This window comes from Gigantopelta aegis, chromosome 3 (assembly GCF_016097555.1).
Source record: "Gigantopelta aegis isolate Gae_Host chromosome 3, Gae_host_genome, whole genome shotgun sequence".
NCBI lineage: Eukaryota > Metazoa > Mollusca > Gastropoda > Neomphalida > Peltospiridae > Gigantopelta > Gigantopelta aegis.
The window spans coordinates 42,904,685-42,976,773 of record NC_054701.1 but is presented as its reverse complement, the minus strand read 5'-3'; the positions used below and the strand labels follow the sequence as shown (position 1 = coordinate 42,976,773).

The window sequence follows — 72,089 nt, the reverse complement described above, 5'->3', positions numbered from 1 at the left end:
TAGTGATTGCAGGATAAAATGTCATATTTGTAAAAGTGTGTTTGTTTTGTTTAACGACACCACTGGAGCACATTGATTAATTAATCATCGGCTATTGGATGTCAAACATTTGGTCATTCTGACTCGTAGTCATCAGAGGAAACCCGCTACATTTTTCCTAATGCAGAAAGGGATCTTTTATATGCACTTTCCTACAGACAGGAAAGCACATACCACGGCCTTTGTCTAGTTGTCGTGCACTGGTTGGAACGAGAAAAAAACAATCAGCTGAATGGGTGCACCGAGGTCGTTCGATCCTGCGACGTAAGCACTTCAAGCGAGCACTCAACCGACTGAGCTTAATCCCGCCTCTCATATGTGTGTGACAAGGCCGTAGGAAGCAGCAAAGCTTTATTTCGGCTGGCCATTTCATATCAGGGTCTCGTTTATAATTAAAATAAAAATCAGACAAACAAACAGTATATTGCATGCAGTCGTTAATGCTTCTAGGATCGATCCCCGTCGGTGGAGCCCATTGGGCTATTTCTTGTTCCAGCCAGTGCACAACGACTGGTATATCAAAGGCCGTGGTTTGTGTTATCATGTCTGTGGGATGGTGCATATAAAAGATCCGTTGCTACTAATGGAAAAATGTAGTGAGTTTATTCAATGTGCTCTAGTGGTGTCGTTAAACAAACCAAAATTTCATTTATGCTACTCTAAATATAATATCGCCAGTGTTTTTGTAACTGTTTAATTTCTTCTTCAAAATGTACGACAGTGAAATAAACATCGTCTATTTTAAAAATGGCGGTGGGGTGGGGGGGGGGGGGGGGGGGGAGGGCATTACCTTATATCTTCTACTCAGTGGAGTCAAACTAGACCTTACCAATAATTCTGGGCTTCCTATGGGGCTTTGTGAATTCTAAGAGTTAACGGATCCAAGGAGATATATTAAGTCTTCAATCATTTACTTCCGGTTATTTATATATACATGTATGTGTGTGCCTTCTGTTTTCATCTGTCAATAAATACATTTACATCTATACCCGAGCATGTACATATATATAAATATATGTATGTGAAATTAATTTCAGTTATGTATGTTATTTTGTCATTTGGTTTTACAATATAAATACGTTTCTCACAATATGACATTAATTCATCCGATTTTTTGGGAGTAATTTCAGTTTTGAGTGTCGTGTCTAAAACTCGAAAACTTGAACTGTTCTCTGAAAGAGATAGTGAGCGAGGGACATTCATTTTATTCATTTTAACTTATTTTCGTGCTTATATTCAATTAAGGTTCAAGCACGCTGTCCTGGGCACACACACCTCAGCTATCTGGGCTGTCTGTCCAGGATAGTGGGTTAGTTGTTAGTTGGTTAGTAGTTAGTGAAAGAGAAGAGGGTGTAGTGGCCTTACACCAACCCATTGAGCCCTTAAGAACTCGCTCTGGGTTGGAGCTGGTACCGGGCTGCGTGACCTGTACCTACCAGCCTGTAGTCCGATGGCTTAACCACTGTGCCACTGAGGCCGGTATGATGGACATGTGCACAACACCACATCCACACTCCCATATACAAACATCACACACGCACACCACCTACCATCGCATACATAAGAACACTAATTCATTCACACAGCCATTCCTAATCGTTCATGGAAGACAAGATCAGCATAGCGAACATCGATTGTCAGTTCGGGTGGAAGCAATTGAAGGCTTCATCGACGTGCATATGAAAAAATATACATATATTAATCCTGTGAATACTTCACTATCTGCCTCAAGCAAGCTTTGACTTAATTGTCTGATCTTAAAAAAAAAACCAAGCAAAATAAATTATTATTGGAATCTCCAGGCTATACACCAAGAATTTTAAAAGCGTTCTATAACATAGATGGAATTCCATACAAAAACTACTGAGATGAAATACTATGCATCAGAATATAGCATTTCAGAAAAAAAGGGTGGGGGGATGCAAGCTCTTCTGAAACATTGTACAACAACAATTTGCCTGGAGCGAGAAAGAAAACCAGTCACTACTTCATCTAGGTTACTTTTAGCGATTAGCAGCAAGGGTCAACAAAATAAAGTTTTGTTGTTTTGTGTTTTATTTATTTTAAAGGTTGTTAAAACGCACAGTGTCCAGTTTAATCCACTGAATAGTTTACATAAATAGTCGGAGACTGTTGAAATTATTGGTGGGTACCATTGGAGGCATTCGCTATTGGTCCAAGATGTTTAAAGGCAAATTATAAGTTGGGCTAAGTTCAGTCAGCTCTTGCTAGACTGGTTTTTACGCTGCCCTATAAACCGAATGACAACTTCAAGAACCAGTCAAAATAGTTTGCAAACATTAAGCGAAAATCGTGGATTTAACACATGGACTAAAACAAACGATGTAAAGAAATAATTGTTTAACGACACCACTGGAGCACATTGGTTTAATCAATTATCTGCTATTGAATGTCAAACATTTGGCTAATTCTGACAATTCAAAAAACCAGCTACATTCTCCAATAGTAGCAAGGGACCTTTTGTATGCACATTCTTAATGACAGGATAGTACATACCACGGCCTTTGATATACCAGTCATGGGGCACTGGTTGGGACGGGAAAATCCAATCAGACAATGGGTCCACTCTGGGGGTTCGATCCTGCGACCAAAGCATCTTAGGCTAGCACTTTACCGACTGAGCTAAATCCCGCCTTTTCCACCATTTCAAAGACGTTTTCCCAATACCCTATTGGGCCATTTCTCGTTCTATTCAGTGCACCACGACTGGTATATCAACGGTCGTGGTATGTGCTATCCTGTGTGGGATGGCGCATATAAAAGACCCCTTGCTACTGATGGAAAAATGTAGCAGGTTTCCTCTCTATGACTATATGTCAAAATTACCAAATGTTTTACATCCAAATGCCGAAGATTAATAAATCAATGTGTTCTAGTGGTGTCGTTAAACAAAACAAACTTTTTTCTTTTCTTTTTCCCAATACAAAAAGCAAGCAATGCCTATATTAAGCAGCAAATTAAAATTTAAAAAAACACAAAAAACACACAAAACCCCCCAGAAAAAACCCCCAACAAGCTGAATGGCTCCTTGAAGGAAAATATCCATCCATCTAACTATCCATTTATAAGCCTTAGAAGAGGGATGGGGGGGGGGGGGGGGGGGGGGTTACTTATCTCCCCTACCCCATCCCACATTAAAATCAAATTACTATAACAGCTGACCTCCCACTCGCTATCATCCTTCAAAGTCTGTTTTGTGCGCATCACATACATAATATAAAGGTTCTTAAAGTTTGTTTTGTTTAACGACACCACTAGAGCACATTGATTTATAAATTATTGGCTATTGGATGTTAAACATTTGGTAATTTTAACATATAGTCTTAGAGAGGAAACCCGCTACATTTTTTTTACATCCCAAAGACAGAATAATACATACCACGGCCTTTTTATATACCAGTCTTGGTGCACTGGCTGGAACGAGAAATAGCCTCATGGGCCCACCAGCGGCGATCGATCCCAGACCGACTGCGCATCAAGTGAACGCTTTACCACTGGGCTACGTCCCGCCCACATAAAGGTTTTGATATTCAGGTTACTGGTATTTAGGAAGTTTAAATTATTTTCGGCTGTTACAGCTTTTTTTTAACCGTTAAATCACACATTACATACTACAGTAAAACTCCTCTAAACCGGACCAAGTAAAAAGTCCGGTTATGCGGGAATTCCGGTTTACAGAGGGTGCGGTTTTGAAAGGTTTCACTGTACTTTAAAACCGGTCTTAAAGTTGTTGTTTTTTAAATTATATTTCTTGTATTACAGGTTTGGTTGTTGTTGTTGTTGTTGTTGTTGTTATTGTTGTGGTGGGGTTGTTTAGTTTTTTTGTTGTTGTTTTTTTGGAGGGGGGGATTTTTTGTTATTTTGTTTGTTTGTTGGTTTAACCAATATTTATTGCCATTCAAAAAGAAAAAACAAACAAAATGTATTGCCGTTCAAAAAAAACAAAAACATTTTAAAGAAAGAAAGAAAGAAAGAAAGAAAGAAAGAAGAAGAGAAAGAAAAGATGGTCTGGGGATTAGTCAACAGACATTATTAGTTTATATTAAGGTTGCTTTTAGTAGAGCTCTGCAAAAACATTTTATGCGAAACACAGAACGTACTTAATTATCTCTGGAAAGGGTCATTGACGAGGAAAACTAATCAACTGCCAATAATCACCTCTAACAAGCGGAGAACTGTCGCGACAAGCCATTTTAATACTTCGTTAGATGGCTACTGCTGCGATTTTACGTATTTAAAGCCCGGACTTTTACGCGACAAAATACCACCTTGGAGAAGATAAGAAGTTTTATCCAAAATTAGATTCGGATTTTAAATTAAGAAGTTGAAAAATATTTATAGTATAATATAGAGTGGGTGGGCAAATCAGGATGGCAAATGAGTATACCGCATTTCCTCTAATAAGCGCCCGGAGGTTTATTGATTTCAAAACGGTCACAGACCCTTATTGGAGACCCGGATTTAATTTTTTCAATTTTTTTTTAGAAATTAAAGGCATATTATCACAGACCACTGACCTATTTAATGGTCTAACAAAGTATTACCTGAACAAAAATAATTTTATTTGTCCCTAAATGTACTTTATTCAACCATCTTCATAACCACCATACTCAATTTATTAACGAGATTTTGCAAAAATAATTGAATTATGGCAATGGTTCATAATTCAAAAACTAAAATTGCTGGGAGGGTTGACATGGATTTCACTCCATCATGGTTTAGTTAAGGTGGTGCAATAGCTAGATTTTGTTTCCAACAATTAATGTAATTTTTAGTTATTATCCATTTTTAGAGAAATAAGGTCCTTAAATCTGTGACAGTATGCCTTTAAAGGTAAAAACTATAAATTTACAATTTTATTTATTTTGAAACTTTAATTTCGAACTGCAACAAAACATTAAACTTTAACAAAACAATGAACACATTAATATTATTTGTCCACGTAAAGTGCCTAAATAATTATTATGCCTGGAAGTAATCAGTTTTTGGCTGTCTTGGAGGACCGGTACTTATTAGAGGACCGGCGCTTATTAGAGGCCTGGCGTTTATTTTGTTGCAAAGTGTTAGAGACCCAGCGCTTATTTGAGGCCGGTGATTATTAGAGGAAATACGGTATATCGGTCAATGACTATCTTAAAGACGCAGACTTTAGTTTCACCCTCTGGAAATGAACACTAATTTTTATTACTCTACAAACCTGTAACTCATCTGGATAACGTTATAACAGAGTGAAACTAACGTCTGTGGTGTTTAAAAATATACTACAAATTGGCTCGATAATTATAACTCGTCAAAGGTACATGCGTTTTTAGAAATTGAAAATTTTATTTTGTGGTATTACAAAAACGAGGATGACCAAAAACAAAAATGGATATTCTAAAAAATTAAAATTATAATTTAAATTATCCAAAACGACTATAATAGTGAAAAATACGCTTCAGTGTTTTAAAAACTAGGATCTGTCACTTTAATCAGGAGCAAAACATGTTTCAATATCACTGACGTTGAAAGATGCAGTACTTGGTGGGAATGGAGGGCATTTATTAATTCATCTTATTATAATTAAATGTTCTTACACACGTGTTGCTGAGAACATCATTCGTTATTTTCGATAATACATACTTGTTTACACATATACATATACGACTGGCTGCTCCTAGGTAATGACCAGGTCACCAATGCCATACATCCAATGGAAAAAACCCACAGCACAATCGAAATCGATTACACTATGACGTATAGTTAACCTGACAATCATTTGTCTGTGACGCGTAAGCGCAAGGGCTGTAAATAACTTTTATTAAAAAAAGATGTTAAAATTTGCTTAAAACCTGGTTTTTGAGGATATGTAAGAAATATACTGAACAGCATTGAAAAGGCACCACCAAGAAATGTTTGGATTACGAAAAGAATACCTGAGCAATAAATGTTTTTGTTGTGAACAGCAATAGATGGATGATTGATAATGACAACAAACAAAGAAGAGTGCACAAGCATTGATTAGTTTTAATGCATCTACGTATCAAAGACACATGGGGTCACAATGAAAAGTCAATAGCGCTTATGACCTCCATCTGCATCTTCTCATCGACCCGATAAGTATGCGAATAGTGTTCTGGGGGATAGCATTCCACTCCTGCGTTAGTGCGTTTTCCAGTTCTCTAAGGTTATTCATTTGTGGACGACGTGAGATGCGTTGACCAAGATAATCCCAAAGAAACTCTATTGGCGATAAATCAAGGGACAGTGCTGGCCATTCAAGCAAAGGGACATTATTGTTCGCTAGATACTGTGTTGTAACACGTGCTGTGTGCGCTCGGACGTTGTCTTGCTGAAATGTGTGTATATTCTGATGGTGATTAAAGAAGGGAATGGCATGATTTTGCAAGACGTTATTCCGGTAGTAAATGTCATTCATTCTGCCACGGCAAACATGGAGTGCTGTTCGGTGATGATAACTGATCCCGCCCCACACCATGACACTCCTTCCACCCCATCGATCCGTCTGGACAAGACTGTCATTGTGGTAGCGTTCACCACGCCTACGCCACACCCGCAACCGACCATCAGCATTCCTTAAATGGAAACGGGATTCGTCAGAGAATAGCACACCATGCCAACGTTGTAATCTCCAATGACGATACCTTCCTGCTAAACGTCGACGCTCATTTCGATGTCGATCAGTCAGGATAACATATGGTCGTTGAGCACGCAGCCCAGCAGAGCGAAGACGGCGACGCACAGTGTCTGCACTGATAACTCCTCGTCGACTTTGAACAGTTGATGCAGTCCTGGCAGCTGGCAGCGTTCGATCACGATTATGAAGGCGAACAATATGGCAATCTTGTCGTGGTGTCGCAACACGTCGTTGGCCTGGACGTGGACGGTCCCTGGTGGTTCCTGTCTGCTGGTATCTCATGAGGAGTCTAGTAATTGTTGAATGGTGGCATCCAAACCGCTGTGCGATGACTCTACTCGAAATGCCGACTTGAAGCATGCCTAAGGCACGTTCACGTTCCTCAGCTGTCAACCTTGCCATTACTTGTTTAACGTTCCCTCAAAGACTACTTCATAAATGAAAGTGGCTTTTCAGAGGCCATCTTTTATAGCCCCAATCAGCATGATTTGCACCTTCAATTTACGTTTTTCATGTTATGCATGCAATATGTTGTGTTTTGGTTTTGTGTTTCATGGAGTGTTCAGGCAATCGTTTTTGTAAGTTATTCGTCGTCATGCATGGTCTATAAGGTAGTACGGTACTTATTCATTGATATTTTTAATGCTGATATACGCCCCATTCACATTTGTTATCATCAGCTGATGGTGCGTTTTCAATGCTGTTCAGTATATAATAATACATTCGTGTCCGTTAGATACCATTTATCTTACCATTCGTTGTTTAAAAACGTATCAAACTCGCTTTCGCTTGTTAGATACATTTTCAAACAACTCTTAAGATAAATGGTATCTAACGGCTAAGCATGTATTATTCTCTATTACTTACTCACCCGATGGTGAGAACACCATGTGTTATTTATTAAAGAAAGAAAGAAATATTTTATTTAACGACGCACTCAACACGTTTTATCTACGGTTATATGGCGTCAGACATATGGTTAAGGGCCACACATATAATGAGAGAGGAAACCTACTGTCGCCACTTCATGGGCTACTCTTTTCGATTAGCAGCAAGGGATCTTTTATATGCACCATTCCCACAGACAGGGTAGTACATACCACGACCTTTGATATACCAGTCGTGGTGCACTGGCTGGAACGAAAAATAGCCCAATGGGCCCACCAACGGGGATCGATCCTACACCGACCGCGCATCGAGCGAGCGCTGTACTACTGGGCTACGTCCCGCCCATATTATTTATGATTACACATACTTGTTAACACATGTACGTGTGTTAACAATTTCGAGACATATGACTGGCTGCTCCTAGGTGATGACCAGGTCACCAATGCCATACGTCTAATAAAAAAAAAACAGCGCGATGGAAATCGATTAGACTGTGATGTATAGTTAACCTGACAACCATGTGTCTGTGACGCGTAAGTTAGCTACAAGTGTAACGGCTGTAAATAACTTTTAGTCGAAAAAGATTTTAAAATTTGCTTAAAACCTGGTTTTGAGGATATGTAAGAAATAGAATAATACATTCGTGTCCGTTAAATACCATTTATCTTACAACTCGTTGTTTAAAAACGTATCAAACTCGCTTTCGCTCGTTAGCTACATTTTAAAACAACTCGTAAGATAAATAGTATCTAACTGCTACTCATGTATTATTCTTTATATACATGTAGTCAATTCTGTTCCACAGAGGGCCTGTGAATATAGTTGGCCATGATTTACTGGACACAGAATTGTTCTGAGGTGATTTGTAGGCCCCACATATATCATCGGTTAACTGAACATTAATTTTAAAGAATGTCCTGGTGGTCTGGAAAATGCGGACGATTTGGTGCCTTAAGGTTCGAGTCTCAGCATGAGAGACAATTTGTGAGTTCAAAAAAGGATTTTTATCCCACGTGTCTGTGCGTTTAAATCTCTGTATGTATGTATACATGCATATTGACATACAATATATTGATATTTTTGCATCAATGGGAACCATTGTATATTGTATGTATATATACACATACATACAATATACAGATATTCATATACGTTGTATACATATTATATATACACGCATACATTTTGTGGTTTATATACTTTTGTATACATATGATATATGTATGTATGTATGTATGTATGTATATATATATATATATATATATATATATATATATATATATATATATATATATATATATATATATATATATATATACCTCTATATCATATGTATGCAAATGTATATAAACCACAATATATACACACACACACACACACACACACACACACACACACACACACACACACACACACACACAAAGGTGAGTTAGCTAAATATCAAATCTGTCTTGTAACGTGTCAATTTCTCCGACGTCCATGGATACATTGATTTTTCTTTCCATAATTACATTACCATGTTTACGTCGTTTGTCCTGAAGGTCGCAACGTAGCAGCCAACAAAGATTAAGAGCAGACTGAATTTAGGACAAGGTCATTGATATTGATAATCCATCATAACCACAAGGGCAGGGTGTTTGTCTTGTTTTGTTTAACGACACCACTAAAGCGCATTTATTTATTAACCATCGGCTATTGGATGTCAAACATATGATAATTTATGACTTATAGTCTTAAAGGTAACCTGCTACATTTTCCCATTAGCAGCTAGGAATATTTTATATGCACTTTCCCCACGTACATGACAGCACATACCACGGTTTTTGGTATACCAGTCTTGGAGCACTGGTTGGGACTGAGGGAAATCCCAATAACAAAATAGTCCATTTTTCCCATTAGCAGCTAGGAATATTTTATATGCACTTTCCCCACGTACGTCAAAGTTCTTGGTATACCTCATGGAGATTGACCCATCGGCCAATAACGACCCATGGCACTAACGACCGCCGGTAGTAGGGGTGCATAGTAGGTGGTTACAAATGCCTCTTAACAATGCCAGAAGTAACTACTGAACACTCCCCGCAGTGGTCAGACTAAGCCCACAGCTAAAAGCTGATGGGGAATGGCAGGTGTGTGGCACAGATAGCCACAAGAGACAAGCACCTGTCGCAGTTGGAGAGACAAGGACTGGGATGTGGAGGTGGACAGCGAAAGAAGTTGAAAGATAGGAGGAGTTGCCAGATCGGGAAGAAATGAGATGGAATTCAAGGGAGAGAAAGGAAAGGGGCAGTGGGATTAAAAAACAAGAAAAAAAAAACGTTATAATGGCTACAATTGCATATTTAATTCTTCATAAAATACGAATGGCTGCATATTAAATGTGTTTCTGACCGTATTAATGTTTGTACTAAGTCAAACTTATTGGGAGAACAGATCCAGTATGGGCTACTTACAAACAATAGGACGATTAGAAACACATTGAATATATAGAGGATTCGTCACTAGTGTTTTTTAATATGGAAAATATCAACTGAGTATATCACGAGTAGCGAAATAGATAATAATACATGAGTGGCCGTTAGATATTTATCATAAATTGAGTTGTTTTAAAATGTATCTAACGAGCGAAAGCGAGTTGGTTACGTTTTTAAGCAACGAGTTGTAAGATAAATGGTATCTAACAGACACAAATGTATTATTCTATTTCTTACATTTCCTCAATTTTAACATCTTTTTCGATTAAAAGTTATTTACAGTCCTTACGCGTCACAGACAAATGATTGTCAAGTTAACTATACGTCATAGTCGGTGGGCCCGTTGGGCTATTTCTCGTTCCAGCCAGTGCACCGCGACTTGTATATCAAAGGCCGTGGTATGTACTACCCTGTCTGTGGGATGGTGCATATAAAAGATCCCTTGCTGCTAATCGAAAAGAGTAGCCCATGAAGTGGCGACAGCGGGTTTCCTCTCTTATTATCTGTGTGGTCCTTAACCATATGTTTGACGCCATATAACCGTAAATAAAATGTGTTGAGTACGTCATTAAATAAACATTTCTTTCTTTCTTTCTATACGTCACAGTGTAATCGATTTCGACCGTGCTGTTTTGTCATTGGATGTATGGCATTGCTGATCTGGGCCCCGTTCCACGAAGCGATCTTAGCACTAAGCTGACCTTAGTGCATAAGGTAGCTATGCACTTAAGGTGATCTTAGGGCTAAGATCGCTTTGTGGAACGGGGCCCTGGTCATCATCTTGGAGCAGCCAGTCGTGTGTCTTGAAATTGTTAACAAAGTTACATGTGTTAACAAGTATGTTAACGAATGATGTTCTCACCAACGTGTGTGTAAGAATTCTATTTATCATATAACATACTAAAATAACATTTTAATTCGATATTTAGTAAATCAAAGTTCTGAAGTCACCTAACGCACTTTGACTAAGTCTCATTAAAACATTATGCTCAGATATACAAGTCTTGTTGGCTGTAGACAAATTACCCATTGACAGCAAAACAATATTAACCGAATTAATAATGGTAAATATCAAATGGGTTTAAGACAAGGATATTATGGGTAAGTTACAGGACACATATATATTCTACACAAGAAACTATATTTAGTACGTAATTTTAGTCGTTAAACTATTTTCTTACACACCCGTTGGTTAGAACACCATGTGTTATTTAAGATAACACATACTTGTTAACACATGTACGTGTGTTAATAATTTCAAGACATACGACTCGTTACTCCTTTAACCTGACATTCATGTGTCTGTGACGCGTAAGTCAGCTACAAGTGCAACGGCTGTGAATAACTTTTAGTTGAAAAAGATGTTAAAAGTTGCTTAAAACCTGGTTTTTGAGGATATGTAAGAAATAGAATAATACATTTGTGTCCGTTAGATACCATTTATCTCACAACTCGTTTAAAAACGTATCAAACTCGCTTTCGCTCGTTAGATACATTTTAAAACAACTCGTGCGATAAATGGTATGTATCTAACGGCCATTCGTGTATTATTTTCTATTAAATTTTATTAGTCGGAAACATCGTTCAATGGACACAGGGATGTCTCTTTTATGTAAAGTGGGTATGTGGCTGTAAGGATCAAGACTCCCACTCAAACCAAGCCCACGCCCACACTCCAAACATCACTAGCTGATTTTCAAAACAAACGTTTTGTCGTGTTATATTCGAAAAGAAGGTTGTTGCTGAAAACGGTTTTTAGGGGGGTTTTGGCGTTACTTTTTGTGTTGTGAAGAGTGATATTGACAGTCTATCAATTTAAGCTCCATAAATAGATCAAGGCCATAAAAATGAGACTACGTGGGAGATTGATCATTTACTCGGAAAACAGACGACATATTTGCATAATCCCGCGAAATAACGTCACACTATTGCATGCTAGCCGCGTTCTCTGCCAGTGTAGTACCACGATTACTAATCCGTCTCAGAGTGCGTCGTTTAAGCAACGGATTGACGTCTTTGGCGCCAAGATAGTAACAATGTCGTTATAGGAGCACTTAAAGGGACATACCGCTTTTGATAACTGAAATCATACTTTACTTAGATTTTATTGTTTAGATTATTCCTTTCCGTCCATTCGAAGTATTTTTGGTCATCCTGGTGTTTTTAATATCACAAAATGCATTTCTCATATTTTTAAAAAACGCACGTGTGTCTGAGAAGTAATGATTATTGAATCGCGTTTTAGTCTATTTTAAGGGTATTTCAACGTAACAGACTCTACTGTATACAAATTTGTTACAGATTTGTAAATTAACCAAACTTAGTGTCCATTTTTACGGGTTGAAACTAGGGTTTAGGTGAAAAATATGCCTCAGTGTTTAAAAACTAGGGTCTGTCCCTTTAAATCAGCTGTTCCTTCCCTGTATTCTGTGAGTTAATCAACACAGCATGGTTACACTGTTACACTATAACAGTCATGGAGTCGAGTTTTAGTCTATTTTTAGAGGATATTTCACCATTCCAAAGTCACAGATTCATGTTTCACTCAATTGTAACTTTATCCAAATGTGTGACAGGTTTTATGTGTTAACCATAGTTAGTGTGCATTTTCATGGGCTGAAACTAGGTTCTGTCCCTTTAAAAACAGTACTTAGTGGTTGGATGTAGCCCAGTGGTAAAGTCAGCGCTCGTCTGATGCGTGGTCGGGCAGTTTGACAAAATCACCAGTTAGCCCTCACAGTTCAGCTTTGGCTAGTGTCATATGTAGCCTACTATAGTAACACAGCTGATTATTTCCACTAGTCCAGACCAAAAATTCATTAGCCTGAACCGAGGGCTAGTAGCCTGGGCCCCGTTCCACGAAGCGATCTTAGACCTAAGATCACTGTAACTGCACAGCTAACATAACATGCACTTAAGTTGATCTTAGCGCTAAGATCGCTTTGTGGAACTGAGCCCAGTGCTACAGCGCTCGCCTGATGTGTGGTCGGTCTAGGATAGATCCGCGTCAGTGGGTCCATTGGGCTATTCTTTGTTCCAACTAGTACTCCACGGCTGGTGTAATAAAGGCTGTGGTATGTACAATCCTGTCTCTATGACCATGCATATAAAATATCCCTAGCTGCTAATCGAATAGAGTAGCCCATGGCTTTCCTCTCTAATTTCAGTGTTGACAAATGTTTGAGAAAATCACTGGCCCTCACAGAAGCTTTCGCTACTGCCCTATGTAACCTACTATACAGTAATACAGCTGATTATTTCCATTGGGCTATTCTTTGTTCCAGCCAGTACTCCACGACTGGTGTAATAAAGGTTGTGGTGTGTACAGTCATGTCTCTATGATCATGCATATAATAGATCCCTAGCTGCTAATCGAATAGAGTAGCCCATGGCTTTCCTCTCTAATTTCAGTGTTGACAAATGTTTGAGAAAATCACTGGCCCTCACAGAAGCTTTCGCTACTGCCCTATGTAACCTACTATACAGTAATACAGCTGATTATTTCCATTGGGCTATTCTTTGTTCCAGCCAGTACTCCACGACTGGTGTAATAAAGGTTGTGGTGTGTACAGTCATGTCTCTATGATCATGCATATAATAGATCCCTAGCTGCTAATCGAATAGAGTAGCCCATGGCTTTCCTCTCTAATTTCAGTGTTGACAAATGTTTGAGAAAATCACTGGCCCTCACAGAAGCTTTCGCTACTGCCCTATGTAACCTACTATACAGTAATACAGCTGATTATTTCCATTGGGCTATTCTTTGTTCCAGCCAGTACTCCACGACTGGTGTAATAAAGGCTGTGGTGTGTACAGTCATGTCTCTATGAACATGCATATAAAAGATCCCTTGCTGCTAATCGAATAGAGTAGCCCATGGATTGGCGGCAGCGGCTTTCCTCTCTAATTTCAGTGTTGACAAATGTTTGAGAAAATCACTGGCCCTCACAGAAGCTTTCGCTACTGCCCTATGTAACCTACTATACAGTAATACAGCTGATTATTTCCATTGGGCTATTCTTTGTTCCAGCCAGTACTCCACGGCTGGTGTAATAAAGGCTGTGGTGTGTACAGTCATGTCTCTATGAACATGCATATAAAAGATCCCTTGCTGCTAATCGAATAGAGTAGCCCATGGATTGGCGGCAGCGGCTTTCCTCTCTAATTTCAGTGTTGACAAATGTTTGAGAAAATCACTGGCCCTCACAGAAGCTTTGGCTACTGCCCTATGTAACCTACTGTCACGGGGATTCTATAATACCCGTAACTGAATAAAACACGATTGTCCAAATATCTCTCCTAACTGTATATCTATTAGATCTCTCTGTAACGGGCAGTTATATACCCGCGTTGGCTCGTCTAGGTATGATCAGAGATACGATCTTATATAAAGTATATATTATTATAGCACGTTTAGTTCACTAGAAAACACAACAAAAACACAATACACTTTGGACTCTGTATTAACCTACGCTGACAAATGTACAGCCGCAGTAGTTAATTAATAACAACAATAATAACAACCCAGAACTGATCACTTAATTAGTTAATCTCTAGGTGTCTAGTTTACACAATATGCTAATCACTTCACCGTGACACAACACCCGCACGTGTGATAAATTGAGAAACGCTTCTAGGGGAACTTAATTAATAAAGGAATTACAACACTATTCCTAACTGGTTAATTTTTAATTAACCCTCACTACTCATTCAGTAACCTTGTAACACAGAATTAATACTGGTACCTATCACAATAAAGACAATAACCTACAGTTTACCTAGGTCTTCTAGGATGACCGGCTAAGCTTTATATTACCAAATACTCGTATAATGTTAGAACAAAAAGTCTACGATTTACTTCGTCAGATGACCGAAGACACTGTCTAAAGAATATTGGTATAATACAGTATTAAAATATTTAAAAGTCACATCAATCACATCAAGGTTATACAACAGAGCAGAAATAAAATATTTACCAAAGTCCAACCGGACTAACGTTCCCCCGGGATACCTTCCTATCGTTCTGTCCTTTTTGCTTCTCTAAAACACTAGCTAACTATTATAAATCGAAATATCGCCTGGGGGTAAATCGCGGCACGGAATCTTATCATCTGATATTCCACCTCTCCCAGAGTCGGTATATTTCTCTCTGATCGTCAGTCTGGCTGTCGCCATTCCGCGAGCAATCCCCTGGCCATAAACAGCACTACCGGAGATATTACGTAACTACTAGCCACATGGCCTCCACACCTGCTCTGGGTGTGTATTAGGCGTACCGATCGAAGACCGTCGCGCAGAAGTATTACGTAACAACTTGCCCACCTGGATAAGTGCAATTTGGAACTGCACACGGCCTTCTAAAACAATTAATATCGCCACAGGCGAAAACAAAATTAAGAGCATGTACCGTCACACCTACTATACAGTAATACAGCTGATTATTTCCACTAGTCCAGACCAATAATTCACTGTGTAATTGGTGCCAGATGGTGACAATGTCGTTGTATGAGTTCGTAAAAACAGTAGGAGCTGGATGTAGCCCAGTGGTAAAGCGCTTGCTCGATGCGTGGTCGGTCTGGGATCGATTCCCGTCGGTGAGCCCATTGGGCTATTTCTCGTGCCAGCCAATGCACCACGACAGGTATATCAAAGGCCGTGGTATGTACTACCCTGTCTGTGGGATGGTGAATACAAAAGATGCTTAGATCCCTTGCTGCTAATCGAAAAGAGTAGCCCATGAAGTGGCGACAGTTTGTTTTCTCTCTCAATATCTACGTGGCCCCTAACCATATGTCTGACGCCACATAACCGTAAATAAAATGTGTTGAGTGCATCGTTAAATAAAACATTTCTTTCTTTATAGGAGCACTTAAAAACAGTAGAGGTTGGACGTAACCCAGTGGTAAAGCGCTCGTCTGGTGCGTGATCGGGCTAGAATCGATCCCCGTCAGTGGATCCATTGTACTATTTCTTGTTCCAACCAGTACGCTACAACAGGTGTAACAAAGGCTGTGGTATATACTATCCTGCATGTGAGATATGCATATAAAAGATCCCTTACTGCTAAAGCAACCTACTATCCCACGGAGAGGCGGCAGCGGGTTTCCACTCTAACTATATCTGTTATCCTTAATCATATTATATCCGACGCCATATATCCATAGTTAAAATGTGTTGAGTACGTTGTTAAATAAAACATTTCTTTACTTAAAAATAGTAAGCAAGTTTGTACAAGTTTCGATTCCACCTTCAATATATTTTGAAATTCTTACATGTTGACTTTTAATAAAAATTCTAATATAATATTATACTGATGGAAAGAAATAAGGGAACACATCAAATTGTAGACCAAATTTAATTCACTACTAGCGTAGTAATGTCTGTATTTCGTACCAAATTGTAATGTGGGAATGAACGTCTGTAGTGCTGAATGTGCTGGCTATATGTTCCCAGTCAACTTCTGACAATATGAATATATATTTTATGCAGTTATTGTTTGGTGTTGCTATCTGTGTGATCCTTTATTTCTTTTCATCAGTATACTTACGTATGATATTTATATACTCTAACTTTTAATATGTTTGTGATATTTATACTTTGCACAGCTCTTTACACAGTTTTATTTTATATTAATGTTGATCATCTATTCTACCACAACTTTGAAAAATACTCGATTCTGAGACTGATTGGTCAATTACTTTAAATTAGCTCTATTAAATCTTCGTTGACCTACCTCTAATTTGATTAGCCCCCTTTACTGGCATAGGAATATGAATCTGTGTTTGACATTGAAATTCTAATGGAAATTTTTGATTCAGAAATAGGAATTCACCCCGAATGGTTTGCGGACGATATGGGGGTAGATTGAAGAGGAAAAGAATGCCTACAGTATAACAGAAGAAAATAAAGAAAGTTAGAACACAAATTGTATTTTTTACAAGTTCAGTGTAAATTTAGTGTTCCTTGGTCTTTTCTCTGCATTGCAATGTTTAGTTTATTTATGTTGAAGTAATTAAATTTCGTAATTAAATTGTTCCATTCCCGTTCAATTGTAACTCGTGTGTCTTCAATCGTATATCAATCGGTTTCGCTTGTCATGTATCTGAGTAATTTCAGAGTGGTTCTTTTAAACTTGAAAGGAAAAGCCACGCGGTCTTGGTATAAGTTAAAACAAAGCAAACACATCAGTACAAACAATCAGCTTTGAGTTAAAATGTACCATGCAAAATCACTGAACCATTTCATTTCATTTCAATTTATTTCCGTGCTTATATCCAATTAAGGTTTATGCATGCTGTCCTGGGCACACACATCAGTTATCTGGGCTGTCTGTCCAGGACATTGGGTTAGTTGTTAGTGGTTCGTTGTTAGTTGGAAAGAAGGTGATATAGTGGTCTTACACCTACCCACTGAGTCGCTAAAACTCGCTTTGAGTGGGAGCCGGTACCGGGCTGCGAACCCTGTACCTAAAAGCCTTATGTCCGGTGAATGTATGTCAGAAATAGTAGCTAGGGATCTTTTATATGTACCACCCAACAGTCAGGATAGCATATACCATAGCCTTTGATACTCCAATCATGGTGCACTGGCTGGAATGAGAAATAGCCCAATGGGCCCAACGACGGGGAACGATTCCAGACCGACCGCACATCAGGCGCGCGCCTTACCCACTGGGCTACGTCCCGTAAGTCCAACGCTAAAGCTCATCACAAAGAAAACTTCCATAACTCTGCACTTAAATAATACAAAATAGCTCGTTTACTATCCTGTATGTAAATCTGAACGACAAAAACCGTTATTTACTATCGAGACCGTATCTCTGCACAATGTAGAGTCGAATGGATATTTGGCAAAATAGTGGTTGATTTCATGAATCTCTATCTAGTGCCTCGTCTATAGGAGGACAGACATTCTTGAACAGATCCTTTACTGGATAATACTTCCTTCTTCAACCGGCACACAGGTTACTAAATCAAAACTAGCATAGGACAGAGTTCATTGGAATAAATACAGCTGTGATGACGTGCACTCATGAATCACTGTCAAAACACCGGTGGCAACCTTCGTCAGTATTGCCAATACAGCTGTTAAGTCCGTCACTTCCTGATTATGAAAAAACAAACGTGCCAGAGTTTCACCAAAGCGAAGAAAACATATGCTCACGTTCAACATATGGAATAGCATCGGCCGCCATTTTGGTCAATGATGCATCATATTTAGTAGATATAGCCTCCAAATATCTACCATAAAACGTTTTGATTGCCCTCAGCATAAGCATACGGGCTCAATTGTTTTTATATAAAAAAAAAAAAATTAATATTCACAGAATCCCTGTTACAAAAGGACCTGTCCCCAACCAAGGTGAAATTAAAGGACAGGTGGACAACATGACCGTGACTGATTACAAATAACAGGTGTTCAATAAATGCTAAAGTGAGCACTTAAAACTAAAATAACTTGAGAAATAGCTCTTAGACTGTAATAAACAAAAAATCCAGATTATACAACGTTTGAAAACAACTTTTACTGTCATTACAAGATAATTTTGTTTGGATGCTGTTTTGTTTTGGTAACCCTGACATGACATGTAGCCTACTAAACTTTGATGAAAGTTAGCAGAACTGCAAAATGAAGTTGAAAAACGAATACAGCAATAATGTAATTATTATTGCGTGTACAGTATAATTGACGAAAGGGTGCAACTCAAGTATACAGATACTCATTGACATTGAAATAAAACTATCCCTGGTTGAGTAAGTTTATAGGAGTAATCGGAGTAGAAAATTATAAAAAGGAAAAAAAAAAGGACAAAAAAAGAAAAAGACCAATATCCTTCATATTTTTTTCAATTTATTTTCATGCTTACATCCAATTAAATTTCCAACACGCTGTCCTGGATACACACCTCGGCTATCTGGACTGTCTGTCCAGGACAGTGGGTTAGTTCACATTCACGCACACACATACACACACAGATTGTCATCCAGCTCAATATGTGTAATGTAAGTGTGAAATGTTGGTTCAGCACTAATTAAAATGTCTGTACATTGTTTAACATAGCCCATTTTGTTTCAAATTTGTTTTGTAAGCTTTTACTATATGTAATACATTTGTTTCTCAATTACATATCTATCTTGCAAAGTATGTTTAAAAATTTTAATTTAGGAATATTGTTTTGTTATTCTACATCTATAAATAAAAAATCTAGCTATTAACAAAAACAGATAAAATATTTTATCTATTGTAATGTTGTTTTTTACTCCCAATAAAATTAATTCGGCATCAAGAGACACATTATGAATAGGAGTGCAATTGTCCATTAGAAACTGGAGAATGTCATTCCAGAACTTTTTATCTGGGATGCATTCCCAGAATAAACGTGAAATAGTCTCTGGAGTGCCCTTGCAAAATGAACAAAGACTACTGTCAGCCTGGCATAATAGTGAAACACATGTACTTATGGATCGAAAACCATTTATATTAAAAACAATTAAGCAAGCAAAGGAATTATTTTCGTAAGTGACATATTTGATGAACAAGTTGATATTTTGTCTTATGATAAATTTACAAATATATATCATACAACAACAAATTTCGTATACTATATTTCACTGATAAAAGCAGTAAAATCATGTATAAAAAATTTAGATGTTTTGAAAGAAAGAAAGAAATGTTTTATTTAACTACGCACTCAACACATTTTATTTACGGTTATAAAGCGTCAGACATATGGTTAAGGACCACAAAGATTTTGAGAGGAAACCCGCTGTCGCCACTTCATGGGCTACTCTTTCCGATTAGCAGCAAGGGATCTTTTATTTGCGTTTCCCACAGGCAGGATAGCACAAACCATGGCCTTTGTTGAACCAGTTATGGATCACTGGTCGGTGCAAGTGGTTTACACCTACCCATTGAGCCTTGCGGAGCACTCACTCAGGGTTTGGAGTTGGTATCTGGATTGAAAATCCCATGCCTCGACTGGGATCCGAACCCAGTACCTACCAGCCTGTTGACCGATGGCCTAACCACGAGGCCATCGAGGCCGGTGTGTTTTGAAAGATGACAATTTCATAACAATCAATGGCGTAGGAAGGTGCCAAAAAGTGGGGGACACACTTTTATATTTACACACTTTTACACTATTATAAAGCAAATATAATGCAAAATATAAACTAAAACTATTGTTAAAAAGCCAAAGAGGATGCAAAGATACGTACTATCTAAGAAACTTCGAATCAGTAACGTCAAAATCATAAACTAAATGTACACGCGAATCAAGGATTTATTTTTACACCAAGTGATTGGGAACAATACTATTTGCTACCTTTTCAATGCGTGAATGATTCAACTTGATTATGGTTCCAATACAGATTAGTTCAAAGAAGTTTAGCTACTAATACATTTTACATATCATTCGTTACGTCGATTCGAATATGTGCAATTAATGTAGTAATTATCCTGAAACCATATCACATTTATTCGTAGAGTGCAATGATGTCAAAAACTTGGGATGCACTACAAGCCTGGCTACTAACTGAGACTGCGAATATAATTACTTTTAATAAAAATAATATCATGTTTGGTTTCATATATCATGAACAAGAAAACTTTCTTAATTAGCTAATTATTAATATAAAATACTATGTTTACTGTACAAAAATACATTAAAAAATGTTTAGAAATCACTGCCATTAAAATATATATTGCAAAAAATATTTGAAATAGAAAGATATATTCTATTTAAAAATTGCCATTATGAAAAATTTAATAAAGAATGGGCCCCGTGGCTCAATCTCTTTAACGACTGATATAGATGCAGTAAATATATATATGTGTGTGTGTGTGTGTGTGTGTGTGTGTGTGTGTGTGTGTGTGTGTGTGTGTGTGTGTATGTATGTATGTATCTATCTATCTATCTATCTATCTATGTATCCATCAAATGTATCAAGGTCTTAAATCAATGATTGCCGTAAATAACCAGCAATCTACTTTATTCCCATGTAACAACGGTATCCGTCAAGGTGAAAATGTATCCCCTATTCTATTCTCCCCGTATTTGAATGATTTAGAAGATTATTTATCTAGCCATGGATGTGAAGGGGTTTTCCCTACAACAGACAACCAAGATCACCCAATAGATATTGCTTTACACATGCTTTGCTTGTTATATGCAGACGATACTGCCCTATTATCAACCACTGCAGCAGACCTGCCACACACCTTAAATATGTTTTATCAATATTGCAATAAATGGAAACTTAAAATAAACGGTAACAAAACGAAAATATTGATTTTTAACGGTAACAATAGAGATTATAAACACAATTTTAAGATTGGAAATAATACATTAGAAAATGTGAAAGAATACAAATACTTAGGAATTACTTTTACAAAATTCAACAACTTTCGAGTTACTAAGAATAGACTTAAACAACAGGCTACCAAGGCCATCAACCGAATGTAAACTTAAAATGTTTGACTCAATGGTTCTGCCAGTTTTATTATATGGATGCGAAATATGGGGATATGAAAAAGTTGATATATTTAATTCTGTACAAATAAACTTTCTAAGACACATCATACCTGTTAAGAACGCCACACCAATATTTATGCTTTATGGAGAGTTAGAGAGAACGCCTGTCGAGTTAACTATATATAGAAGAATGGTATGTTACTGGGCGCATCTGATATCAGGAAACCAATTAAAATTGTCTACTCTTTTATACAAAATTATGTTAAATGACCACCTTATTAACGGAACTAACTATAACTGGATTAATACTGTTACAAACACACTGAATAACTTGGGAATGGGTGATATCTGGATAAGACAATCTTTCATATCAGTAAATTGTCTCTCACAACAAATTAAACAAAGACAATGCGATCAGTATTTACAAACATGGAAAAATAACATATCTCTGTCATCGAGAGGCACCACTTACCGATTATACAAAGAACAACTATTTTTCGAAAGCTATATTAATAAACTACCAGAAAAACTGTGGACAACACTCTTAAAATTTAGAACGTCTAACCATTACCTACCCGTTGAAATTGGACGTTGGAATAACATACTCATAGAAGATAGAATTTGTACATTATGTAATGTACTGGACATTGGCGACAAGTTCCATTATCTTTTTATTTGCCATTTTTTCTATAATTCAAGAGTCCAGTTGCTACACCCATATTATTATACGCGACCAAGTACTTATAAATTTAGAGAACTAATGGAGAATAAACGAATTAGTACCCTAAAGAAATTAGCATATTTCATAAATATAATAACTAATGAATTCAAACGCCCTTGACTACAAACACCATCAAAACCAAACATATTTAACAAAATATTATCACTATCCACTGCACCATACACAAGTTTAACAATCTATTCGTTTATAAGTACTTGGATACCCGTATATCTGTATCAAATATCTGTATTGTATTATTACATAATATATTGATGTGCGTGATTGAATGTGTTTGTGTATGTGTTTGTGAATGTATTGTAATTAATGTATTTACTGTCAACCATCTTGTCACCTGTATATAACAAAATGTTTAAGTATATATTCCTCCTATGCCGTTGTGACCCGAGTGTAAATAAAGTATTGTCTTGTCTTCTTCTCCGAGAACCTCACGCAGAGTTGCTTGAAGCATCAGCCAATGAAACGACAGCATTACGGGATTTCGTTGATGACGTAATACACGGGTTTGTTTTGTTTTTATCAAAAATTAACTGCGAATGGCCTTTGATGAGCTTGTCAATGTTGGTAAAGAGGTTGAGACATTTTCCAGTTGAAAGTGTCAAGAAGTGAAAGAGTCCGACACTGAACCGGAGCCGTCAGAGGCCATGCAGTGCCCAAGATGCCATTAAAACATACAATTTTCGTTTTGTAGAAGGGAATCAACATTCTGACGTATCATGTTTATAAATATATAAAATATTTGATAATTGCTTTTCTGGTTGTTATTTTTATTTTATTTTATTTTTGTTACTGTCTGTTAGTTTTATTTAAAACATGTCATTCTGTTAACATTTAGCAACTTCAAACAAAATATGTTTGACAGTAAACCCACTATACTGCCAACTCGATATAACGCCAAAATTGCATTGGTACATTAGTTGGCGTTAAATCGAGGTTATATTGTGCACGATTACTTGATCCATACTATATACAGGTCTAGTTCTTTGTTAGAAAATTTCGCCAAATTATGTATCGAACTTAATTTTTTTTAAGAAACCCAGTTATTTTCTAACAAAATATCAATAATTTTACCAAATTAAAATATCATTTGCCAATGGTGTTTGAAATTGGTGAATTTGGCAAGTGCCAGAGCTAGTCCTGCTATATAATATTAAAATTAAATTATCAGTTGATTATATAAGGACAAAATACATAAAGAAATTTGATGCAATTGCAAAGCAATACGTTACAAAAATTAAATGAATATGATTTTTATTATCACAATGAATAAGTGACATATTTAAAACTATTTATATGAAGGACTGATTTAACATCCTCACTCTGTATCTGTATTCAGGTGAAATTAGTTTTGTTGCTCATGTCAGTATTTATTTATACTTGTTAAACAATAGATATATTCACAAACTCCAGATTAAACATCTATATCCCCATGGTATATAATTTTACAGGGTAAGATGTTACCGAACGTTCTGGGGATCACTGAGATCACTGAGATCGGAATATCTGTATGAGACAATTTTCACAAATTTGAACGAAGAAGAAGAAGAAGTTACCGGACAATTCATAATTTGAGGTAAATTCTGTCAGAACACGATCCCACAGCACTCGAAATAATTTGCTAACAATTGGTCAAGCATCGCATTTTCACGTTAGGATAAAAGGACAAGTATTTATTTTGAACACTGTTAATCACTGGCTATTGGATGTCAAACTTGGTCATATTGACAGTCAGAGGAAATCTGTCATGGGGCACTGCATGGGACAGCATATAAAATGGTCTACCTATAGGATGCAGTACTTGGACTAAAGCAGTTCTATGTTTTGTCCGGGTGGGTCGGGGTATCAAACAAACAACTGGCAAATCGGTTAGAATTATTTGAACACCTGTTGTATTCACCAGGATCTATACCCTACAATTTAATAACTATTTAATATATTTTTTTCTTTTCTTCATGTACACATTAATTCCATCATCTAAACGGGAGGAACATTTAACCGTTAACATTTCCCCACACCATTTAACCGTTAACATTTCCCCACACCATTTAACCGTTAACATTTCCCCACACCATTTAACCGTTAACATTTCCCCACACAATCTATTATGGATTTTTATGATCTATTGTCATATTGGTATAACCAAACTTATAAACGTTCCATTATAATCCTCCGTTGGAACATTACTAATACTAATTGCCTTGAATTAAACAATGTACCAATTTAGTCATTCTGTATTATTTCACTTAGTATTTAATAAACACTTTTTGGACTATACATTCAAGTGTGTTAGTTGTTAACAAATGAGTGCCTTTTATGTAATATCTTCAGTGCTATAAAAACATGTTTAAAGTGATTGTTAACACAAACATCGATTTTCTGTTTTAGGTACAAATGTGGAAAATGTGCAATTATGGATATCGCACAATATGTAGCTACGGCTTCTTCGATGTCTGGTCGCTTAAAAGTTGGAATATAGAAAGCTAGGAATGTTCAAGCACAAGATGGAGGAAAGTTCTAATGGATTTGATATCACTCAATCACACAGCGTGGTCATCAGTTTGTCAGTGTTCCCTGAAATAACAAGCAATGTAACCTACATGATTAATACAAAATATTTTATATATACATACATGCTTTTGTGTCCATTAGTCACATTTATTTTGTTTCTAAGATGATAAATGATAATTTTGTATGTTGTTGAAAATGTCTACACATGGCTGGACGTAGCCCAGTGGTAAAATCGCTCGCTTAATGCGCGGTCGGTTTGAGATCAATCCCCGTCAGGCCCATTGGGCTATTTTTCATTCCAGCCAGTGTACCACGACTGGTATATCTACGGCCGTGGTATATGTTATTCTGTCTGTGAATAATGCATATAAAAGACCCCTTGCTACTAATGGAAACATGTGGCCGGTTTCCTCTCTAAGACTATATGTAAAAATTACCAAATGTTTGACATCCATTAGTCGATTAATAATCAGTGTGCTCTAGTGTTGTTTCAATAAACAAAAACATACTTTTAATTGATTTTGAAAATGATATAGTAATTTTCAAGTGTCCTAAATATGGGTTGCACATTTTCGTATGTGTGTGTATTGTGTGTGGGGAGGGGGTACAAGCCAGAGATAAGTTGCTCAAAACACACTCGTAAACAGTCGCTCACGAAAACTCGTTTAGTGTTCTCCGTCTATTATACCGCGGTTTATTGAGAAATGTGTTGTGTAGGAATGCAAGCTTTTAAAAAATATTTTATTGATATACAGTACCATGTGACCACTAAACGGCGTTAATTTTCCCCGTCTTAGCTTTGTGTATTCCCTTGTTTCCATCATTATCCGATTTTTGTTCATTGATGTTTGTTTTAACGAATATAATGCTGTATTTATTCCCACAAGAGACCGTTATATAGCAACTTTCGCTCATTGATGTACGATTAAAAAATCACTAGGTCTCTCGTGGAAACTTGCTATGACATGTACTCTGTCTCCCCCTCTGTCTCTCTCTGTCTGTCTCTCTCTGTCTGTCTCTCTCTCTCTCTCTCTCTCTCTCTCTCTCTCTCTCTCTCTCTCTCTCTCTCTCTCTCTCTTTCTCGCGCGCGCGCGCATACGACACACACACACACACCTCGCACACACACACACACACACGTGTCGGATGAATCTCGTTATATATATATATATATATATATATATATATATATATATATATATATATATGCACACACGCACACAGTCACACACACATGTATTCGCACACACACGCATGTATATGCACACACACGCACACACATACACACACACACATGTATACGCACACACGAACACACACACATATTATACACAGAAATTTGTATACACATAGATTCCCACAAAACATATTACAAATGTCTTTACGAAGACACTGCGTATACTTATTAATTTCCACTGCATCTATACTTATTATTTTTATATACTAACATATGGCTGACTTCCATATGTTGCACAAACCCTTATTAGGCTGTATGTATAAGTAACTTAGATTCAGAAGATGATAGCAACTTGGGGGGAGGGGAAAAGCAGCAGCTACATCTTAATTCAGATTTTCAACTAAAGTGAATCAGGGCCGTACCCTGATCGAAACCCCGGGGGGGGGGGGGGGGGGGGCACTATTTTTTATAAACAAATGAAACACTATACAAATTAAACCTTGAGATGTGTATGCTATTTTCTGGACTAAAAACAAAGAAAAAAAGTGTACGGCCCTGGTGAATTCACTTGAGTATCCCGTCACCCCCCCCCCCCCCCCCCCCCCCACCCACACCCCTCCTTCCGATGACTAAATGTCAGGGCCGTAGCTAGGATTGTTTGTTTGTGAGGGCAACTGAGTAGTTAATAGTCTAAAATTCCTTAAACAGTTAAGAAGAGAATTTTCTTTAAGTTACGATAATGCTTTCCGGCTTTTTTTTCTGCCCCCCCCCCCCCCCCCCTTGCCCAGCAAAGGGTGAGATGGACACATGCCAGGTGGAGAACTGTTTTGTTGTCGGATGAATCTCGTTTTCTCCTGTCATGTGCTGATAGACGCACACGTGTCTAAAGACGTCGAGGGGAACGTTATGCTCCAAACTGCGTGCAACAAGTTGACCGTTTTGGTGGTGGCAGTTTCATGGTATAGGCAGGAATCCATCATGGTGGTAGTGGCGGCTCTTGTGCATGTGGCAGGTGCATTGACGGGCATCAGATATCGAGACGAGATCCTGCAGCATCACGTCATTCCGCACATGAATATCAACGGTGGAATGTTTCAGCATGACAATGCCAGACCACATGTTGCACGTGTTAGCCAGGAGTTTCTGCAGCGCCACAGCGTCCAGACATTACCTTGGCCTACCCGTTCGCCGGATTTAAAACCAATAGGACATCTATGGGATGCACTGGATCAGCGTGTGCGCCGGAGGAATCCACCACCCCAGATATTTCCACAACTTCTTACGGCACTGCAGCATGAGTGGCAGAACATTCCACAACGTGTTGTGCAACGTTTGATTGCTTCCATGCATCGCCGTTGTCAAGCTGGCATCAGGGCTCGTGATGGTCATAACCGATACTGACATTTTGCCCACCCCTATGTCACAGGTGGAGCATGTACAAAGTAATCCCCTTCCCATGGCGTCTTGATCTTTGGTTGCTTGTATCATGTCTACCAGGGTTGTTGTTTTAAAAAAATGTTTTATTAAACTTTGAAAATCAATGTCAAGTTTCTTTTTTTGAAGAGTATATATAACATTTGTTCTAAATCGTAGTTTGTGGATAATAGATAAATTATAACATTCGCAGTACTGACAAACGAAATTTATTAAACTAGTTTGGGAATTGTTTTATACACTGGCTCTTGCTCGGGGAATAAAATAATTCCCAACTCGTTTCATAAATTCCGTATAGCACCACAACTCATGCAATAATCTCTACATATAACGCATGTTACTTGTTATATAGTGTACTATTGAATATTGTAGTTGCCCTTTTTAAACTTTGGATTTCACCCAGAATATTGTAGGTGCCCTTTTTAAACGTTACAACTTACACACCACCATGAATATTGTAGGTACGCCTTTTAAAAGTTACAACTTAAATCCCATCCTGAATACCCGAGTACCCATTTTAAATGTTACACCCCACATTGAATTGTATAGTTAGTTACCCTTTTTATATATTGCACTCCTTCCTGAAACGTGCTGGGTTTCGTTAAACATATATTCTTCATTCATTCATTTTACTTATTTTCGTGTTTCTATCCATTAAAATTATAACTCACAAAATTTAGGAGGGGGCCGAGCCCCTGCCCCCCCCCCCCCCGATCCGCCTCTGAGGTTGTAGTGGTCTTACGTACACCTACCCATATATTCTATTCCTTCCTGAAAACAGTTCTGCATCTGTTCCTATCGGGTCAAACACAACCCTCCCTCATCACCCCTAAACTATAACCCTGCACACCTATAGACCGGCCTCGGTGGCGTCGTGGTTAGGCCATCAGTCTACAGGCTGGTAGGAACTGGGTTCGGATCCCAGTCGAGGAGTGGGATTTTTAATCCAGATACCGACTCCAAACCCTGAGTGAGTGCTCCGCAAGGCTCAGTGGGTAGGTGTAAACCACTTGCACCGACCAGTGATCCATAACTGGTTCAACAAAGGCCATGGTTTGTGCTATCCTGCCTGTGGGAAGCGCAAATAAAAGATCCCTTGCTGCTAATTGGAAAGAGTAGCCCATGTAGTGGCGACAGCGGGTTTCCTCTCAAAATCTGTGTGGTCCTTAACCATATGTCTGACGCCATATAACCGTAAATAAAATGTGTTGAGTGGGTCGTTAAATAAAACATTTTTTTCTTTCTGTACGCCTATAGATACGCCCAACCGTCAACAATGTTGTAACGTTAACGTTACTGTCACACCAAACCTATACACCCAACAACTACATGTGCGTGACACGGTTTGAGCAGTAGGCCTGTTTGCTCCAGTTACCAACAATAATCTATATCTGACCTATTTCTCCACAGACACCGCCTTGTCAAAGGGACGTAACCAATAGATAGGTTGATTGAGTTTATGACATAAAAAAAAGACAGTGACTTACGCTGGCGCTCGCTGATGAACGTTGTTGATCAGTTGGAATTCCCGGACCATGTTGACAGTTGGGAATATGTCACACGCTTGCAGTGGAAGTGGCCATCTGTTTTGTCATTTGTGCATATCTTCAGTCGCAGATCGATTTCAATAATCAGCCATGGATTTACGAAGATAATTATTATTGTCGGTGTTTCGTTTTGATCTAAAGCACAGCAGTGAGTGAAAACTGAACATGGCCAAATGGGGGAGTTTGAAATACGTGTGTTGTGTGTTTGTACTTTTTGGTGGTGTCTTACCAGTATTGTGCCAAATTCCAGGTAGAGCGATTATCAACGAATCATGCTTCAACGATTGCAGTGGAAAGGTATGTTCATTCATTCATTCCCCCTCCCCCTCTCTCTCTCTCTCTCTCTCTCTCTCTCTCTCTCTCTCTCTCTCTCTCTCTCTCTCTCTCTCTCTCACCAGTCGTTTTATTTTGTTTGTTATTTTTCTCTTTTATTTTATTTCTATCTTTATTTCTCTCATTGGTAGTTTTTTCTCTCTCTCAGTTGAGTGCTTGCTTGAGGTGCTTGCATTGCAGGATCGAACCACCTCAGGGAATCCATTTAGCTGATTGGGTTTTTCTCGTTCCAATCAATGCACCACAACTGGACAAAGGCTGTGGTATGTGTTTTGCTGTCTGTGGGAAAGCACATATAAAAGATCCCTTGCTACATTAGAAATAAATGTAGCAGGTTTCCTCTGATGACTACGAGTCAGAATTACTAAATGTTTGACATTTAGTAGCTGATGATTAATTAATTAATGTGTTCCATTGATGTCATTAAACAACACAAACTTTTCTCTCTTCATAATTTTATTTCTTTTTAATAATTTTATCTTATTTTCTCCTCTCTCTCCCTCACTCTCTCTCTCTCTCTCTCTCTCTCTCTCTCTCTCTCTCTCTCTCTCTCTCTCTCTCTCTCTCTCTCTCTCTCTTCCGCCCCCCACCATGCTGGTCATTTTCTTTCTCTCTGTTTATCACCATGTCTCTACTCACAATTTATAAAATAAAATAAAAACATATAGTTGTTACATTTGAAAACTATATTAAAAAATGCAGTGTCATAAATATATTTATAATTTCATTTCTTTGTAAAGACGTAGGATTCATCTTTTATGGCTTTTTTTTTTGTTAATAATCTAATTAGTATCATTTATACCAGCATATATTGTGTTTGTGTTTTCTTGCCTTAGCTTACCAAGTAGATGTGTAGGGTCATAGCAGTTTGTTTTAACAAATTATGTACAAGCAAAGAGTGATGATTTCCACGAATATGGTGGGGATTGGGGAAGGGGGACAGGTCCAGGCAACGTACATGCTGTAGGTTTTTTTCTTCATGTTTTTTCTTTTTTTTCTTTTTTGTGTGTGTGGTTTTTTAAAAATAATTTATTCATGAATTCGGGGATAATCTACTGTGATTTAGACGTGGATCCAGAAAAGGGTACTGAGGTGTGCACCACCTTGAAGTTCCCCAAAAAATCCAGTGTAGCAAATGGATACAATGAATTAATTTGTGTTTAGTGGGGAACATGTAATATTTTCATCGGCATGGTGTTTCTAGAAAGTAATATCATATATATACCAATTTTATTTTAATTTGGCAAAACAATATGGTATTGTAATTTATATTTTGTTGGAAAATAGCTCTAAGTTTTGCATTTTTTAGATAATTTGGCGAAATTTTCTGATCACCCAGAGCTAGCCCTGTACATTATATATGAGCATTTCCATTTGTCATCACATATATATATATATATTGATATTTCTATTTACATTTAGTTTTATTGGCGATGCATGCAAGTATGTAGAATTTGTAATCAGACTTTATATATTTCCCACCCTTATAAAAACCGAAGGCTGTCTAATTTGCTCAGATTTTGTGAAAACATTTTTGAGTGAGTAGAATGTTACCTTTTGTTTGACTTCTGAATTTAATTACAATCATATGTGAACATATGATTGTATTCCACATTCTCTGACAGTGTCCACCCACAAAGCATTATCAGAAGATGGACACAAGGTGACCCACAAGTTATCAAGTAGATATAAAAAGGTGGTGAAATAGTTTAGTATGGTTTGGTTTATCTTATGTCCAGGGTGGGATGTAGACCTAGGCCCATATTTTCGAAACAATCTTAGCCAATTGGAATCATAAATCCATCGTAAGCTATGACGTCACTATGGCGTGTTCTGTATTGATGTCAGAAACTACGATGGTTTTACGATTTCGTAGTGCTAAGATTGCTTCAAAAATCCCTAGCCGAGCACTGTGTTATCAAAATATACTAAATAGAGAATAATAGATTGTTATAAAAGATAACGCACAATGTTCTCACCAACGGGGGTGTAAGAATACCGGTTATACACAAGTTAATTGGTCCAGTTCTATTGAGTGGGAACCTTGCTGGATCAGCTCCACCAAAGGGTTTTTGATGTTGTCACATCCATTACAGCAGTTAACCTATAGTTACTGCTGTGGACAATGCAGTAGCTTTTACCACACACACACATATATATATATATATATATATATATATATATATATATATATTAAATATTAAATATTAAATAATTCCAGACATCAGTAGTTCAATAAAACGATGAAGAACTACTGAAGTCTGGAATTATTTAATATTTAATATTACTGCTCCTGACAAGATGAGCGCTCTTTGTAAAGCCATTCATCAAAGTTAAATTTATATATATATATATATATATATATATATATATATATATATATATATATATATATATATATATATATTAAATTGTCCCATTTATAATTGTAGTGTCTTTTATCTACTAAATATGATGCATCACTGACCAAAAATGATGACTAATGCTTTTTCATGTTTTGAACTTGTGCATAATTTTTCATCTCTTTGGTGAAAATCTTGCACATTTTTCCATTGTTTTAGATCAGTAACAATGGTGGGGCAGGATAAGCTTACCTTTCAGGAACACATGGTATCTGTTTGCCCATCCTTCAAGGCTTCAAGGGACTATATCATGAGTTTCCAGCCCTAGCAAGACTTCTGATTGCCCCCCCCCCCCCCCCCCCCCAACACAAATAAATACACATAGTTCTTTTTCCTGTTTATAAAACACTATCTTACCATAACGTTGGATCCATTGAACTGATTGGGGTTTTTTCTTGTTCCAACCAGTGCACCACTGGTCAAAGGCCATGGTATGTGCTTTCTTGTCTGTAAAATCCCTTGCTGCATTATGAAAAAATGTAGCAGTTTTCTCTGATGTGTCAGACTTATCAAATGTTTGACGTCCAATAGCCAATGATTAATTAATCAATGTGCTCTCATGGTGTCGTTAAACAAACAAAAAACATCCCTCAGACAGGATATCACATACCATGATAGTACATAACAATGCCTTTGTAAAACCAGCTGTGGGGCACTCTCACTAACCAACTAACAACTAACAACTAACCCACTGTCCTGGACAGACAGCCCAGATAGCTGAGGTGTGTGCCTGGGACAGCGTGCTTGAACTTTAATCAGATATAAGCACAGAAATAAGTTGAAATGTGGAGCACTGGCTGGAATTGAGAAATGAGCTCAGTGGGCCCACCGATGTGGATCAATCGTAGATTGACTGCATATCAAGTGAAAGCCTTTTAACACTGGGTTATGTCCCGCCTGTGATCCCTGTGATCCAATAGGAGCCAACCTGTTGTATATGTGTCTTACAAAGAGGTAGCCCTCTTATCAGGTTCACTGACCAGGCAGCCTTTGACAGAAGGTGTAGTCTTTGATAAAGTCTCTCTTTTCTCATTTCTGAAATTGATTCGTGCCCTAGATAGAGCAACAGGGTCAGAGCAACAGGTTCAGGACGTAGTCTAGTGGTAAAGCACTTGCCCGATGTTACTGTCAATCTAGGAATAATCCATGCAGGACTACTTCATCATTTCTTATCTGTTCTGTGTTTTCTTCTTATTTAAGGAAGCGGTGGGGGTGGGGTAATTTCTCAAGGTGGGTGGAACATTTCAAGCTTGTATGTAATAAAACAAACCCATAACAACCTTTATGGTGAAAACTTCTTCTTTTTTCATAATACCTTTTACGTACAGTCTGGACAGATATTCAGTTCCTAACATACCCTTTTGGAATTCATTCTGGAGTGTCTCTTGCTGAGGAGGACCTGTTTCTGTTAGTTTTAAGTCACTATGTAACAGTCCTCATTAGGCACTGTTGGCCTTGGGGGGGGTGGGGGGAGAGTAAAGCCCAGTGGTAAAGTGCTCGCTTGATGCGCGGTCAGTTTGGGATCGATTCCCGTCAGTGAGCCCATTGGGTTATTTCTCATTCCATCCAGGGCACCACGACTGGTATATCAAAGGCCATGGTATGTGTTATCCTGTCTGTGGGATGGTGCATATAAAAGATCCCTTGGTGCTAATCGAAAAGAGTAGCCCATGAAGTGGCGACAGCGGGTTTCCTCTCTCAATATCTGTGTGGTCCTTAACCATATGTCCAACACCATATATCCATAAATAAAATATGTTGAGTGCGTCATTAAATAAAACATTTATTGCTTTCTTGCTGAGGAGGACCTGTTTCTGTTGGCTGTAAGTGACTATGTAACAGTCCTCATGAGGCACTGTTGGCCTTGGATGATCTATGTATGGCTTCTCTGTAAACCAACCTGTCTGTTTGTACCTGGGAATTACTCTTGAATGATGCTCAGATGCACATGATGATGCACAACTTTCACTGGGACATACTTCTTCATCTTCTTCTCCGTATTGAACCACCTCTCCACAGGTGCAGCAAGGACTACATCCTTGTAGATATATTAAACAATTTCATTGGAATGTGTATACATATTTGAATAGATTTTCCATTTGGAATGAGATTTAGATTGAGATTGAAGTACAAGCAGCCATTGCCGTCTTAATGCAGTGATTCGCCATTCCTATGGCATCAGCTAACTCATTGCTGGTTAAGTGGTGCCTAACAAAATCTACCATGTGATTGCAGTTACCTAGTGTACCCGTTTGGGCAAGCCAGTGCACCACGACTGGTATATCAAAGGCTGTGGTATGTACTATCCTGTCTGTGGGATGGTGCATATAAAAGATCCCTTGCTGCTAATTGAAAAGAGTAGCCCATGAAGTGGCGACAGCGGGTTTCCTCTCTCAATATCTGTGTGGTCCTTAACCATATGTCTGACGCCATATATCCGTAAATAAAATATGTTGAGTGTGTCGTTAAATAAACCATATCTATCTTTTCTTTCCGTATGGGCAAGTGACTGATTGTAATGTGCTGTGACATGTTAAAAATGTGCGCATGTAATATGGAGATCATCTGTGCCAAGTTTCATGTTTCTATCATCATTTGACAGGTTCTCCTAGTTACCTGCTCTCCCAATAGTGCTATTAGTAGTCAATCCTGTTTTGGGGATGAGGGCCATACTTCACCCCCATATTTGCAACACTCACCACCAGAATCCTGTTTACCAAATCTGTTTTTATTAACATATATGATGAGTAATACAAAAAAGCAAGTCTACATAATGTCCTCTCTGGGTGGCAGTTAGCTCATTCTGAAGCCGGTCTAATTTATTTTTAAGATGGCTGCATTTGGGCCAATACAAATGCATTCAATTTACATTCGGTCAACAGGCTGGTAGGTACTGGGTTCGGATCCGTCGAGGCATGGGATTTTTAATCCAGATACCGACTCCAAACCCTGAGTGAGTGCTCCGCAAGGCTCAATGGGTAGGTGTAAACCACTTGCACTGACCAGTGATCCATAACTGGTTCAACAAAGGCCATGGTTTGTGCTATCCTGCCTGTGGGAAGTGCAAATAAAAGATACCTTGCTGCTAATCGGAAAGAGTAGCCCATAAAGTGGCGACAGCAGGTTTCCTCTCAAAATCTGTGTGGTCCTTAACCATATGTCTGATGCCATATAACCATAAATAAAATGTGTTGAGTGCGTCGTTAAATAAAACATTTCTTTCTTTCAATTTACATGTATGGTACTGACATTTGTGGGATGTTTTTGGACATATCATTAATAAAATAAATGTACATGTGCGTGTATACTGTTGAAAATGAAAAAAAAATTGCTTAACTTTTTGTTTTGTGAGTAATGTATATATAATAACTAACAAAGAAACCAATGGATATATGGATCTACACTTAAAAGGACATACATACCCTAGTTTTTAAAAACTAAGGCATACTTTTCACTATTAGAGCCATTTATAATCACTGAAATCAAACATTACTTATATTTTATTGTTTAGATTATCCATTTCCATACAAGCAAAGTGTTTTTGGTCATCCTGGGGTTTCTAATACCACATAATGCATTTTTCATATTTTTAAAAACGCATGTGTGCCTGAGAAGTAATGATTATTGAATCACGTTTTAGTCTATTTTTAAGGGTACTTCAACGTAACACACTCTATTGTATCCAAATTTGTTACAGGTTTGTAAATTAACCAAACTTAGTGTCCATTGTTACGGGTTGAAACTAGGGTTTTAAGGTGAAAAATATGCCTCAGTCTTTAAAAACTAGGGTCTGTCCCTTTAAATCAGCAATTCCTTCCCTGTATTCTTTGAGTTAATCAGCACAGCATGGCTACACTGTGTTTCTCTTTAAATCAGCTGTTCCTTCCCTGTATTCTTTGAGTTAATCAACACAGCATGGCTACACTGTGTTTCTCTTTAAAGCAGCTGTTGCTTGCCAAATATGGAAAAATCAGGTCATGTAACTCTAGGTTATTGAAGAAAACACAAATATCAAAGGTTAAGTGAAATGGACCATTCAATATGTTATTGGATGACTTTTTAGAAAGAAAAAAAATTGTCCAAGGATATTGGCATGAAAGTTTTGCATTCAGATGTTGTTTAGGTCTGAGTAATCTATTTTATTATGGTTTTGTTGAGGACATTCATCCATCTATTGAGGTGGGATTCAGCTCAGTCGGTTGATTGCTCGCTTGAGGTGCTTGCGTTGCAGAATCCATTCAACTGATTGGATTTGTTCTCGTTCCAACCAATGCACCACAACTGGTCAAAGGCCGTGGTATGTGTTTTCCTGTCTGTGGGAAAGTGCATATAAAAGATCCCTTGCTACTAATGGAAAAATGTAGTGGGTTTCATCTGTAAGACTATATGTCAAAATTACCATGTTTGACATCAAATAGCCGATGATTAATAAATTAATGTGCTCTAGTGGTGTCGTTAAACAAAACAAAACTGTTAATGTCTCATCGTCTGTCAATCCATTCAGCTGTACATCCATTCCTTCAGTGATACATTCATCCAAGCAGTTATACCCACCATGTCTATTTGCCACCTGTCTGTCAATCCATCAATCGATCCATCCATCAATCGGTCCATCCATCGATCCATCCATCAATCGGTCCATCCGTCTGTCCACCCGCCTGTCCATCCATCCATCCATCCATCTATCCATCCATCTACCCACCCATTTCACCCACCCACCTACACACCCATCCATCCATCGATCCATCCATCCATCCATCCATCCATCCATCCAATCCATTCATCCATCTATCCATCCATCCATCCATCCATACATTCACCCACCCATTTTACCCATCCACCTACACACGCATCCATCCATCCATCCATCTATCCATCCATTCATCCATCCATCCATCCATCCACCCACACACCCATTTTACCCACCCACCTACACATCCATCCATGCATCCATCCATCCATCTATCCACCTATTTTACCCACCCACCTACACATCCATCCATCCATCCATCCATCCATCCATCCACCCACACACCCATTTTACCCACCCACCTACACACCCATCAATCCATCCATCCATCCATCCATCCATCTATCCACCCACACATCCATTTTACCCACCCACCTACACACCCATCCATCCATCCATCCATCCATCCATGCATGCATCCATCCATCCATCCATCTATCCACCCATTTTACCCACCCACCTACACACCCATCCATCCATCCATCCATCCATCCATCCACCCACACATCCATCCATCCATCCATCCACCCACACACCCATTTTACCCACCCACCTACACACCCATCAATCCATCCATCCATCCATCCATCCATCTATCCACCCACACATCCATTTTACCCACCCACCTACACACCCATCCATCCATCCATCCATCCATCCATGCATGCATCCATCCATCCATCCATCTATCCACCCATTTTACCCACCCACCTACACACCCATCCATCCATCCATCCATCCATCCACCCACACATCCATCCATCCATCCATCCACCCACCCACCCATTTTACCCACCCACCTACACACACACACACCCATCCATCCATCCATCCATCCACCACCCACCCATCCATCCATCCATCCATCCATCCATTTTACCCACCCACCTACACACACACACCCATCCATCCATCCATCCATCCACCCACACATCCATCCATCCATCCATCCACCCACACACCCATTTTACCCACCCACCTACACACCCATCAATCCATCCATCCATCCATCTATCCACCCACACATCCATTTTACCCACCCACCTACACACCCATCCATCCATCCATCCATCCATCCATGCATGCATGCATCCATCCATCCATCCATCTATCCACCCATTTTACCCACCCACCTACACACCCATCCATCCATCCATCCATCCATCCACCCACACATCCATCCATCCATCCATCCACCCACCCACCCATTTTACCCACCCACCTACACACACACACACCCATCCATCCATCCATCCATCCACCCACACACCCATCCATCCATCCATCCATCCATCCATCCATCCATTTTACCCACCCACCTACACACACACACCCATCCATCCATCCATCCATCCACCCACACACACACCCATCCATCCATCCATCCATCCATCCATCCATCCATCCATCCATCCATCCATCCACCCATCCATCCATCCATCCACCCACACATCCATTTTACCCACCCACCTACACACCCATCCATCCATCCATCCATCCATTGACCATCCCATTAAACAATCCATCCAATAATATCCATCCTTCTCTCCAGTTCAAAAGAAACTATATTTTATTACTCTATCGTCACCCATTTTAAATCCATTATTAAATTGTACCACGTAGCTCACCCATTTTAAATCCATTATTAAGTTGTACCACGTAGCTCACCCATTTTAAATCCATTATTAAGTTGGGGTGGGATGTAGCTCAGTAGTACAGAACTTGCCTGATGCAGGATTGATTCCCATCAGTGGACCTATTGGGCTATTTCTCGTTCCAGCCAGTTCTCCACAACTGGTGTACCAAAGGTTGTGGTATGTACTATCCTGTCTGTGAGATGGTGCATATAAAAGATCCATTGCTGCTAATCGAAAAGAGTAGCCCATGAAGTGGCGACAGCGGGTTTCCTTTCGCAATGTCTGTGTGTTGTCCTTAACCATATATGTCCGAAACCATATAACCGTAAATAAAATATGTTGAGTGTGTCATTAAATAAAACATTGTCTTCCTTCCTTCCGTTATTAAGTTCATCTATGGTTAGCTTCAGTATTCCTGTGTATATGTGCACATTAAATAAAACATTGTCTTCCTTCCTTCCGTTATTAAGTTCATCTATGGTTAGCTTCAGTATTCCTGTGTATATGTGCACATTAAATAAAACATTGTCTTCCTTCCTTCCGTTATTAAGTTCATCTATGGTTAGCTTCAGTATTCCTGTGTATATGTGCACATTAAATAAAACATTGTCTTCCTTCCTTCCGTTATTAAGTTCATCTATGGTTAGCTTCAGTATTCCTGTGTATATGTGCACATTAAATAAAACATTGTCTTCCTTCCTTCCGTTATTAAGTTCATCTATGGTTAGCTTCAGTATTCCTGTGTATATGTGCACATTTGTTGAAAACTGAATTTCTGATGACAAGAAGGTTGCCAAGTACTGTGTCTACATTACGCATGGGGAGGGACACAGCCCAGTGGTAAAGTGTTCACCTGATACGCGATTCATCTGGGATCAATCCCCGTCATTGGCCGGTGCACCAAAACTGGTATATCAAAGGCCATATGGTATGTGCTATCCTGTCTGTGGGACAATACATATAAAAGATCCCTTGCTATAAATGAACACTGTTGCAGGTTTCTTTTCTAAGACTATATTATATGTAAGAATTACCAAATATTTTACCTCCGTTAGCTGATGATTAATTAATCACTGTGCTCCTCTAGTAATGTCATTAAACAAAACAAACTGCTATCATACAGAGGTAAAAGTTTTCTGGATTTATCTGTAATACCAGATTTTGTACTACCTCATTACAGCTCAACTCCCCACAGAATTACCAAATGTGCGACTTTGACATCTAGTAGCCAATGTTTAATTAATCACTGTGCTCTAGTAATGTCATTAAACAAAACAAACTGCTATCATACAGAGGTAAAAGTTTTCTGGATTTATCTGTAATACCAGATTTTGTACTACCTCATTACAGCTCAACTCCCCACAGAATTACCAAATGTGCGACATTGACATCTATTAGCCAATGATTAATTAATTAATCACTGTGCTCTAGTAATGTCATTAAACAAAACAAACTGCTATCATACAGAGGTAAAAGTTTTCTGGATTTATCTGTAATACCAGATTTTGTACTACCTCATTACAGCTCAACTCCCCACAGAATTACCAAATGTGCGACATTGACATCTATTAGCCAATGATGAATTAATTAATCACTGTGCTCTAGTAATGTCATTAAACAAAACAAACTGCTATCATACAGAGGTAAAAGTTTTCTGGATTTATCTGTAATACCAGATTTTGTACTACCTCATTACAGCTCAACTCCCCACAGAATTACCAAATGTGCGACATTGACATCTAGTAGCCAATGTTTAATTAATCACTGTGCTCTAGTAATGTCATTAAACAAAACAAACTGCTATCATACAGAGGTAAAAGTTTTCTGGATTTATCTGTAATACCAGATTTTGTACTACCTCATTACAGCTCAACTCCCCACAGAATTACCAAATGTGCGACATTGACATCTATTAGCCAATGATTAATTAATTAATCACTGTGCTCTAGTAATGTCATTAAACAAAACAAACTGCTATCATACAGAGGTAAAAGTTTTCTGGATTTATCTGTAATACCAGATTTTGTACTACCTCATTACAGCTCAACTCCCCACAGAATTACCAAATGTGCGACATTGACATCTAGTAGCCAATGTTTAATTAATCACTGTGCTCTAGTAATGTCATTAAACAAAACAAACTGCTATCATACAGAGGTAAAAGTTTTCTGGATTTATCTGTAATACCAGATTTTGTACTACCTCATTACAGCTCAACTCCCCACAGAATTACCAAATGTGCGACATTGACATCTATTAGCCAATGATTAATTAATTAATCACTGTGCTCTAGTAATGTCATTAAACAAAACAAACTTTAAGATTAAAACATTAGTGTTATAGACGATGTCTTATTGAATATAGCATGCTAGTGCAGTGAAATCTGTCTAAACTGGAACATGCTAGTTACCTTTCCCCACAAATTTAGAACAGATACATTGATGTAAACAACATGACAGTCAATAGTAGCATATACATAACTGACAGAAGTAGTAACAACAGCTGTGCATAATTGAATATAAAGTAATTATTTATGTCATAGAATTGATATATAATCTGGTGTTTAGAGGGTTGCATTTTAGAATTTAGAAAATTTGGGACCCTGAAATATGTCCGGTTTTTGACATGATTCCGGTTTGTTCAGGGTCCGGTTTAGGCAGGTTTCGTTGTAGAATGTTATGATAGGTCATAGGATTAATCACCTGTAAGGACTGGAGAATGGGGGTCAAAGGTTGGAGGTTACCATCCCAGCCATTGCCCAACAATTGGTATATCAAAGGTCATGGTATGTACTATCCTGTCTATGGGAAAGATCTCTAGGTAAGAATAGCCAATGTGGCAAAAGCAGGTTTCCTCCTTTGATTTGACCACAGGGCTTGAACTTAACAATGGCACCGCTGCCATTGAAATATAAATTGTCATAGGTAAAGATAAGCTCCTCAACATTTGTGCATTTGAAATATGTCTACATACAGCAAAATAGCCTTTCAGTCATGTTTATTTCCGGCAAATGTCACTTTTAACTTTTTTTTCCATAGGTAGGCTCAAAATTGCCGTCAGTGGGGCTGTTTCACCCATAGCAATTCTTTACAAAATTGCTGTGGAAGACAAATTCTCAAGTTCGAGCCTTGAATCAGTGTTGAAATATATTTATACATGTTAGACTTCAAATAAACAAGGCAACGGGTGCTTGGTACTGTTTACAGTTTTACTATTATTTTAAACAATATTTATTCCGTCTTTTACATGGTGGTAGGGATTGGTCAACAGGCATGTCTTTTACATGGTGGTAGAGATTGGTCAACAGGCAAGTCTTTTACATGGCACTAGGGATTGGTCAACAGGCAAGTCTTTTACATGATGGTAGGGATTGGTCAACAGGCAAGTCTTTTATATGGTGGTAGAGATTGGTCGACAGGCATGTCTTTTATATGGCACTAGAGCTTGGTCAACAGGCAGTCTTTTACATGGTGGTAGGGATTGGTCGACAGGCAAGTCTTTTATATGGCACTAGAGATTGGTGAACAGGCAAGTCTTTTACATGGTGGTAGGGATTGGTCAACAGGCATGTCTTTTACATGGTGGTAGGGATTGGTCGACAGGCAAGTCTTTTACATGGTGCTAGAGATTGGTCGACAGGCATGTCTTTTACATGGCACTAGAGATTGGTCAACAGGCAAGTCTTTTATATGGCACTTGAGATTGGTCAACAGGCATGTCTTTTACATGGCACTAGAGATTGGTCAAAAGGCAAGTCTTTTACATGGCACTAGAGATTGGTCAACAGGTATGTCTTTTACATGGTGCTAGAGATTGTCGACAGGCATGTCTTTTACATGGTGCTAGAGATTGGTCAACAGGCAAGTCTTTTACATGGCACTTGAGATTGGTCAACAGGCATGTCTTTTACATGGCACTAGAGATTGGTCAACAGGCAAGTCTTTTACATGGCACTAGAGATTGGTCAACAGGTAAGTCTTTTACATGGCACTAGAGATTGGTCAACAGGCAAGTCTTTTACATGGCACTAGAGATTGGTCAACAGGCAAGTCTTTTACATGGCACTAGAGATTGGTCAACAGGCAAGTCTTTTACATGGTGCTAGAGATTGGTCAACAGGCAAGTCTTTTACATGGTGCTAGAGATTGGTCAACAGGCATGTCTTTTACATGGCACTAGAGATTGGTCAACAGGCAAGTCTTTTACATGGCACTAGAGATTGGTCAACAGGTATGTCTTTTACATGGTGCTAGAGATTGTCGACAGGCATGTCTTTTACATGGTGCTAGAGATTGGTCAACAGGCAAGTCTTTTACATGGTGGTAGGGATTGGTCAACAGGCAAGTCTTTTACATGGTGCTAGAGATTGGTCAACAGGCAAGTCTTTTACATGGTGCTAGAGATTGTCGACAGGCATAAGCCTATATTAAAGGACCTTTCCCCACAAATTTAGAATAGATGCATTCATGTAAACAAGATGACGGTCAATGGTAGCATATGGATGTGGATAACTGAATATAAAGTAATTATTTACATGTATGTCACAGAATTGACTGCAGATTAAAGAGAAACAGGAAATAAAGAAATAGAGCAGAGGGAGAGACATGAAACAGGAGAGAAAGAAAACAGGTTGACAGAGAAGTAAAATGTTTGTTTTGTTTAATGACACCACTGGAGCATATTGATCCAGTATCCGTAGTACACAGGATTCGGTTTTTAAAGGATTTTAAAGCACAGGCTATATACATGTAAATTCGGGACCAAACAATATGGCCGATGTAGACAAGAATCCGGGATAATCAGGGTCCGGTTTTGCCAGTTTCCACTGTATATATATATATATATATATATATATATATATATATATATATATATATATATATATATATATATATGAAAGTTTAAAATGTGTTGAGATAGTGTCAAATAAATATTCCTGTCTCTTTTAAAATCGATTTTTGGAAATTAAGCAGAGGCCATGTTTTCATGTGGGTGTATTAATTCAGAAGCCATTGTTGATGATGGAGATGCAGGGAGATGGCATTAATGACATTGTGGTTACCGTAATCTGACAGCCATATACAGTCAAACCTGCTCTAGTGGCTCAGTGTTAAGAGGCCACATTTTTATTCTTCCAAATCGTCTAATATACTATAAACTGACCTGTATTAAGCAGCCACCTGTATTAATAGGCCACATTTGTATTCTCCTAAATCATCTAATTTACTATAAACTGACCTCTATTATGCAGCCACCTGTATTAATAGGCCACATTTGTATTCTCCTAAATCATCTAATTTACTATAAACTAACCTCTGTTATGCAGCCACCTGTATTACTAGGCCACATTTGTATTCTCCTAAATCATCTAATTTACTATAAACTGACTTGTATTAAGCAGCCACCTGTGTTAAGAGGCCATATTTTTTATACTCACAAATCATCTAATATACATGTAGTACAAACTGACCTCTATTCAGCAGCCACCTGTCTTAAAAAGTCATTTTTAATACTTCTTTTGTGGCTGCTTTACACACGTACACACACACACACAAACACATACACACACACACACACACACACACAGAGATATATATTGACTCAAAACTGTGTGAATTTTGTATTCAGTTATTCACAATCTTCACATGTTCCATTTCTAGGTCCAGAAAGTGATAATTAAAACCAAGATGTCGGATTCTTGTTGCCACTAGATGTCATGAGTTTAAACGGTTAATTAGTGGGGCAAACGGAGAGAAAAGAAGGAATAATTTTTATATCTTACCCCAACAGGCACTCGTAACGGGGAAAATAAAAATCATAATTTCTCACTGAGAAATTATCATGCTTTGGTCTAACGAACAATACTATTGGATGATTTGATGCTTACAGACCAATGACCTTGTCGGTACTAAATATGACGTCATCACAATTTGGCAAACACAATGACGTCATGTAGTTTAAAGAATTTGCATTTACGGCTGTCTGTTTTTGGTGTTAAATTTATAACAAAATGTCATTTGAATGCAGTTCATTATAGATTTTGTACCAGAATAAAGAGGATATTTGTTTTTGAAAATGATCTATGGACGTGATTAAATTACAAAGTTATAGCAATACTCAGAACAGTGCGTAAAGCGGTTTATATCCTTTTAATACATGTACGTGTATGTGTGTTGAAATAAAGGCTTTTAGAGAAAAAATAGCTCAGGTAATAAATAGAATAACAAACTCGTAACAAGATATTATCAAATGTATGTCCCTTGTGAAATAATTTCCATTTGTCACTTGCTAAAGCTCGTGACAACTGAAAATTATTTCACTCGGGACATAAATTTGATAATAACTGGTAACTCGTTTATTATCCTCTATATATTCATAAATTCAGATATTTAGATTTTCAACTTCTAGATCCAGAAAGTGACAATTAAAAAAAAGTGGGATTTTTAATATACATACATACACACACACATACATACACACATACATACATACATACATACATACATACATACCGGTACATACATACATACATACATACAGACATATATATATATATATATATATATATATATATATATATATATACACACACACACACGCACAGTCAAACTTGTATTTGTGGCCAGCTCTCCGCAATGACCACCTGTCTATAATGGCCACTTTGAGGTCCCCAATGCATTTTACTATATGTATTACCTCTGTATGACAACCACCTGCACAACGTGGTCAGCGGCCACAATTTTTTAGCCAAAAGGCGAAAGTGAACCTCTTATGACAGCCATATCATTGCATCGGTAAATTGGCCACAACAATTATAGTAACAAATTTTGGGTTTAAAGCAGGTTCTCAACTGAAATGTTGGGAATCATGTATACTTTTTAAGTACCGTTAATCTTGTGTCGACCACTTTTGTGGTTGTTTCTTTATACATAAACAAACACATTAGATGTTTTTTACTGGCTTCGGTGGTGTCATGGTTAAGCCATCAGACATAAGGCTGGTAGACCGGCCTCGGTGGTGTCGTGGTTAGGCCATCGGTCTACAGGCTGGTAGGAACTGGGTTCGGATCCCAGTCGAGGCATGGGATTTTTAATCCAGATACTGACTCCAAACCCTGAGTGAGTGCTCTGCAAGGCTCAATGGGTAGGTGTAAACCTCTTGCACCAACCAGTGATCCATAACTGGTTCAACAAAGGCCATGGATTGTGCTATCCTGCCTGTGGGAAGCACAAATAAAAGATCCTTTGCTGCCTGTCGTAAAAGAGTAGCCTATGTGGTGACAGCGGGTTTCCTCTGAAAAAACAGTGTCAGAATGACCATATGTTTGACATCCAATAGCCGATGATAAGATAAAAAATTAATGTGCTCTAGTGGCGTCGTTAAATAAAACAAACTTCACTTTTTTTTAAGGCTGGTAGTTACAGGGTTCACAGCCCGGTACCAGCTCTCACCCTCTCTTTTTTTGTCTCTCGCTAACCACAAACAACTAACCCACTGCCCTGGACAAACAGCCCAGATAGCTGATGTGTGTGCCCAGGACAGCGTGCTTGAACCTTAATTTGATATAAGCACGGAAATAAGTTGAAATGAAATGTTCTTTGTTCAATGAATTATTCCAGGTTCGCTTTCTTCTGACTGGTGAAGGCGACAAAAGAGCTAACTGGCGTCAATCAGTAGATCAGAGTGTGAGAGTAACTCATGATCGTTTACGATAATTAACTGGTCTTTGAATTGTTAAACGATGAGATGTAATCGGCAGTAATCATTATAAGCAGTTGTTGAGAGAGTCTTGTTGATCAGTGACTTTTAGTTTGCAGAACAGTGGTCCATTATTTTCCTCCCACCCCGGAATTGGCCACTGGCAGAGTCAGAGACTAAGTCCAGGGTGGGCATGCCTGAACCCTTGTAAATATGGGCACGTAAATAGAGTTCCTGATTGCCGGCCCATTATTTTAATTGTCTTGTGAAACATTCTTTCTTTCGTGTAATAAAATTAAAATTGGATATATATATATATATATATATATCTACATGTACAATGTATATATATGTGTATATATATATGTGTATATATATGTGTGTATATATATATATATACATATACACATACACATACACATACACATACACATACACATACACATATATATATATACACATACACACATACATACATTGAAACCCCACCTAACGTCCATCCTGGTATTAAGACCATTCCACTATTAAGACCACTTTTTTAAAACCTAAAATATTTCTGTATTATTTTATAGGTAAAACTACCCCACTATTAAGACCACCCTACTATTGTGGATTACGACCAGTAAAGTCAGTCCTATTGGTCGTATTTAGTGCATTTCGACCCCTTCAAAGATACCATATTATGATAGCAAATTTGCCACATTTGTCATTTACACATCTAATGGTTTCTTTGTTCTTGCTGATTGTTAACAAATGACAGATAATACAGTCAAAGAGTAATCATGTTAGTTTAATCTGTGGAGCATGTCTAAAAAAAGAAAAAAGAAAAAAGGATTCCGGTACTTTCAGTTTCTGGAAAACATTGTTACTTAATTAATATTAATGAGAGATGTAATGCGCTGATTGGCTGTTTTCACACTGCAGTCAGTCAAGTGAACCTCAAGCCTGCTCATATTCCGATTAGAGTGACATGCTAATTAAACACATTTATAAAGAAACGCACTCACTATTCATTTTATGTCACTTATTAAGTGGAGCATCACTGCAATTACTTTTAATACCCAGCCCAGAACGTTGATTACTCTGAAGTTGCCTCGACGTGTGTATATTATTGTTTAGTTGAAGACATGCATTTACTGTCATCCCAATGCGACATGGCGGAGCGAATTGTTACTTGGAATATTGCTCCATCAAAGTGATTGACAAATCCAATATGCAACAAAACAAGTGCTATTTAGAGAGGCGACATTTATAAAGTGAGTTTGTGTATTTTGAGCGAGTTGTATAAAAGTGCTAAAAACCAAACATGAATGTCATAGTGACATCGTACTATCATTATTTTGATCTAATTTTTTACGTAACATCATTATTAGAAATGTCAAATGCTCTTTAAAACAGTCAACAATAGTCACGTTTTTCATATAATTTGACTAATATTCAGTATACATAAATTCATATTGACATTAGATATGAATTCTATTTTAGTGCTCACTGATAGTGCATATGCAATGGATTCCATTATGTGTTATGTAAATAATTCAAATAAATGATATCTGCAATCTATTTCTTCTGTTATAATTGTATATGGAATCAACTTAAAATGTTAGTAACCCACTAATACAGGGCTAGCTCTGGCATTCGCCAAATTCGGTAATTGCGAATTTTGAAAGCAGTTGGCAAATTTTATTTTAGTTTGGCGAAATAATTTCATGTAATAATTGACATTTTTTAGAAAATAACTGACAATTTCTGCAATTTTTAAAGTTTAATAGACAATTTGGTGAATTGTTTTGCTCACCCAGAGCTAGCCCTGTAATAAGACCTCCCCGCTAATAAGACCATATTTAATTCCCATGGGTGGTCTTAATAGCAGGGTTTCACTCTATAAATATTTGTTTTTTGTTGTTCTTATTGAGATATTTTCTCATGAATATGTTACATAATTGACAGAGTTCTAGCACAATGAAAAAAATCATAGATTTTGGGTTATAATTTTCAGACCGGGATATGATGGGTAAGTGTAAGACCACTACGCCTTCTTCTCTCTCACACTAACTACTAACCACTAACAACTAACTCACTGTCCTGGACAGACAGCCCAGATGGCTGAGGTGTGTGCCCAGGACAGTGTGCTTGAACCTTAATTGGAAGGAAGGAAGGAAATGTTTTATTTAACAACACACTCAACACATTTTATTGTTAAGGTTATATGGCGTCGGACATATAGTTTAGGACCACAAAGATATTGAAAGAGGAAACCTGCTGTCGCCACTTCATGGGCTACTCTTTTCGATTAGCAGCAAGGGATCTTTTATATGCACCATCCCACAGACAGGATAATACACACCACGGCCTTTGATATACCAGTCGTGGTGCACTGGCTGGAATGAGAAATAGCCCATTGGGTCCACTGATGGGGATCGATCCCAAACTGACCATTTGAACCTTAAAGGGACATTCTTGAGTTTGCTGCATTGTAAGATTTTTTTGACTAACAAAATATTTCTACGTTTAAACTTACATATTAAATATATTTTCTTGTCTAGAATATTAGTGTCTGTATATTCAATGTGCTTCTGGTCGTCTTAATATTTGCAAGAAGCCCAAACTGGATTTTGTCTTCAAATAATTTAGTATGTACGAAAAAAATATATTTTAGGAAATAAAATGAAATTTAACCTAGTACAAATATTAGAAAGATCAAAAACACATTTAATATACAGCCGCTAATATTTTAATTATGTAATTACAATCGTTAAAAAGTCTCTGCTAGTCGATTACATCTTAAAACCTGCAACAAACTCAGGAATGTCCCTTTAATTGGATATAAGCATGAAAATAAGTTGAAATGAAAATGAAATGCATCATGGTTGACATTAATCTTTTGTTGAAATAAATATAATCCTCTCAGGCCAACAAGATCTGGTGGCCATGCAAAACTGATTCATTCTCTCTGGGTAGACATCATGGAATGGGATTGTCTCGCACAGCTGTAGGGATGGGAGAAAAAGTGAGAAACTTCACCTGGTCATTGCATTCGCGGTTTACTTTATTATTTTGTCAAATAATTAGTATCCTAACACATATGGCCATTTCTATGTAACTAAGATACATATATATTGGTTTTCTGTAAAACGAACTTACATATTGGGTTTCTGCGTTATGTATATTATACTTGGCAAAATTAATTAATGACCAGATGACTTTTTGGTAGTGGTTTTCTGTGAAACGAACTTACATACTGGGTTACTGCATTATATATATTATATTCGGCAAAATTAATTAATGGCCAGATGACTATTTGGTGGTGGTGTCATATTATTACAGCAAGTTTTCATCACAGCTGACTTCTAAACAATGTTTCACTAAAAATGTAACCTGTGACACGTACAAAATTCTCGAACTCAGAGGGTTTTTTCTCTGTGTGTGCATTTATGAAAACTAAGGGGCGAGACATCGCTTGATGTGCAGTCGGTTTGGGATCGACCCCCATCGGTGGGCCCATTGGGCAATGTCTCGTTCCAGCCAGTGCACCACGACTAGAGGCACTGATTTTCCGTTTCAGATTTTTCTTTTTCCGTTTCATAATGTTACAAATTCCGGTTTTTTCCGTTTCAGTATTAAACAAATTTTGTTTTTGTTACACTCACACACACACACACACACACACACACACACACACACACGCTCAGTGATGCATATGAGCACACACACACACCAATGGCATATAACATCATGGCAATGCCGCAAATGTTAAAAATTAATAAGCAAACATAACATAATATATCTTTCACTTGAGTAAATATCGGACAATTTTAGCTCACAATGTTCGGTTTTTCCAGTTAAATCGCCGGGAATAAGCGAAGAAAACATGACTGGTAAAACGTCTAGATACTCTACATTAAACATTTGGCGTAACATACAAAGGTACTAGTGTCGTAGCGTAGCACAGGCAGATGTCGGTGTCCATAGTTTCTAGTTCGAAAAATAAATTTTAATTAATCAAATGCGCTATTTAAAGTTAAATAATGTTTTGGTAAAAAATCGGGAATTCCGTTTCAGATAGGTATTTCCGCGATTCCGGGATCGCGGAAAATCAGTGCCTCTACATGACTGGTACATCAAAGGCCATGGTATGTGCTATCCTGTCTATGGGGTGGTGCATGTAAAAGATCCCTTGCTGCTAATTGAAAAAGAATAGCCCATGAAGTGGCAACAGCAGGTTTCCTCCCTCAATAGTCCTTAACCATATGTCCGACGCCATATGACCGTAAATAAAATGTGTTGAGTGCGTCGTTAAATAAAACATTTCCTTCCTTCTAAACAATGTTTCAGTAAAACTGTAACCTGTGAAGTCAGAGTGGGTTTTGTGTGTGTGTGTGTGTGCATTTATGAAAACTACCAACATGCTATGATTTATTGCACATTGATTTACTTGTCACTTTATTTACACTAAATTGTTTAAATGATTAAGTTTAAGAACATATCACAACATTGACATATTACAATGGAAGAAGCTGTAAAATGTTGGGGTTTTTTTTTTTACCTCATGTTTAGAAAAAAAAGCTGAAAATATCTACTGACCTTAATTAACTTTGTTGAGTATATATATCAAGTGGCAAAACAAAAGAGAAACCCACCAAAGACTGTAGCTTTCTGTACTGATTAATAGCTTGCAAAGTGTTTATATCAGATTAATCATATTTTGCACATGATATCATATGGGTATTACCCATTTGTGGAAAAAGTTTTAAGTCATGCATATATATTACCCTTATGGTTAAACATTGTCATGTTAGGTTATTACCCTTATGGATAAACATTATTTTGTTATGGTTATTACACTTATGGTTAAACATTGTCATGTCATGCTTATTTACCTTATGGATAAACATTGTCATGTTATGGTTATTATGCTTATGGTTAAATAATGACATGCTTATTACTCTTATAGTTAAACATTGTCATGTTATGGTTAAACAATGTCATGTCATGCTTATTACACCTTAGGTTAAACATTGTCATGTTATGGGTATTACCCTTATAGTTAAACAATGTCATGTTATGAGTAATACCCTTATAGTTAAACAATGTCATGCTTATTACACCTTAGGTTAAACATTGTCATTCATGCTTATTACCCTTATGGTTAAACATTGTCATGTTATGGGTATTACCCTTATAGTTAAACAATGTCATGTCATTCATGCTTATTACCCTTATAGTTAAACAATGTCATGTCATTCATGCTTATTACCCTTATAGTTAAACAATGCCATGCCATTCATGCTTATTACCCTTATGGTTAAACAATGCCATGTCATTCATGCTTATTACCCTTACGGTTAAACAATGCCATGTCATTCATGCTTATTACCCTTATGGTTAAACAATGCCATGTCATTCATGCTTATTACCCTTATAGTTAAACAATGTCATTCTTTTTACCCTAATGGCTTATGATTAAACAATGTCATGTCATTCATGCTTATTACCCTCATAGTTAAACAATGCCATGTCATTCATGCTTATTACCCTTATGGTTAAACAATGCCATGTCATTCATGCTTATTACCCTTACGGTTAAACAATGCCATGTCATTCATGCTTATCACCCTTATGGTTAAACAATGCCATGTCATTCATGCTTATTACCCTTATGGGTTAAACAATGCCATGTCATTCATGCTTATTACCCTTATGGTTAAACAATGCCATGTCATTCATGCTTATTACCCTCATAGTTAAACAATGCCATGTCATTCATGCTTATTACCCTCATAGTTAAACAATGCCATGTCATTCATGCTTATTACCCTCATAGTTAAACAATGCCATGTCATTCATGCTTATTACCCTCATAGTTAAACAATGCCATGTCATTCATGCTTATTACCCTTATGGTTAAACAATGCCATGTCATTCATGCTTATTACCCTCATAGTTAAACAATGCCATGTCATTCATGCTTATTACCCTTATAGTTAAACAATGTCATTCTTTTTACCCTAATGGCTTATGATTAAACAATGTCATGTCATTCATGCTTATTACACCTTAGGTTAAACATTGTCATGTCATGCTTATTCATTTCATTTCAACTTGTTTTCATGCTTATATCCAATTAAGGTTCAAGCATGCTGTCCTGGACACACACCTCAGCTATCTGGGCTGTCTGTCCAGGACAGTGGGTTAGTTGTTAATTGTTAGTGGTTAATGAGAGAAAAGAGAGTGTAGTGGTCTTACACCTACCCACTGAGTCATTAAAACTCACTCTGGGTGGGAGCCGGTACCGGGCTGCGAACCCAGTACCTACCAGCCTTATGTCCGATGTCTTAACCACAACACCACCGAGGCTGGTTATGCTTACTGCCTTCATGGTACACATCAACCAACACTTGGTCAGTCATTGCCATTACCTCAATTTGTTTGACTTTTCATTCATCAGCTATTGGCAGTGTTCTAATTGATAAGAGCAGCAGTGTACCGCAAAATAATCAGACCATAGTACATATTGTTTACCAGGGGCATAGCATGATCTAGACCTGAGGGGTTTCGAATATGAACCAAGTGGACCCTTTTTCTATTTTATTTTGCACCACCAGAAACTCCATATGTATAAACCTGTATGTTTTAGTTCTGAAAGTGGACCATTTGCTTCAGCTGGGGGGGTGGGGTGGGGGGTGTTGTCCGACATCCCCCCCCCCCCAGCCAACGCCCCTGTTTACTAAACAACATCACGTTTTGTTTGAAGTAATAATAACATATGGATGTATCTTTAATCATTAATTTAAAAGTGAAGGAACGAACAATAAATAATTTATGGTACATAGCTTGTACTTGTCATGGAGGGTAGGTATGGGAAGTACATGTGTATATATAGCTGACATAAAAGTGATATTCAAACAACCAATGGTGAACCTGCATAGGCATGTACTATGCCGTGGGGCATTTTCTAGGTTTGAATATGCTCGTGAATTTAAAAAAAATTGATGTTCAAATACATGAGTACTTGACAGATTGACAGATACGCCCTTACTTCAGGCAAACATTCAACTGAAACTACTTAAAGTTGTATTATTTCAATTATTTTGTTTCATATACATTGTACCTGTACTGATACTGAGCATGCACTATAATGAAGGAAGGAAATGTTTTATTTAATGACGCACTCAACACATTTTATTTACTGTTATATGGCGTCAGACATATGGTTAAGGACCACACAGATATTGAGAGAGGAAACTCGCTGTCGCCAGTCTATGGGCTATTCTTTCTGATTAGCAACAAGGGACCTTTTATATGCAGCATCCCACAGACAGGATAACACATACCACGGCCTTTGATATACCAGTCGTGGCGCACTGGTTGGTGCGAGAAATAGCTCAATGGGCCCACTGACGGGGATCGATCCCAAACCGACCGTGCATCAAGCGAGCGCTTTACCACTGGGCTACGTCCCGCCCCACACTATAATGACGGAAGGAAATGTTTTATTTAATGACGCACTCAACACATTTTATTTACGGTTATATGGCTTCAGACATATGGTTAAGGACCACACAGATATTGAGAGAGGAAACCCACTGTCGCCACTTTATGGACTACTCTTTCCAATTAGCAGCAAGGGATCTTTTATATGCGCCATCCCACAGACAGGATAGTACATACCATGGCCTTTGATATACCAATCGTGGTGCACTGGCTGAAACGAGAAATAGCCCAGTGGGCCCACCGACAGGGATCGATCCCAGACCAACCACACATCAAGCGGGCGCTTTATCACTGGGCTACATCCCGCCCCCCCCACTATAATGAAAACATCTCAGAACTGTAGTACAGTAAAACCCTTCTAAACTGGACACCCATGGGGCCACGTAAAAGGGGTATTGAGCCCTCTACATTAACTCTTTTCTATTTTTATATAGATAATATGAAATATTTTAGTCACCAAATGAAAAAAAAATGGCCGCATATGTTACCAATCACAATGTAGAGGACTGGTATCTGGTTTAGAGAGGTTCTAAAGGGACTGTAAAAACATCTGGTTTTAAGGGAATTCCAGTTTACAAAGGGTCTGGTTTACAGGGGTTTCACTGCAGTAGTACTAGAGCTTGTCGCATGTCCTCAGAGATACCATTAGCTCGGTGATAGAACACACTGAGAGTTTAAAGTTAAAGTTTGTTTTGTTTAATGACACCACTAGAGCACATTGATATATCATCGGCTATTGGATGTCAAATATTTGGTAATTTTGGCATAGCAAGTGATCTTTTATATGCTTCATCCCACAGACAGGATATAGTACACTCCTCGGATATAAGGATTGAACACACATTACTATGTTGCTTGTACTTCTTTAATGGTGCAAATATAACATCCATAATAAAATTAATAAAAGTAAAGTTTCAAATGTGTTATCATTTGTGGTTAGTTTTTGTATTTGTTTAATGGAGATTCCTTATTTAGAAGCCATTGTCACAAGTTTCTGGCTAACAATACTTTTTAAAAGATCATAATTACATTTGATAAACATTACAGTAAAGTACACCAACTTGGTCGTCATTCAGTAAATGTTTTTGTTTTTTAAATTACACCCCCCCCCCCCCCCCCCAAAAGCGGCAGCAAGGTGTTTACCAAAAATAATAGCAATTATAATATTAAATTAATTTAAGTTGTACAACTCAGAAATTATCTTTACTGTTACTGAATTATTTTATTCTGTTCTAATACACTCGGATGTCCACTGGTGAACTTGAGACGTTTGGAAGCAGCTAGTTAAAATCGATCGATGCATTTATTTATATTTGACAAAACGAACACAAAGCACAATAACACACACACACAACACACACACACACACAAATAAATAAAAAATTCCCTTCCGAATATGCCTCATCTATAATGAGAATATTACGGCAATTTTTGGAATTCGGAAACAAAAACCGGAAAGTTCCGATTGTGTTTGCAGGAAATATCTGGATTTATCGAGACCAAACGAAACTGAGATACTTTTTGAGTGATAATCTGTCATGGCAATTTATGTTGATGAAATACATCTACAGTTTGTATGTTCAACAGGTTTCATTGGCAAAATAGTTTGACTGTCCGCATCATGAATCTGGGTCACAACTTCCCAGTATTACTCGCCCGGGGGACGAGCGCCATTTAAATTGTATTTGCCCCCAGGGATTTCTACTCACCTGGGGTGAGGGGGGAGCATTAGCTTCTATCCCTGCAAAAGCCTTTCATTTTCCTAGTTCTGCATGAAGTTGTTGATTCACCCACTGATAAAAACTTCATTTAAAATGCACAGCTGCGTGGGATATTTTTATTATGATGTTTGTGTCATGTTTACAAGCCTTTATGTACTTGTACATGTACTGCTGTAGGCTGTTTTAAATTTGACAGTTAATAAAAAATTGTATTTACGGTCACATGGCGTCAGACACATGGTTAAAGACCACACAGATACTGAGATAGGAAACCCGCTGTCGCCACTTCATGGGCTACTCTTTTTGATTAGCAGCAAGGGATCTTTTATATGCACCATTCCATAGACAGGGTAGTACATACCACGGCCTTTGATATACCAGTTGTGGTGCACTGGCTGGAGCGAGAAATAGCCCAATGGGCCCACCGACGGGGATCGATCCCACACAGACCGCACATCAAGCAAGCATTGTACCACTGGGCTACTTGACAGTTAATATGCAGCTTGTTTTAAATGCAGTTAAAGTTTGTTTTGTTTAATGCCACGTGCCACTAGAACACATTGATTGATTTTTGTTGTTTATTGGATGTCAAACATTTGGTAACGTTAAAGTTTGTTTTGTTTTAACAACACCACTAGAACACATTGATTGATTAATTGTTGTTTATTGGATGTCAAACATTTGGTAACGTTAAAGTTTGTTTTGGTTAATGACACGTGCCACTAAAACACATTGATTGATTAATTGTTGTTTATTGGATGTCAAACATTTGGTAACGTTAAAGTTTGTTTTGTTTAATGACACGTGCCACTAAAACACATTGATTGATTAATTGTTGTTTATTGGATGTCAAACATTTGGTAACGTTAAAGTTTGTTTTGGTTAATGACACGTGCCACTAGAACACATTGATTGATTAATTGTTGTTTATTGGATGTCAAACATTTGGTAACGTTAAAGTTTGTTTTGGTTAATGACACGTGCCACTAGAACACATTGATTGATTAATTGTTGTTTATTGGATGTCAAACATTTGGTAACGTTAATGTTTGTTTTGTTTTAACAACACCACTGGAGCACATTGATTGATTAATTGTTGTTTATTGGATGTCAAACATTTGGTAATTCTGACATATAGTTTTAGAGAGAAAACCCACTATGTTTTTCAATTAGTTATGTACAAGGGATCTTTTACATGCACCATCCTACAGACAGGATAGCACATACCACAGCCTTTGATATATCAGTCGTAGTGCACAGGCTGGAATGACAAATAGCCCAAACGGCCTACTGACAGGGATCGATTCCAGACCAGCCACGCATTGATCCCAGACTGACCACGTATAGATCCCAAACTGACCATGCATCAAATGAGCACTTTACCCAGTGCCAGATTTATAAGGAGGCAATTGCCTCGGGCCTCCTTGCCAGAGGGGCCCCACAGACTAAGGACTTCCTTTATAAAAAAAATGTAATAATTATAAAATTAGTTCATTTTTTTTATTTGTCATGTAATTTAATTTCTATGTTGAGGGGCCCCCAAACCTGAGGTGCCCTGCCCCCCCCCCCCCCCCCCCCCCCAAGGTCTAAATCCGGCCCTGGCTTTACCACTGGGTTATGGATATTATAATGTTGTCTTTACACATGAATTATGTGTCCCTACAACTGATAAAATTGAAAATTAAAAAACTCTTAATGTCATTATTCATCTTGCTAATTGTGTTTTGTTTATTTTCAGGCAAACCTTCCATGTCAGGTCACAGAATTGCCATTTCCTTGTTTCTATCCAAGTAAGTATGATTTCGTGGAGCGCACTAATGGAGAAATGTGATTGAAAAGAAAGGAATGTTTGTGAGGGTTCTTGACACCAGAGAAATCTACAAATACCTTTTTTTTTTATGGAAACTGGGGAAATAAAGCAGGGATGTGTCCGTGACAAACGTATATGGATGACAAATGTATATGACAAATGTATGACAAATGTATATGATAAACATATGGATGACAAACGTATATGGATGACAAACATATATGACAAACATATATGGATGACAAACGTATATGACAAATATATGACAAATGTATATGACAAACATATATGGATGACAAACGTATATGGATAACAAACGTATATAACAAATGTATATGACAAACCTATATGGATGACAAACGTATATGGATGACAAATGTATATGACAAATGTATGACAAATGTATATGACAAACATATGTGACAAACGTATATGACAAACATATATGACAAATGTATTTGGATGGCAAATGTATATGACAAATGTACAGTGTATATGACAAACGTATATGGATGACAAACGTATATGACAAATATATGACAAATGTATATGACAAACATATATGGATGACAAACGTATATGGATAACAAACGTATATGACAAATGTATATGACAAACCTATATGGATGACAAACGTATATGGATGACAAATGTATATGACAAATGTATGACAAATGTATATGTCAAACACATGTGACAAACGTATATGACAAGCATATATGACAAACGTATATGGATGACAAACGTATATGACAAATGTATATGACAAACGTATATGACAAACGTACATGACAAATGTATATGGATGGCAAATGTATATGACAAATGTATATGAAAAACGTATATGGATGACAAACATATATGACAAATGTATATGACAAACATATATGACATGTATATGACAAGTGTATATGACAAACGTATATGGATGGCAAATGTATATGACAAATGTATATGACAAACATATATAGATGACAAACGTATATGACAAATGTATATGACAAACATATATGACATGTATATGACAAATGTATATGCCAAACGTATATGGATGATGAGATGATGGTGAATCCACTGCATTTCCATTTTGGTATGGGACTACTCGACAGGTCCGTGCTCCAAGCTTGCTGTCAATTGATCTGTCATGGTATCACCCCGGCGCAAGTTTCTGCTGGGCAACCATTCCCTATGTAGTCAGAACAGAACAGAACAGAACAGAACAGAACAGAACAGAACAGAACAGAACTTTATTTACTCTCATGGCCCCCATTCGGTGGCATCAGAGGAACATAAATAATAATAAACATACAAATTGTCAAGATGATTTCAGAAACATATATACCACGATGCAAACAGATGAGCAGCTAAATATTAAAAACAGTTAAAATTACACGTAAGTCAAGAAGCACAAAATTGTTTGTTAATAATTGATATAAACTTACACAATTTTTTAAGAACACTAATATGTTTTGAGCTGAAGAGTTGCTGGAATTTGTATATATTTGGTCTATTTACATAGTATTTGTTAAGATATTTTAATCTTTCTTGTGTAAAGTTTTTGCATATAAATAGATAATGAAATTCATCTCCAACAATATTGCTATTACAAAGCAAAAGTTTCTATTTTCATATAAAATATTTGTCCACCTCCCCTTTTCAACTGGTAAAAAGTGATTTGAAATTCTAAATCGAAAAAATGTTGTGTACATTGTTTTATCCAGAATGTTAAAATATGATTCTAGTTCCAATTTTTCTTTAAATATTCTATAAGTAGTTCCTTTGCTGGTCATAAAGATGTCATTTCTCCATGTTTGTAGATACTGATCAGACAGTCTTCTCTTCACAACTCTTTTGAACCACTCCACTGATTTAAATGACTGCTGGTCCCAAACGTTATTCAATCCAAGCTGGTAAAATAGATCTCTGATGTTAATTATCCATTTATAATGCGTACCGAATTGAATAAAATCGTAATACATTATTTGGTAAGCCTTTACAGATGGTTTTAGGCTTTTAGCCGTTAACAGTCGTGACCAAAAGCAAATTATTCTTAGATGTGTTTTCAGAGATAGAGGTGTTCTTCCATATTCACCATACAACAAATATATTGGAGTACTTTTCCTGACAGGCGCTAAATATCGTAAGAATTGAATATGAATCTTTTCTATAATTTTTATATTTTCAAATCCCCAAATTTCACAGCCATATAGTAATATAGGAACAACTATTGCATCAAACAGCTGAAGTCTATATTCTATCGACAAAGAAAGTTCATTTGACTTTTTTTAAATGTAAAACATGGCTTTTTTTGCCTGTTGTGTTAAATGTTTCTTGAATAAATTAAATTTGTTACTTTTTTCAAACCAGATACCTAAATATTTGTATTTATTCATGTTTTCTATTATTTGATTACCCAAATAAAATATTTTCTTATAATCTTTCTTTGTTCCACCAAATATCACAATCTTGCTCTTTAATGTGTTTATCGACAGGTGCCATGTTTTACAATAAGTATCATAAGCATTTAATACTTTTTGAAGTTCATTCTCATTTCTAGCTAATAATACAGTATCATCTGCATACAACATAACAAATATAGTTAATCCAATATTCAAATATATATCAAAATCAAATGCATTGATAGTTACAATGTATACCTGTACATTGTTGATGTTGTAAAAATTCTTCTAAATCAATCAACTACAATGAAAATAAAAGAGGTGATAAATTTTCTCCTTGCCTCACTCCTATATTACATGGAAAAAAATCTAAAAATTTACCATCTTTCCTAACGCATTACTTAATACCACTATACATGTTATGAATTATTCTGAAAATTTTCCCATCTATGTTGTATTTCAATAACTTTCACCAAAGACCAATTCTCCACAGAGTATCGAAGGTCTTCTTAAGATCAATGAATGCACAATACAACTTTCCTTTTTTCCTTCTCAATAATTCAACTAAAGCATAAAGTAGAAACACATGATCATTTGTAGAGTACCCTTTTCTAAAGCCAGCTTGAACTTTTGATAAAATATTGTATTTATCCACATAAGCAGTTAGTCTGTTATTAAGTACATTTGTAAATAGTTTACTAAAACAGGATACTAATGTTATAGGTCTATAGTTTTGAACATCATGTACAACTCCGCTGTTTTTATATATTGTAGTTATAGTGCCATTTAGCCAATCACTTGGGTATTTACCACTATCCAGGACTAGGTTAAACAAAACAGTATAAACTGGTAAAAGTTTGTTTAGCGTAGTTTTTATATATTCGTTTAAAACATTATCATGTCCTGGTGCTTTATTATTTTTCAATTGCTTTACTGCTTTCTTTATTTCTTCATCTGTTATTGGCTTGTTTAAAAAGTCATTCGAGTCAACTGCTGAAGCTATCTCATTCACGTTAACAACATCATCATCATCTCATTTCATTTCAACTTATTTTCGTGCTTATATCCAATTAAGGTTCAAGCACGCTGTCCTGGGCACACACCTCAGCTATCTGGGCTGTCTGTCCAGGACAGTGGGTTAGTTGTTAGTTGGTTAGTGGTTAGTGAGAGAGAAGAGGGTGTAGTGGCCTTACACCTACCCAATGAGCCCTTAAGAACTCGCTCTGGGTTGGAGCCGGTACCGGGCTGTGAACCCTGTACCTACCAGCCTGTAGTCCGATGGCTTGACCAATACGCCACCGAGGCCGGTTCATCATCATCTGCCTCATGTTTCAAACAACTTCAGAAATTCACTCCTTAAATCTGAGGTCAACTCAACATAATCACCTTTATGAATTAAAACCAAGAATAGAATTTTATCGCCATAGTTTTTCATGCAGGGGAGCTAAACTGTGGAACACACTACCTTCAAAGATAAAATATTCTCAATCCCTCGCCTCATTCAAATCCAGTTATTTTAAGCACTATTCAAATAATAATCAATTTTAAGATATACCTTTGTTGTTGATTTTGTGTTTGTTAAAATAATTATGATGTATTGAGTTATCACTGACTCAAGTTTCTTAACAAATTGATTTAAATATTATTTATATATTCATAATATGTGCTATTGTTCCTCATGCTATACATATTACATGTATGTTGATGTTGTTTCTTTGAATGTATGTATGTATAATATCATGTATAGATAGAGAGGGCCTCATGGGAGACCAGTCACCTTGTACTGAATGTGTTTACCCTCTGAAAATAAAGAATTTTATTATTATTATTATTATTATTATTATCTTTATAACAATTGGTATTCTTAAAATAAATGAAAAATTCTTCTAGGGAGGGGCTAGATAATACTTTTTTTGAACCTTTTATTATTTAAAAAAAATATGCTTGGGGTCACTTTTTATTACATTTGAAAGATTCTTTTCTACTTTTTTATTATAAGCATTACTATGCTTTCTGATCGTCCTGTCTGTGGGAAAGTGCATATAAAAGATCCCTTGCTGCATTAGGAAAATGTAGCAGGGTTTCCTCTGATGACCATGTGTCATGTCAGAATTACCAAATGTTTGACTTCCAATAACCGATGATTAATTAATCAATGTGCTCTAGTGGTGTTGTTAAACAAAACAAACTTTAACCTCCCAATTAAGTCTAGCAGATGACTCATTGTCTCATTACCTAAGGTGGAACATGAACAAGGATATAACACAGACCACGGGCTTTGATATACCTGTCGTGGTGCACTGGCTGGAGCTAGAAATAGCCCAGTGGGCCCCGACAGGTATTGATCCGGGATCGATCCGAGACTGTTTGCACTTTAGGCGAGCACTTTACCACTTGGCTATGTCCCGCCTGAGTATGTCAAAGGTATTGGTGTTTACTGTATGTGGGGCAGTGCATATAAAATAGCCCCTACTGCTATTCAAGAGAAGTAGTTGTTTTCCACTTCCTCCTAGACAAACTGTCAGGGGCGGGATGTAGCCCAGTGGTAAAGCGCTCGCTTGATGCATGGTCAGTTTGGGATCGATCCTCATAGATGGGCCATTTGGACTATTTCTCATTCCAGCCAGTGCACTGCGACTGGTATATCAAAGGCAGTGGTATGTGCTATCCTGCCTGTGGGAGGGTGCATATAACTGATTAATAAATCAATGTGCTCTAGTGGTGTCGTTAAACAAAACAAACTTTTTTTTAGACCAAATGTTAAAATAACATTATGTAAGACAGCAAATGCTAGGAGCAGGAATTAGCCCAGTGGTAAAGCATTCGCTTGATGCTTGGTCAGTCTGGGATCAATCCCCGTTGGGGGGCCCATTGGGCTATTTCTCGCTCCAGCCAGTGCACCATGACTAGTATATCAAAGGCCATCGTATGTGTTATCCTGCCTGTGGGATGGTGCATATAAAAGATCCCTTGCTGCTAATCAAAAAGAGTAGCCCATGAAGTGACAACAATGGCTTTCCTTTCTCAATATCTGTGTGGTCCTTAACCATATATTACCGTAAATAAAATGTGTTGAGTGCGTCGTTAAATAAAACATTTTCTTCCTTCCAAATTGCCATAGCTCAAACATATACACAGATGATATATGGATATAGCCACACCTAAACCTCAGTACTATTTAATCATAGATCTACGTTCTTTTATTAACCAGAACTATTCAATTTTGCTCGAAAAATAGCCAGCCATTTTCATTTTTACAGAAAGCTCATCCTGCTTTGGCAATCCTGTATATGCAGAACCATAATTAATCTTCGCTGTAAGTCTGTAGTAAATGGTTTATTCCTTCCATTTATAATCATGCAAGACCAGTATCAGTCTTTCTCGTCTGAGGGTTGACGAAAAACCAACAATAATATGTTAACCTTGAAGCTGGCTATATTTAAACAAAAATCAATAACCTTACTAAGAAACTTAACCAGTCTCAAATGCTTCTAGGTCACACTGTGTGTTTTGTCAAAGATGACATTTTGTAGCCAATGCTGTCAATTCTCAAATGCGCACTTATTATACGGATCAAGAAAAAACCCTCATCGGCAATACGTCAGTAAAGAATTCATGCATATAAACAGTTGGGTGTGATGTCTTTTTATTCAGATGGAAATGAAATAACTCTTTATTATTGTCACCGCAGTACCTTTTAAACTACAACTATTTGGTATCAAACATATAGAGAGGTAGTCCAGTGATAAAGAAAGAAAAAGAAGTGTTTTATTTAACGACGCACTCAACACATTTTATTTACGGTTATATGGCGTCAGACATATGGTTAAGGACCACACAGATTTTGAGAGGAAACCCGCTGTCGCCACTACATGGGCTACTCTTCCGATTAGCAGGCAGGATAGCACAAACCATGGCCTTTGTTGAACCAGTTATGGATCACTGGTCAGTGCAAGTGGTTTACACCTACCCATTGAGCCTTGCGGAGCATTCACTCAGGGTTTGGAGTCGGTATCTGGATTAAAAATCCCATGCCTCGACTGGGATCCGAACCCATTAGACTGATGGCCTGCCACGACGCCACCGAGGCCGGTCCCAGTGATAAAATGGTCGCCTTATGCGCAGTCGGTCTAGGATCGATCCTCATTAGTGGGCCCTTTGGGCTATTTCTCGTTCCAGCCAGTGCATCACGACTGGTATATCAAATGCTTTGGTATGTGCTATCCTGTCATTGATTAATTAATCAACATAAAACTTCATTAGTCTTACGCATGGTCTTCAGAAGAAACTAACTGTATTTTTCCATTAACAGAAAAACATCATTTATATTGTTTAACAACACCACTAGAGCACATTGATTAATTCTTCATTGGCTATTGGATGTCAATCTTTTGGTAATTCTGACACATAGTCATCAGAGGAAACCTACATGTACATTTTTTTCTAATACAGCAAGGGATCCTTTTATATGCACTTTCCCACAGACAGGAAAGCACATACATGTACTATGGTCATTGACCCACTTGGTTGGAGACCGGAAAAATAATAAATCAGTCAGTTGATGTGGTTCGTTCCTGTAACACAAGCACCTCAAGCGAACACTCAACTGACTGAGCTAAATCCCAACCCTCTTTCTTCAGATAGGACTGTGCTGGTTGGGACGGGAAAAAATCCATTGTATTGACAAGCATCTTAGCAAGTGGTCTACAAACTGAGCTATAGAACAAATCCGCCACCTTCTATGACTGCCCATAAAATTTATAATGGTGTGGCCACATAATGTACTTCATGTTTTATGCTACAATGTTTTCCCCATTCCAACCAGTACATCATGTTTTGTGCTACAATGTTTTTCCCCATTCCAACCAGTACATCATGTTTTGTGCTACAGTGGGTTTTTAAACCATTCCAACCAGTACTTCATGTTTTGTGCTACAATGTTTTTCCCCATTCCAACCAGTACTTCATGTTTTGTGCTACAATGTTTTCCCCCATTCCAACCAGTACATCATGTTTTGTGCTACAGTGGGTTTTTCCACCATTCCAACCAGTACTTCATGTTTTGTGCTACAATGTTTTTCCCCATTCCAACCAGTATGTTATGTTTTGTGCTACAATGTTTTTCCCCATTCCAACTAGTATGTTATGTTTTGTGCTACAGTGTTTTCCCCATTCCAACCAGTACTTCATGCTTTGTGCTACAATGTTTTTCCCCATTCCAACCAGTATGTTATGTTTTGTGCTACAATTTTCCCCATTCCAACTAGTACTTTATGTTTTGTGCTACAGTGTTTTCCCCATTCCAACCAGTACTTCATGCTTTGTGTTCATATTTTGATGGCTGGACTGTAGGCAGCAGTATACCAAATAACATTTCACCAGGTCAAAGTTCGAAATGAACCTAACTTTGAATGTCTCATTAAATAAGACCATGCCTGCCATTGGTGAGATATGTCAGGCACAACGGAAGCAAGTAGACATTGGAGGGGGGCTAACTGAGATCAAGGGTGCAAAGCAAAGTTTCATGGGGGTTCAGAGTATGCTTCCCCATAAATTTTTGAAAACTAGATGTCCTAAAATGCAATTTCCTGCATCCTACAACTAAAATTCATCTCTACCTTAAGATTACTACAAATAATATTTTTTATTCAGAATTATTGGAAGGTCGAACCCCCAGTCCCCCTGCCCTGTCATGTCTGTATGTGACAGAACTTGTCATAAGTCATAAAATGTTGTTTCATCTGACCAGTAAATTCCTGTAATTTAAATTGAACTACAGTTAAACTCCTCTAAACCAGACACCCTCAGGACCAAGTAAAATGTCCGGTTTTAAGAGGTGTCCGGTTTAGAGAGGTTATCTTCTGTTCAGATATTTAAAAGGGAGCCACAAAAAAACTTCTGGTTTTGAGGGAATTCCGGTTTACAGATGGTCCGGGTTTTTAGAGGTTTCACTGTAGTATCAATGTACCAGCCACTATTGTTTGGGGTCCTACTAAAATTTGGATGCTAATTTTGTTTGAAACTAGGGCAGCCATTACATCTGAAACTAGCAGCATAATCCCCCAGTTTATTTTCTGATTTACTTGAAGGGACATACCCTAGTTTCAACTCGTGAAAATTAACACTAACTTTAGTTAATCTACAAACCTGAAACACATTTGGATAAAGTTACAATTGAGTGAAACATGAGTCTGTGACTTTGAAACGGTGAAATACCCTCTGAAAATGGACTACAACTCGACTCCATAACTGTTACGTCTCTGACGCACGTGCGTTTTTAAAAATATGAGAAATGAGATACCAGGATGACAAAAGACACTCCGAATGTACGGAAATTGATAATTTAAACCATAAAATCTAAGTAAAGTATGATTTCAGTTATTAAAAAACGGCTATTATAGTAAAAAATATACCTTAGTGTTTAAAAAATAGGATATGTCCCTTTGAAGGAAGGAAGGAAATGTTTTATTTAACGATGCACTCAACACATTTTATTTACAGTTATATGGCATCGGACATGGTTAAGGAAGGAAAGAAAGAAAGAAATGTTTTATTTAACGACGCACTCAAATTTTTTTATTTACAGTTATATGGCGTCTCAGACATATGGTTAAGTACCACACATATATTGAGAGAGGAAACCTGCTGTTGCCACTTCATGGGCTACTCTTTTCGATTAGCAGCAAGGGATCTTTTATATGTACCATCCCACAGACAGGATAGTACATACCACAGCCTTTGATATACCAGTCGTGGTGCACTGGCTAGAGCAAGAAATATTCCAGTGGGCCTACCGACGAGTATCGATCCCAGGCTGATTTACTTGAAGTGTGAGAGGTTGTTTAATGACACCACTAGAGCACATTGATTAATCAATCATTGGCTATTGGATGTCTTAACATTTGGTAACTCTGACAGAGTCTTAGAGAGGAAGCCCGCTATATTTTTCCATTAGTAGCAATGGATCTTTTATATGCAATTTCCCATACCACAGCCTTTGACCAGTTGTGGTGCACTGGTTGGAACAAGACAAAAGTAAAGTTTGTTTTATTTAACGACGCCGCTAGAGCACATTGATTTTTTATCTTATCATCGGCTATTGGACGTCAAACATATGGTCATTCTGACACTGTTTTTAGAGGAAACCCGCTGTCGCCACATAGGCTACTCTTTTTACGACAGGCAGCAAGGGATCTTTTATTTGCGCTTCCCACAGGCAGGATAGCACAAACCATGGCCTTTGTTGAACCAGTTATGGATCACTGGTCGGTGCAAGTGGTTTACACCTACCCATTGAGCCTTGCGGAGCACTCACTCAGGGTTTGGAGTCGGTATCTCGATTAAAAATCCCATGCCTCAACTGGGATCCGAACCCAGTACCTACCAGCCTGTAGACCGATGGCCTGCCACGACGCCACTGAGGCCGGTGAAACAAGACAAAACCCAATCAGCTGAATGGATCCACGAAGCACCACAGGCAATCACTCAACTGACTGAGCTAAATCCTTGCCCCATGGTATACATATATGTTGACTGGAATATTGCATTTAGCAGTTTTTATCACATATGTTGCTATTGTCATCTATATGATTTGTCGTTCCAGCCAATGCACCACGACTGGTAAATCAAAGGCAGTGGTATGTGCTATCCTGCCTGTGGGATGGCGCATATAAAAGATCCTTTGCTACTAATGGAAAAATTTAGCAGGTTTCCTCTGTAAGACTATACGACAAAATTTACTAAATGTTTGACATCCAATAGCCAATGATTAATAAATCAATGTGCTCCAGTGGTGTCGTTAAACAAAACAAACTTTTTCTATATGATTTGATTTGGTGGTATTATAGGCCTTATTTTCTGTTCACTTCACTGTATTCGGCCATCGGTCTACAGGCTGGTAGGTACTGGGTTCGGATCCCAGTCGAGGCATGGGATTTTTAATCCAGATACCGACTCCAAACCCTGAGTGAGTGCTCCGCAAGGCTCATTGGGTAGATGAAAACCACTTGCACTGACCAGTGATCCATAACTGGTTCAAGAAAGGCCATGGTTTATGCTATCCTGCCTGTGGGAAGTGCCTGTGCTCTAGTGACGTCGTTAAATAAAACACACGTTACGTTACTTTTTACTTTAAAGTATTCAATGAATATACATGCAGCAGTAGTATATAGTCAACAAAAATATCTGCTTGCCGCATACTAATCAACCCCACTACTACTACTAGTACTGAAATGTGTGTCCTGGACAGTGTGCTTGAACCTTAATTGGATACAAACTCCAGAATCTAGTTCAACTGAATTAATTGCCAGTATTTTGCGACTTCAGTGTACTGGTGTTTCTGCACTAGTTGGGGTCTTCTTCGAAATGCGGTTAATAAAGATTAGTGTCTGCACACTCTGATAAACATACGATACAAGGATGGCGTATTGATTTGCTTCTGAAGATCAGACTACCATTAAACAGGATTTGGTGTGCTCACTTTCCTGTCTTTAAGACTGTTATTTGGTATAAACACAGTAGGCTTGCAGCGTTTGTACAAATACATTTTTATTTTATATTTATTTATTTTTAAAAAGTTGGAATAAAAATAAATGAAAAAAAAAGGGAGAAAATTATTTTGGGGGGAGTAGGCTGAGTATGAGTTTAAATTCTATGAATCATAAAAGTTCATGTTTGTTTTGTTTAACAACACCACTAGAGCTCATTGATTCATTAATGTCAAACATTTGGTAATTTTGATAAATTGTCTTAGAGAGGAAACTCGCTACATTTTCCCATTAGTAGCAAGGGATCTTTTATATGCTCACCATCTCACAGACAGGATAGTGCATACCTCGTCCTTTAATTGATATACCAGTCGTGGTGCACTGGCTAGAATGAGAAATAGTCCAATGGGCCCATCGGCAGGATCGATCCTATGTCGACTGTGCATCAGGCCAGTACTTTACCACTGGGTTATGTCCCAATCTTCTGTGAATAATGAAGTTAGTTTATATTTTATTTATTTGAACTTGTTCGTATTGTGGTAGCCCAGTGGTAAAGCGCTCGCTTTGATGCGCAGTCAGTTTGGGATTGATCTCTGTCAGTGGGCCCATTGGGCTATTTCTCGCTCCAGCCAGTGCACCACGAATGGTATATCAAAGGCAGTGGTATGTACTACCCTGTCTGTGGGATGAGGCATATCAAAGATCCCGTGCTGCTAATCGAAAAGAGTAGCCCATGAAGTGGCGACAGCGGGTCTCCTCTCTCAGTATCTGTGAGGTCCTTAACCATATGTCTGATGCCATATAATTATAAATAAAAAAAATGTGTTGAGTGCGTTGTTAAATAAAACACTTCCTTCCTTTCTTCCTTCCTTCCTTGTTCTTGTTGTGGTGAGTGGTGGAAATTAGCTTGATCGATATAGACGGCTCACTTGAGGTACAGTACTTGGGTTGAAGACTCGAAATCACCTTGGTAAACATATTCTCTGACTGAGTCCCCCCCAATCCTAACCAGAACACCACAACTGGTATATGAAAGGCCATGGTATGTACTATCCTGCCTATGGGAAAGTGCATATAAAAGATCCTAAAATTTTGGGGTTTTGTGTGTGTGTGTGTGTGTGTGGAAGCAGGTTTCCTCTTTTCCTATCAACCTTAAGTTGAAATACCAGTACATTATGTGTCGAAAACCAATTAACTGTAGTTTATAATGTGCTGAGGTGTCATTATACAAACATTCCTTTCCTTTTTAGTCTCCTCCACTAAATAATACAAATTATGAAAATGATATTTCTTACAGGTTCAATATTTATTTTGCTTGATGTTTTGATTTTGAGTATGAAAATTAAAAAAATTTCGTTACAGAGGCTCACCACACCGATTTCCCGAGTCCACCCAAAGACGTTCAGGTGCAGGCCCTAAACGACTCTCTGACTCGCACCTGGCTGATCAATCTTACCTGGCAGCTACCTTATGACTGTAAGTACTAGTAGTAGTGTGGGGTGGGACTTGGCACAATTGGCTGGAACAAGAAATAGCCCAATGGACCCCAATGACGAGTATCAATCCTAAACTGTCCGCACATGAGGCAAGCACTTTACCACTGGGCTATATCCCACCCCTCCTTGTGTAACATGGTATACTCACTTTGGATCCCTATAGTTACTAATATGAAAAAAATGTAGTGGGTTTCCTCTCTAAGCTTATAAATGAAAATTACCAAATGTTTGATATCCAATAGCCGATGATTAAATACATCAGTGTGCTCTAGTGGTGTTGAGATGAGATGGGAGAAATGGTTGAATCTTTTTGCTTGAAAATCAGAGAATTAATTGATATTACTTTATTCAATCTCATAACTGCACATTTTGTTAACCTGAAGGAAAATCTGGGCTTGCTTGGATATACAAAAACTTCAGTAGAACCAGAAAACCAATCTTAATCTACAATACGAGTAAATAATACATGCGTCTTTCTCTCTTTTTTAGTTTCTGTTTATCTTTCCTCTTTTTTTCCCCCCATTCATTTCATCTGTCCATTCTCTATCCCGTTCCCCTCAGATCAAAACTATTATTGTATTCATATTTATGTATTGTTTTTAATAAATTCAAATGTATGTAACTAGAAGGTATGAATATATACATTTATTTTTGTAAGGCATTGATTCAAGGCTCCCCAACCTTGACACTGTCAACTGATCTGGGGGCAATAAACTCATTAATAATTTTTAAAAAAAGAGAAAAAAAAAAGAAGAAAAAAAAGAGATGAACAGTCAATGGATGCAGCTATTGGCAATTCCTATGAGTGACACCAAATCTGTAACTGTTACACAAGGTGCGGCTTGTTGTAGTTTTAACTGTTGAAAACAAAATCCAAATAATCTTGTGGCAATAATTAAGACTCAGCTACATTTAAATGACATGTAAGTACACTGACCTCATGTGTCAAATATGTTATGACATACATAAGTGAACATTGTCCTAGGGCCGATTAACAACCTCAAATATTGCTTGCCCGAATTCGGATGACTCGTTAAAATCACATTAAAATTTTATTTTTGGCAAGATAATATTAGTGTTTTCCCTAGCTTGTTTTAGCATGGTGCAGCACCATGCCTCAATAGTCTAGCACCATCTTGCCTTAATCAGCACCATGCTGCCCTGAGATTAAACAAGCCTTTTTCACTAATTAATTCTAAAATTGCCTTTATAAAACACCCAAAAAGGTATTATTAATTAATAAAATATGTCTTTTATATCTTTTGCCATTCATTTATTAAAGCAAGCACATAAATTACATTAATGTTTATTTCAATTAATTTGTGTGTATTTTTAATGAAATACAAGTGCCCCGAAAATGCTGAAAATGCCCCAAAAGTGTTTGGTCTACCATGCCTTGCCAAATTTCTAGGGAAATCACTAAATATTTATTCTTATTTTTAATTCCAGGGGCATGATCTAGCTCAGTTGATAGAATGATCGCCTAAGGTACTTGGGTCGATGGGTCTAATCCAATCCCCCACCCCCCATGGTTGACCTACGGTACTATCTGACTGGGGTTTTTTTTCCTCATTCTAATTGGTTGTGTTGTCCTGTCTGTGCAAAAGTGCATATAAAAGAATTTTGCTGCTAATTTTGGAAAAATGTAGCAGGTTTCCTTTCGACTACATGTCACAATGACCAAATGTATGACATCCAGGTAGCTGGTGGTTAATAAATCAATATTTATGTATAGAACACACCAGCCCTGTTACCATGATTAATACAAAATACAAACACAACTGCAGTTTTAAACAATTCACAATCTAACCTCACCATATTATAACTACCAATGAATTTACAATTAATACAAAATACAAACACAACTATAGTTTTTAAAATCACAGTCTAACCTCACCATATTATAACACTATTTACTATGAATACAAAATACAAACACAACTTCAGTTTTAAAGGTAGTCTAACCTCACCATATTATAACACTATTTACTATGAATACAAAATACAAACACAATTTCAGTTTTAAAGGTAGTCTAACCTCACCATATTATAACACTATTTACTATGAATACAAAATACAAACACAACTACAGTTTTAAAAAATTCACAGTCTAAACTCACCATATTATAACACTATTTACTATGAATACAAAATACAAACACAACTTCAGTTTTAAAGGTAGTCTAACCTCACCATATTATAACACTATTTACTATGAATACAAAATACAAACACAACTTCAGTTTTAAAGGTAGTCTAACCTCACCATATTATAACACTATTTACTATGAATACAAAATACAAACACAAGTTCAGTTTTAAAGTCAGTCTAACGTTCCTCACCATATTATAACACTATTTACAGTTAATACAAAATACAAACACAAGTTCAGTTTTAAAGTTACAGTCTAACGTTCCTCACCATATTATAACACTATTTACAGTTAATACAAAATACAAACACAACTTCAGTTTTAAAGTTACAGTCTAACGTTCCTCACCATATTATAACACTATTTACAGTTAATACAAAATACAAACACAACTTCAGTTTTAAAGTTACAGTCTAACGTTCCTCACCATATTATAACACTATTACAGTTAATACAAAATACAAACACAAGTTCAGTTTTAAAGTTACAGTCTAACGTTCCTCACCATATTATAACACTATTTACAGTTAATACAAAATACAAACACAACTTCAGTTTTAAAGTTACAGTCTAACGTTCCTCACCATATTATAACACTATTACAGTTAATACAAAATACAAACACAACTTCAGTTTTAAAGGTAGTCTAACGTTCCTCACCATATTATAACACTATTTACAGTTAATACAAAATACAAACACAACTTCAGTTTTAAAGGTAGTCTAACGTTCCTCACCATGTTATAACACTATTTACAGTTAATACAAAATA

The 72,089-nt window shown here is 37.5% G+C and overlaps 1 protein-coding gene across 1 annotated transcript; it reads left to right on the top strand.

The window, feature by feature from the left end:
• Positions 1–28,885: 28,885 nt before the first annotated feature.
• Positions 28,886–69,340, top strand: LOC121390365. Its single transcript, XM_041522164.1, has 3 exons — positions 28,886–29,234; positions 56,711–56,762; positions 69,030–69,340. Exons 1-3 carry the CDS (start codon positions 29,103–29,105, stop codon positions 69,152–69,154), a joined length of 309 nt encoding a protein of 102 aa, XP_041378098.1. The 5' UTR covers positions 28,886–29,102; the 3' UTR covers positions 69,155–69,340.
• Positions 69,341–72,089: the final 2,749 nt, after the last annotated feature.

Excerpts from the sequence above, each read along its gene's own strand:
- LOC121390365 (XM_041522164.1), top strand. The coding sequence starts at position 29,103 with ATGGCCAAATGGGGGAGTTTGAAATACGTGTGTTGTGTGTTTGTACTT. Across the intron at positions 29,235-56,710 it reads TCAACGATTGCAGTGGAAAG|GCAAACCTTCCATGTCAGGT; the intron begins GTATGTTCATTC and ends GTTTATTTTCAG. Across the intron at positions 56,763-69,029 it reads ATTTCCTTGTTTCTATCCAA|AGGCTCACCACACCGATTTC; the intron begins GTAAGTATGATT and ends ATTTCGTTACAG.